The sequence below is a fragment of the Xyrauchen texanus genome, chromosome 26 (genome assembly GCF_025860055.1).
Source record: "Xyrauchen texanus isolate HMW12.3.18 chromosome 26, RBS_HiC_50CHRs, whole genome shotgun sequence".
NCBI lineage: Eukaryota > Metazoa > Chordata > Actinopteri > Cypriniformes > Catostomidae > Xyrauchen > Xyrauchen texanus.
The window spans coordinates 6,844,437-6,915,134 of record NC_068301.1 but is presented as its reverse complement, the minus strand read 5'-3'; the positions used below and the strand labels follow the sequence as shown (position 1 = coordinate 6,915,134).

Below are 70,698 nucleotides of genomic sequence, written 5' to 3'. Positions count from 1 at the left end.
TCTCATTCCATTATTTCATAATATTCCAAAAAAGAATTGGGTCAAAACTGTTTAGATCACTACCACAACAATTGAAGAATTTGGAGGGAGTTTTGAAAAAAACAAAACTCCACTTTCATATCTGCATCTTAACAGTATTGCCTGATTGTTCAACATGCATAAACACATGTACACTAAAACTACTGTGATATACTTCCCTAATTTTTCCATTTCCATGATTTATCAATTAATTTGTCCATCCATTTGAAACTCATCCATGCCTCAAACTTTGAGTCACTTTCTTGGATACCAAAGCATTTGTCTGACATATTGTGTCAGCTAAAAAGTGCTCAGATGACGAGACCTCAGACGTGTCAAAAAAGCAAACCAACATACACAAGAAGACAAAGAAATTAAAATGTAAATGTAAAAGAAAAATCGCCCTAAGCCCCAAACCCTTGCCTTCCATCCTCTTTGGACCCCTCTCCTGTGCCTCGGAAAAAACCAGAAGGATCAAATGGAGGAAAGATGAGCAAAACCGATGACAGGCCAGAGGAGCAGCGACCGAAGAGGATCGGAGGAATGTGCAGGGGAAATTCTACAACCATGATGCAGAGGGGAGCCTTTAAATTGGGACATGTGATGTCATCGTTGTCACTTTTTTATTTTTCCAACACACGGATTAAACCAAAAATGAAACCAAACCAAAACCAATGGACAACTAAACTTTGCTCAATGGAATGGGGAAAAAAATGAAACCAAATACTTGGAGTGGACATACAGGAGGTGGACAAGGAGGATGTTTTTAGAAACTAGTCGATCACAGACTGATATTATTGTATGTGAAAAGGCAAAATGTGGCTTTGACTGGGAGACCATTCCTTCACCTCCTCCCTCCTTTCCGTTAAGTCGATGCTTTCACTCTCCTTCCTGTACAGGAGAATATCTATTAACCTCATCGAACTGAACTTCAGAATATATAAATATATATTTTTTGTTTTATTGCTTTTTCTCTTGGTCTGTCTGTTTCTGCTGTATGACCTTGTCTCTTTGCTTTGTATTTTTTGGGGTAACGGGGTAATGTATTGCCTATTTTCATATTTTGTGTGTTTTTGCATCATTTTAAATGTATTGTGTTGGGGAGTTTCCCTCATCAGGCAGTTGGAAACAATACTGTGAAAATGTAGCTTCCAAGTTTTGCTCCGATTGTGAATGTTGTGAAACAATAAGCCAAAAGTGAAAAAATACCCAAAGCGAAAACATTTTTCGACTCACAAGAAAACCAAATAGCAACCTAACCAATGCACAAAGTGTAGAGAAGACTGCTGTATTGGTGCTAGGTCTCTTTGAGAAGAGATAGCTAACAAGGAGAGAACTGTGTGAGAATGTTACTTAAGAAGACATGTGTGAATGAGTGTGAACATGGAAGCTCATCTCCAGCATGGAAACCAAACCGAAAAATGACCAGTAAGCCAACTTACCTTCCATGTGTTAACAAAACGGTTTTTGACTATGTGATCTTAGACACATAGAGAAAACACGGATGAATAAACACCAATTAAAAATGTAGTGGAGGGGGGCTTGGGGTGGGTTTGGGGTTTAAAACCAACTGAAAAGCCAGTTGACGTTACACTTCTAGAGGGAATGTACCTGTTAGTGCTTTGATAGATTTTGTAGGAAAAAAAATCTATGTTCAATGCTTACTATTGCTAATGTAAAAAAAAAAAAAAAGGCTGTGATAAAAATAGTCCTTATGAAATGTTGATAATGATGATGACTTGATTTTAGACCAAAAGCTTTAAACTGTCTCTCTTTGAATTTTTTCCCCTCAAAAATTTGTATTTATTGTGTGAGGGGAGGGTGTATCGATGATTTATATTTTAACGACTCTTCATCTTATTTATTGGCTTATTTATGTATTTATAATGTTTTAATTTATCGATTCAATCTTTTTTAATCTTCGTAATACCAAACTGGGGGAATGTGGGTTAGCTTGAGAAAAAATTATGCCATTGTCGATGTTTAGACAAAAGATAAGTTCTTTGTATTCCCAGATGTTTTGAAACCAAATCTAGTTACTAAATGGGTGCAAGATTTCTAACGGTATCAAATTGTGCACAACCTTTGACTACAGAGAGAATCAAAAAGATGTTAAAAACGAATTCTCTTACTGGTTCTCAATGAAGTCAATGTAATATATAGTCATGGGCTAATGTTAAACTTGATGTCCACACTGTTGCTCCAACTCTTTTTTTTTTTCTTGTTTTGTTTTTGGTCTTTATTTAAATATGTTGGATGAGGGAAAAATAGAGAGATACGCTTCTGCATATACCTCATGTTTGATTAGAAAGGTCAAATAAATGGGAAAAAAGCTTTAAGAATTTGAAAAAGGAGCAGAGGAGATGGTCTTTGAGAGAGGGTCTTTGAGCATCTTTTGCATGAGTATAAGGGTTCACAGACATCCCCAGAAGATTCTCAGTCCAGTTCAGATATCTGGCCCACTAGCTCTATAGTCTGGAATTCATGATCAGTTTTGGAAAATGGTTAACTAAAATGGCATTTTATGTTTTTTTTTTTTTGTTACATTCTTTTTAATGGTTTTAGATGTGTAGGTTGCTCATGTGATTATTCCTTTTTGTATATATATTTGTGTGTTTGTGTGTGTGGTTGGCTCTGCTGTAGAAGGCCCTGAATGATACCAAAGTTAAACCTCTACTGTTGGACCTCTCACAAATTAGACAGTCAAAATGCATGGACATTTTTGTAAACATGCAAATTGAGGTAACCCGACCATTATCTTAGATATTCACTGCAAGATATTTTATCAGCAGAATTTTCTATATTAACTACAGTATTCAAATTAGATCTTCAGTTAGGTCAAATTATGTTGACATAAAACATAGTGGGTTTAAATGAATATTGAATGCATCATATCAGTTGTCTCATTGTTTTCCTTCCGTTTTTCTTTTCTCCAACCAATACAGCTTACATCCAAAGGTAAATAATTAGGTCAGCAAATGAATATTTAAATGCTAAAACCTCAAGAGTTGAAACCAAAGAAGTTCCAGCATTACTTAAACATGTTGTCAGGAAACATGCAGATGCGTTTACTTTAGTTTTGTTTTCGGAAAACATACTCGCTACTCTTTTTTTTATTTTCATGTTGTTGCTGATACTAATTACATGGCGATGATCAATTTTGACTCTGTATCTCTGCTTTTGCGAAGATCCTTTTTCCTCTCTGTCTGCGTGTGTCTCGCTCTTACCTCAGAAGCTCTCCATGGAATTTGTAAACCATGCTGGATTTTAATCTGGATTTTGTTAAGAACTGTTGAACTGTCTGTTACTCATCGCTCTCTGTGTGCCTGTTTTATGGGTGGGACCGGGGTGGGGAAAGAAGGGAGGGTGCCAAACAGGCAGGATAAGTGTTAGGATTAAAGTGCAACTTTAGACCAAAAATGTGTCCCTGTCTGGTTTTTATTTATTTATTTATTTAACCTTATTTGGGAAAGGCAGACATTCCTGAACATTCCTGATAGAAAGCAGATGGAATAAAACATTGAGGATTAGTAAGTGAAGTGAGGGATTGGAGAAACATACATTCAGTCCTTTATATATTTATTTGCAAGTGTAAATTAAGTATTCCTTCTAAATGACATGTAACTAACTCAAGTTACTAGCTCTGAGATGGTTAGCTAAGAAATAAAACTTTTATGTCACATCAATTACGCAATGGAAATCCAGGTCCTGTGGAGTCATTTGGCTTTCTCAAAAACTTTCATTTTATAACACTAACAAGCTGATCACTACTCAAGCCTGAGTCAGAAATAATCATTCTCTTAAAAGCTGGCTATGATGTCTTTTGAAAAGCTGCTCAAGCACCACTTTCTAACATCTAAACAGCAAAGTCTTTACACCTTTGACTGTGTGACTTCATTATGCTGTCACTTCTGAACACATGACAAATATTTGTAAGGTTTGAAATCCCTAACCGTGCATTTACCTTCTACCCTTTTACCTTTGATGCAGCACAAACTAGCTGACAATTGCAGTACCATAGTATAGCGTTGGCATTACACTGCCTAGCCAAAAAAAAAAAATTGCATACTCTAATATTTCAATGGACCACCTTTAGATTTGATTACGGCGTGCATTGGTTGTAGCATTGTTTCGACAACCTTATGCAACAACATAACATTTATTTCCATCCAGAGCTGCATTCATTTTTGGCCGAGATCTTGTATTGATGACGGGAGAGTCGAACCACTCCATAAAGTCTTCTCCAGCACATTCCAAAACTTTCAATGGGTTTAAGGTCAGGACTCTCTGGTGGCCAATTCATGTGTGAAAATGATTCCTCACACTCCCTGAACCACTCTTTCACAATTTGAGCCCTACAAATCTTGGCATTGTCATCCTTGAATATGCTAGTGCTGTCAGGGAAGAAAAAAATCCATTAATGGGATAACCTGGTCATTCAGTACATTCAAGTAGTCTTGCCGCATAACGTTGCTGAGCCTAGACTGACAAATTGAAGCAACACCAGATCATAACACTGCCTCCAGAGGCTTGAGGCATGTACAGTGGTCATTATGCATGACAGGAACATTATTTCATGCGCTTCCCTTCTTACCCTGATGTGTCCATCGCTTGAGAGTAGGGTAAATCTGGACTCATCAGCCCAAATTACCTTTTTCCATTGCTCCACAGTCCAATCTTTATGCTCCCTAGCAAACTGAAGTAGTTTTTTTAACAAGTGGCTTTCTTGTGGCCCCACAGATGTTTAGTCCCAATACTGTAAGTTATTGTCATATTGTGCATGTGGAAATGCTCTTACTTTCACAATTAAACATAGCCGTGAGTTCTACTGTCTTTTTTTTACGATGTGACTTCAACGTTTTAGTGATCTCTGATCACAGTCATTCAAGATTGCGACCGCATTTCGTCCACAACGCTGATGGTTCACCATTATCCTTCCAGGATTTAATAATGCATTGGACATTTTTTAACCCAGTTCTAGTGATTTTAGCAATCCCCTTAGTTGTTTCTTTGCTTGATGCAGGCCAATAATTTGAAACGCAGTAACATCTTTTCCATGACCGTCTACGTCATATGTCTTCCGTCATGGTTGTTTAAGAAATGATAAGCTACACACTGCATCAGTTAAGGTTAAAAGAATTGTTGCCAGCTGAAACATCTTAATCACTGCAATAATGATCCAATTCTAGGCTCTTGAGTATCTGCTTATTTAAATCCAAAAGGCAACTTGTTTTTTTTTTTTGGCCAGGCAGTTTAGATACAATGGCCCTTTATAGTACTGACTGTTTTTACATTTTAACACAGTCAGCATATTTACTTTGACACAGCTTTGGCCCAAATATCCAGCTGAAATATGGCTCTGCTCAGAAAGTGAATGACTAAATCTGTTAAAAATCTTTTTAGCCAGAACAGAACCAAAACATTGCCAGAACTTCATCAGTAAAAGCTTGTGTGGTCTATACATGGGCCATAGATGTAGTTATTGTTTGGCTGCGTTCTGTTAAGGCCCGATGGCTCTTATGTGACCCATATATGGCTGATAGAAAAGAACCACACAAAAAAAAATCACAATCTTTTTATTTTAAATACAAATAGCATGTTAAACAATACAGAGGTGTGAAGATGTAGTTAGTAACATTGGAAGTGGTAAGAACTGTCTAACACATTATGTGAGCATATTTACAATCAATTTAGTTTTGATTTAAAGGAGTACTAAAGCAATAAATTATCATAATATGTTATCAGAGATTTAGGAAACATGCTATGTTGAAATACTGGCTTCTCCAAAAACAATGCTACTGCCAGTTTGGGCCGTTTGTGTTTTGGCCTGTGTGATCCCGCCTATTGCCCATTTCCCAATAGTATTTTGACACTACGGGTTGCCAGAACTTAGTAGGTGAACACAGGACACTGAAACCATGGAAGACCGCAATATATCTAGCTAACATTGACAGAGTTATAAAAAAATCTGCATGAGCTGGTTTATAATTTGCAAACAATAAAAACACTGCAAACGTATACATTAGCTGATCAAATTACAGTGTAATGCTTGTCGCTTGCCATTGTCAGTTTGCTTGTTCCTGTTGCGTGTCCTCAACCTGGCAACCCGCATGAGCCTTGAGTATGGGGAGGAAGAGGCATTGGAGACAACTCTCTCCAATATTTTGAATTGGGACTGCAGAACACATTTTTAACACTTTATGTCAATGTTACATATTGCTCCTTTAAGATAATGTTAAACATAACACATGAAATGTCTATTAATGTTGGTAGTCATATAAGAAAAAACGCACCCATGGGCAATATCTTTTTCATTCACAAACTGTCAGAAAAAAAAAATATTGCACAAGGCATTTCCATCCACAGAACTGCAGCTCTGTGTTTTTTGTTTTTGGCACCATTCTGAGTAAATTCTAGAGAATGTTGTGTGTGAAAATCCCAGGAGATCAGCAGTTACAGAAATACTCAAACCAGCCCATCTGGCACCAACAATCATGCCACGGTCCACATCACTGAGATCAAATTTTTTTCCCCATTCATGCAACATTGTGTGTATGTATGTGTATATATACATATATATATATATATATATATATATATATATATATATATATATATATATATATATATATATATAATTTAGAGAGAGAGAGAGAGAGAGATACAGGGCTGGGAGTAACGGAATACATGTAAAAGGAATATGTATTTAAAATACAAAATATAAGTAACTGTATTCCACAAAAGTTACCATTTAAATAATTAAATTAGACTACTGTTACATTCTAAATAGTATTTTGATTACTGAAGAGATTGCTTTGCATTTTTATTGTCATTTGTTTCATTTAATATTTAGTCGTTTCACATGGAAAACATTTTTATATAAATGATACGATCCAAAGTGCATTTGTACAGCAGTGAAACATTTTCTTATGATGTGTTACATTCATAAGAGCAGACAGAGAAGTACGATTGAAGTAAGTTTGGAGCAGAAGAAATAGAAATAAAACTTGTGTAAACTGTCAGCTTTATGCTAAGCTAAAATGCTATTTCTAGCCATTTCACATGCACATGTTACCAGACACGATCATATTATTTCATAAAAAAAATAATATTTCATTCCCGTTGGATCATAATTTTGTTTTTTCTAGTAAGACCTTTGATATTAGGGCAAAATCATATTCTTGATAATATATTCTTTATGTTTTTCCAGTAAAAAAACATAAAAAATATGTTTTCATATATATATATATAATTATTAATAGTAGTAGTAGTAACATATCTAACATTATTTCTGAGATTTGAAGTGCATATTTCAAATATTTTCATATCACCTGAACAACACTACACACATATTATCTTTGTCTAAAACTTCTATTAAGGTATCAAGAAATATTAGATTTTATTCCTTCAAAACAGACTGCTTTAATAATTATTTTGCTGTATATTCACAAATAATACTGAATATATCAGTATTAGGATTTTAAAATGCCAAAACTTACCTGAAGATGCTTAAGTGTGTGTCAGGGTACATCAGTTATGAGGAGAAAAGAAGAGAGGGACAAATGGCCACAGTCCAGTATTTAAGTTGCTGTGCTGTGACAGTTTCACCAGTTCCCTTAACAGGAATTGATAAATGTTCCTCACTTCACAGAAAAATACAAATTAATTATTTAAAAAATTAGAAGACACTGAATGCAAAAACATTTGGATGTAGCTGGTAAAATACCAGTATTTCTACGTTATTCTCGAAAATTATCCCAAGACCTCTCCATGGAAATACATGAAAGTATTTTCATCCGATAGTCCACCGTGAGGAAACAACAGAGCTTCAAGATTCCCTCTGGCTTTTTTCCCGCCTAATTGTATTTTGAATGACAAAACGGTTAGTACTTGCAGAGATCTGCGATACCAACATAAACCACTAGGTGGACTCCCATCTCTATCTGAATTCAAATGATGACCTGTACCACGCAACGGATTTTACTAGATCAAGTGTCTGCGGTGTGAATTCATGTAAATATCCTCTTGACTGGTAATTTCCCAGTTTGTGACAACCCGACGTGATGGGTGTGTTATTTTGAATACATATTTGAATGTTAGCTGTGACTGAAACTGTGGAACAACTGCAAATTGGTTCTCATCACATTGACAGGAAAGCTTCTTTTTCCACGTGCTTTGAAGTATAAAGATCTAATTTATTACATTGTACTTCACATATTATCCGACTTTTGACATCTAATATCTAGGGTTAATTTTTGACTGCATGCCTTTTAACATAGGCTTGAGGGACTTAATTGTTATAGGTACTACTGGCACTTGCTATGGTATCATCTTGACAGCAAGTGTTGCATGGGCAAGCACCACTTTAATTTTACTTCAGAAAATTTTAATACATTGGATGGAAACCTGCAACAGACACACTAAATGAACAAAGTGCTAACACTTCATTCTTAAAAAAATATTTTAAGATTTACACATTTCAATTTCATAACAAAATTCCATCCAATTGAATTGAGTAGACTTTAACAAAATAAAATGTAAAAACCCTACATATTTTAAGCTAAATTAATTTAGTAAAAAATTATACCTTTCAATTTGCTGGAATTCTTTTTTATTTTTTTATTTAAATGCGTAAATCTTAAAAATTGGCAAAAATATTTTTTGAGTGCATGAAGTACTGGTAAATGGTAATGCATTTTAGTTCTGTATTGCTAAAACTCCTGTCATTGATTAAACAATTATAAGGCTAAATTAATATCATGAGCTCAGAGTGAGGAATGGCAGGCATTCAAAATCCCTCTTTGATCGTATAATGTTGAGCATGCTCATTCTCTCTCTATTCAGTGCCTGCCTCACCACACAAAAGCAAGAAAACTCTCAAAAATTATCTCAGCCATGTCCTCTGCATTAAAACAAAAAGCCAACAACTTCAACAAACAAGGTCATTCACAGATGTGTAGGATGTGTATTTCTAAAGACCAGATACAAGACTTAAAAGACATGGACACAATGCGTGTTTCCAGATTGAAATGTACAACCCCTGGTGAATTTTAAGCGGTATAATCCCAATGCAATAGTCTACACATAGTACAGTATTATTCCAAGTGCATTCACCAGAACTTAATGAAACACCTTAAAGGAATATTCGTGTTAAGCTCAATCGACAACATTTGTGGCATAATGTTGTTGATTACCACAGAAAATAATTTCCCTAAATTTTCCTATTTTCCTTTTCCTAAATTGTGGTTACAATGAGGAACAATGGAAGTAAAAGTGGCTAATTTTGGAAATGGATTGTTAGAGCTGTAAAGTTTAAGTCGTCATTTTTTACGTCGTTTTAGGGCTTATGGCATTATGTCCTCATGGCAGCAAAGTTGTAAAATTGGAAGGTTAGTAAGAATTTTTTTTTATCACACTAAAATCAACAAACATATTGTTTATGTCTTATCGCTATATTTTTTTAAAAGTGAGTATTTTAATGTTTACAGACTTGTCCCATTCACTTCTATTGTAGGCACCTCACTGTAACCCAGATAAAAACAAAATTATGGTAATCAACATTATGCTGTCGATTGTGCTTAACTTGAATTGAAACCAGAACATTCCTTTTAAAGGAGTAGTTCATCCAAATATGAAATCGTTGTCTTGCTCTCATTTAATCAAATGTATCTGCCACTTGACGCAAACAATTTTATTTTATTTAAGTGGTTATTACACCCCAAAATAAATGATTTGGAACACAAAAGGAAATACTTGGCAGAATGTTCAGGCTGGTCTTGGCTTGTCCAACACAGGAGAACCTATGGTGTTGGGCATCGTTGATGTCAAACCTGGTGCCATTTTTGAGTATACACAAATGTGATTTGAAAACTGAAATGGCAGGAAATATTTTGCATGAGTAACATTATCAGTTTCAGTCTGTTCAACCCAAATTTATCGAATGGCTTCAGAAGACTTGTAATATAGAGCGCAAGTTGTATGAAATACTTTTATGATATTTTTGTTTTTTTGTCGTTTTTTTTGGAGCTCAATAGCATCAGTCCCCTTTCAATTTCATTGTATGGAAAATAACACTTCTTCTAACACCTCCTTTTGCGTTCTACTGAAGAAAGAATGTCATATGGGTTTGGAACAACATTACATGGTGAAACAACCATTTCAAGTTCCAATAATATAGTTTTGTATTAAATGTAATAGTTTTCAAAAGGTGAAATCACAAGTAAATTGTGTTAGCCTAGAAGCGTTAACAATATTACTTACTTGAATCCTTAGTTCAGTATGCCAAACTACGACGTAGTGATGGCTTGTTATTATAATAACATTAAATAATCATGTATTATTAGCTTGGCTTATGTCTACTGTATGTGTGGTTGCAGACTAATGGCCATAGCAACAGACACCGCGAGGTGCTTCTCGACACCCGATGAGCGTGATTGAGGTTGGAGCATTGGCAAGCTGTCTGCACACCACAGTCATCCTGGCATTGGGTACACAAACACATATTCTCACCCTCTTTCTTTATTTCTCTCTCCCTCACAAACCAACACTGTGTTCCTCTCACTGCAACACATAAAAACACACACATTTCCTCTGTACTGCATGTGTTAAAAGGCAGGGCCACGACTTCATTGCCAGTGAGGTAATGAGGCCGCCGTTGCCACACAGTCTGCAGTTTTCGACAGACTCACCCGGCCCGGGCATCTTTTGACTCTTTCCAAACCCACATTTACTTTATATCCCATATATCTAAATTTTACCCCATCATTTCAATTCCCTCTCCATTTTTTTCCTGTAGCCATCTGTCTTTTTCTTAAAAATAACTCTGCACTTTGTTGCTTTAATATGATTTTTTTTTAGAGACTTTGACAACGCATCCAACCAAAACAAAGTGGAGATGCTGGTTTATGGCAGTATAACATTTTTCACTCGGTGACTATTTTCTGATGTTCCACGATATGAAAGAAAGAAAGAGAGAAGGCTGGTTCAAGTGAGGGAGGGCTAGAAAAGAGGAGAAGGAAGAGGAGGATGTTGCAAAAAGTGAGAATAGAAGTAGGAAGAGAGAGTTCCTAGCTGAGATACAGGAGATGCTGTCAACACACGCACCTGCCCAGCCCAATATAGACTGACATCATTCTGCACATACCAGCAGCCCTCACACTCACACACACACACACACACACACACACACACACACACACACACACACATATAAACATGTGTACTCTCTCACAACCATTTGGAGTCCTTCAACACTTAACCTCACTTGAACACTAATGTTTCTTCTGACTTGTGCGTCCTGTCTCTGCTCCACAATTTACTTCTGTTCTCACTTTTAATTCCTTTCCCTCATTTCATTTCTCTCATAGGCTTGGCACAGTGCTTGGCATAGTGCCTGAAATGGGTCAAATATAACTCTCACATTCCTGTGCCTCAGTCTCTTTTCCTTGCTGGCTTATAGGGGCCACACACACATACACAAACACAGTCTGCCTCTCTCAGGGATTACAGTAGATTTTATTTACACCTAATCAAATGGTCGTAGGGCACCTGGTTTTACCGCTTTCTAAATGTTTACTTTAAATAGCTCAGGATTAGTACAATATTCCTGAAAGTCATATTCAAGAAATGTTATAGTCTACTATATATTTCCCTTACTCTTTTTTTTGCATCACTATAATGTTATTAGTGATGCTGCTTTTCAAAGTTTAAGGGATTATTCACCCAAAAATGAAAATTCTGTTATTGTCGCTTTGTTCCAAACCGCTGTGTTTTTCTTGCTTCTTTTGAAAACAAAAGGAAATGCAATGCAGGATGTTAGCCTCAGTCACCATTCACTTTCACTGTATGGAAAACAGATGCAATGAAATTCAATGGTGACTGACCTTAAATCAAATTTGTCTTCCATACGACAACAAAAAGTCATATGGGTTTGGAACAACCTGAGCGAGAGTTAAAGATGACAGCATTTTTGTTGAGGAGAGGAGTACTATTACTTTTCCTTGTGATCAGGCATACAATCTTAGAGAGTTTGAATGGGCTTTTTTATCTAGCGCAAGTACATAACCACCTAACAACAACTCAGTACACCTTAGCACCAAAATAGCAACATCCTGGCAAACACCCAGAAAATTTCAGCATCGTGGCTGTGAATTTTACATGGGCAAACACCAGTAACATTTTCTTCAAAAAATTGAGAATTAGCAGCACTGGGGAAGCAACAGCAATCTTGCAGAATTCAATAATATCACAAACAATATTACTAAGTGACAACATTAAATTAAATGTAACATAAATGTATACTTAATATAGGCCTACACTAATAACCCTATTTTATATAACAGAATTTAAATACATTCACTGAGCACTTTATTAGGAATGCAATGGTCCTAATAAAGGTCCCGATATCGTCTTCTGCTGTTTTAGCCCATCCGCCACAAGGTTCGATGTGTTGTGTATTCTGAGATGATATTCTGCTCTGTACAATTGTACAGAGTGGTAGCCTTTCTGTCAGCTCGACCCAGTCAGGGCTGTGTTTCCCAAAAACATTGCAAGCCTAAGTAGATCATAGAAACCATTGGTGAAATTGGTCTCCACAATCAACTTAAGTTTGCAATGCTTCTGGGAAATGCAACCCTGACCATTCTCTCTTGACCTCTCTCATCAACAAGACAGTCTACATAACTTACGCTCACTTGATGTTTTTTGTTGGCACCAACAATCAAGCCACAGTTGAAAATCACTGAGATAAAATGTTTCCTAATTCTGATGGTTGATGTGAATATTAACTGAAGCTTCTGACCCGTATCTGCATGGTTTTATGTATTGCACTGCTGCCACACAATTGGCTGATCGCACAAATAAGTAAGTGTACAGGTGTTCCTAACAAAGTGCTCAGTGAGTGTTTAGTGATAAACAGCAGCAATATATTAAATATTTTGCTTAAAAAAAGAAGACAATGTCCCTTTAAAGCTGTGCAGGGCTCAAGTGAATCAGTGACTCATTTAACTAATTTACATGAACCCTTTGAAAGAACCAACTCACTAAAATCAATTAGTTCCCAATGCTAACTCTCTCTCTCTCTCTTCCCCTTTTTAACCTCATAAACCTCTTTCTCTTCCTCCATTCTTTCACCCCATCATCCCTCATATACATCTATCTGCTCTTCCCCAAAGTGAAAATGTGATAATCCTATTAGAAAAGAATTTTTTTTTTTTTGCTGGATTTGTTTAAAAATATAGTGCATCATTTTTGCGTCCCACTTTTTAAACAAATTCCACTAGGAATTTTAAGCAACTTTACCTAAAAAAATATAGCTGGCTATGGCCAAATTAATGAGCTTACATTCAAAAATGTTTACTTACAATACTAACCCTAATAGTCTCTGTTTATCAAACTATGCATTTTAAGCTAATTTAGCTCAAATGTAAGTGCTATTAGCAGCTTAAAATTCTAGGTTCAATTATCTTTAAAATTAAATGACCTGAAGAAATAACAGACAACTGGTGAATGTCAAAGGTTTTTATTGTTGTTTACAAATGTACAATCTAATATAGATATTCATGCTCTCCTAGAACCAAAATACCTTCTCAAATACAAACATAGTAACAAAATCATGAAAATAAACAAAAAACATAAAAACAAGTGGGCTATGCAATGACTTAAAGAATTTCAGTAAATCTAAATAAACACAATTCAAAATGCATTTTATCAGAGTGCACACTGCAGAAATATATGCAGGTAGGAGAAAACTCTCTGAACTAATACTGTAACAAAAACACCAGAGACAGTTTGTATTTATAAATGAAACTATTCATTCAAAAGATCTTTTCAACTTGCCAGACCTTGCCATCATCAAGATGCAACACTATTTACTGTGTGACCTCAAAAAACAAAAATGTGTCAGATTCTTTGGGTAGCTGTTTTGAAAGGCATAAATTAGCCCAAAAAGTCAGTGCACTGACACAAGTTTTGACAAATATTCCCAGCTCATTTTCAACGACAATCAACATCCAGTGTGTTGAAACGCAACTTTCGCTCTTACTGCTCCAAAGCATTGATGGCATCTGCTCCTTTCTGTATTTGGTCAAGCTCCTCTTCCTAAATGTATAAATAATCTGTCAAAATGTATTATAAAAATATTAACAGTTTCCACTGTATTTATTTGCACAATTAAATATCCCCAAAATCAATAATTACAGAGTAAAAAGAAAGGTGATGCTTAAAGGGATGGTTTACCCAAAAATTAAAATTCTCTCATCATTTACTAACCCTTTTAGAAGAATATCTCAGCTCTGGTACATTCAATGCAAGTGAATGGTGGTCAAAAAGCACATTAAGGTGGCATAAAGTAATCCATATGACTCCAATGGTTAAATCCAAATCTTCACATGTCTTAGATCAATATTTAAGTACTTTTTTTTCTATCAATCTCCACTTAGTGGGTCTCATTTTTTACAAACCAACTTACACATGTTGATATCAGGGTGTCTCCTTGAGTCGAACCAAATATGATAATTCTCTCATCATGTATGCAGTCTTATACCAGGTGAAACTCATTTGACTTTCTTCAGGGGAACACAAACAAAGATTTTTCATGTATATATGATGTGTTTTTGTCCATATAATGGAAGTCAGTGAGGTTAAAAACTTTCAAGATCCATAAAGGCAGCATCAATGTTATCCATATAACTTGAGTGGAAATGTTGGTTTGTGTTCCACAGAAGACAGAAAGTCATACGAGTTTGAGAAGGCCAAATGACACTCAGCTAATGTAAGCTGGTTTCCTTTTAAAACAAAGGGGTTCAATGAGACGTTTGGACATTTGCATTAAAACGTGTAGAAAAGTAATTTACTTGTTGGAGTTACCTGTTGCCTGCCTCCAGTGAGAAATCTGTGGGAATTCTCCGCCACTGCCCGACAATGAGAAAACACAGTATTTTCCCATGAGAAAAGTATGATGTAAACGCCACAAACAGAATAATAATTATTGACAACCTCAATGACGATTAATTTACTGAAATGACCTGGTGTTTGCTGAGTTTCTGTGATGCGAGTGAGCAAGGGCGCCTTTGTGTTTGTTCGACTGTGAAGATGTACACATCTAATTAGCTTCATGGAGACAAATGTTTAATATACTGTAGATTTGCAAAAGAAACGTAACTTAAGTTAACAACTTCTTTAAAGCGAATAGAAACTTGAAATCACAGAGATTGATAGCAACAACAACAAAAAACTCTACAGATTTCACACTATGTTTAAAGTAATTTACCTTGTCGTCCACGACGTGATGTTGTCCACCACAAGCTCTTCTCAACCAAAATGGCAGCCAGCCCCAAATAAACTTGTTTTAAATTCAGTCACATTCTGCATTTCGTAGTTTCCCATGGAATCTTAAAAAATTAGGCTGGGTTTACTAAACTTCAGACTATTGACGCTTCACTCAAAATTATTAGCAAAGTTTCTTTATTATTATGAGTACAGCATAATCTCAATATCTTGTGTCACACATATAGCATACGATTAAGGAAAGTTGACAGCATTACGTTTTCCATTTATTTTAAAGAGCAATATTTGCTTATGCAAGGAATAATTTTTTTGAGTGTGTATACCAGCCGGGACATTGAGAAGCAGGGAGAGAGAGAGGACACTGAACAGAATTTGAAAGTTTGTATGTACTTGAATGGGAAACATTGACATCAATTTGCATGGTCCAAATCTAGATTCCCTTTGAGATATATATGTATGTTTGAAGATGAGATATTGTCATTGGGATTGCAGCACTGTAAAAATCTCTCTCTGAAGTTGTGTGTAAAGTCAAAGGTGCGTTAAGAGGTTAGTGTGGCAGACAGCAGAGAGACAGGCCAAATGTGTTTCCTGAAGAGTTCAAGCTTCAAGAAAATAAACAAGTCTTTTTATCACAAAGAGTCTATTCACACACGCTCATTTACACACACACACACACACACACACACACACACACACACACACACACACACACACACAGAGAGAGATGTATACATAAACTCTCTCTCTCTCTCTCTCTCTCTTGGAGTCTCTTGCTCTCTTTTTCTTTCCCCACTTGCCCTTCCCCCTCCACTTTCGGGCTGCTGCTTTACCCCTTGCACTTTTAGCATTTTATCCCCACCCGTTCCTTTCTCTCTCTCACCCTCACACTCTTTCCTAATCCCTAATTCCCTTGAGAATTCCTCACCATCGGTCCCACAGCACTTCCATATCTCTCTCGGCCTCTTTCTCTCTCTTTCTTTCACTTTCTCAGCTGAGATGCCTGGAAGACATTGAGACCTCAAGTGCCACAGGGTATCTCTTTTTTGAAAAGCTAGTGGGAAAAAAAAAGTATGGTTAGTTGCGGACCTTGACACCTTTAAACACCTTTATAACACACACACACACACACACACACACACACACACACAAGTACCTTCCATTATTGGTGCACAAAGCTTCCTTTGTGTGTGTGTGTGTTTATGTGTTTATATATTTTATGTATATAGGGATGCATGTATATGTGGATGTGTATATTGGGCCCCCTTCATGGGGTCAAACGGGGGCCATTTACTACTAGAATTATAGTAATGTTTGGGAGATGACTATGGGAGGGCACTTTGCCTATTGAACCTCTATCGTATTAACAATAATTTTCCTTAATCAAAACAATACTGATCACCAGTGCTTTGATTAGTCCTTCATTAACCTTTAACCAACGGCCATTAATCAATAAGGTAAGCCATCAGTGATTAATTGTTTTCATTCATTCTCAATCCCCAGCTGTATGATCATTGGCATTAAATGTGTGGGAGATGGCAAGCTAATAGCAATGATTGTGGTGCTTTGTGCAGACTTGTTGGTATGTGATAAGTTGAAGGAACGACAGGCTGAAGGAAACCTTTGATTTGTTTTTGTTTGACCGTTAACATCAGTCTTGTCTACATAAAACAATTTGAAAATACTGCATAACTAAAAACTATTGTAATTAGAGATATGCCATGATGATGTCCTCATTCAAAGGCTTAAAAGAATTGGGATTTTATGTACAATTTTTGGTTTGCTTATATGTTTTACTATTAATACAACACGTTCAAATTTCCAGGATAAAGGCTAGGGTGAAAATGTTATAGCGCAGTCAACAGGAGGCAGATGCACCGACGACGTGCAAAGACTCAGATTGTCTGCATATCTTGAAAAACAAGGCTGCGAATGGGAAGTCCGCATGTACTTTGCTAATGATGCATTTTGCGTCACGCGCACTGAATGCAAGAAGTACCTGCAGTCATTCATATTTATGAGTAAAGCACTACCTGATTTGTTAGGGTTAGTTTCTCTGACCAATCATGATAAATATTATTTAATCATCCAATCAGGTAAAGCTTTCTTCATGAATATAAATGGCCATCCTACGTTCTGTTATACTTAGGCCTTAATGGCGCCTACACACTAGAGTTTACACTTTGTCAGTGAACACTGCAAATCCATTGATTGATCATTTTTAGCTTTTGTGGGTTGTGTGTTGCAAAGACAAAGAAAATTTAAATTAACACACTTTGATGTGGGCATCAGTTGACCAATGAGAAGTTCAGATTGATGGGTCCAGTTGCACTTTTGGAAACCCAATTCCACACCTTCAATATGAACCTTACAAATACCTATTCATAGAATGCTCCATCAGATATTTTTACAGTGTGTAAATGTCCTAAATCTTGCTTACTTGCTTGTTTTGAAATGAAAATAATTTACAGTGGGCATTAAACGTCGAGTTTTGGTATTTTACGCCTCATGGTGGTGGCCTGCTAGACATAACGTTTTGTTTAAATAAGGTACTGCAGTTGTTTGCTTGAAAAAGCCCCCTGAAAGTCATCTGCTCTTGGTGCTCCAATGGGACATAATTATTGACATGATTACGTATATGTCTGTGTTCAGAATTAGAAACACGCAAAAGTTAAAACACTCTGTGAATACCATGGAAAAAAACTGCACATAAATAACATCTTTCTTCTCCCATTTTGAAGTATGGATAATCTTTATGACGTACTTGTCCCTGCTATGTCCTTCCATTCCTTTGATATTCTTGGATTCCCAAAAAAGGCTTATTTTTGTAAGTGCACAGTTATGGTTTTCATTAAGTTTCAAGCATATGTGAATTGCCTCTTATTAGTGCTGTACTCAAAAAGCACTACGGTTTGCCTTACTTCATCTACCACTTGTGTGTTCCCAAGGCCCATTTTCCTTGAGTATGACTCCTTTTTCTCTCCCCCTCTCTTTCTCTCCTGCGCGTCTGTCTGTCATCCTGATTAGAGATGGCGGGGTCGTGCCACAAAGGAAAGGAGTGAGAGAAAACATCTCCAAATGAGGCCACAAACTAAATCTCTGTCTCTTTCTCTGTATCGATCGTATTGAGTAATTTGCTTACGCACAAGCAAATGGCTGCATTGAGAGTGTGACACCCACAGCCATCTTCACATTAACATCAATTACTTGTAGATGTCACTTTTTCCTTCTATGTAAATTTGATTCTGATGACTGAGGTTTGAGCGTTGTGTGAATTGGATCACGCATAATGAAAGACAAATCATTATGTGATTTAAAATCACTTTCTTTTAAAGATTAAGTGTGGGGTTTCGTTGCATTCTCAGCATTTAGGCCATGGAAATAGGGCTAAAAAATGGGTAGATGTCAAGGCCTGGCATATGTGCGTCGCTAGTAGCATTAACATTGAACTGGTAATTTAGCACTTACATGCAAATGCTTTTCAAATGTCATCTACTACCTTTGAGTTTCCACTCACAACTGCTCCAGCTCTAAGAGTGAGAAAGGGAGGAGGTGGAGGAAAAGCATGATAGATAAGGAGAAGAGAAGGCCACCTACAGACTAACATTCGTTTCTCACTCCAGCCCACATTTAGCACTCTCAATAACAATTACATTTCTGAGTAAACAACCTTGAAGAACGTTCTTACGTGTTCAATCCATATGCTGACACTACCTCTTCACCTTGTGCAAATAAGAAGCTATTTTGACATTACGTTCACATATTCATTTTAACTTTCTTTCTTCTGCTGAACACAAAGATTTTTAGGACAATATCTCAGCTCTCATACAATGCAAATGAATGGCTGCCAGAACTTTGAAGGCCAAAAAAGCACATAAAGGCAGCATAAAACTAATCCATATGACTCCATATCTTGAGACGTGATATGATAGGTGTGGGTGAGAAACAGATCAGTAAAGGTGATGTAAGCGAATTATCTTTCTCCCTGAAATGTATTAATGAAGTAAGTGTTGTGAGATATCTCACCTTTCTCTCAGCTATAGACTCTGTAAACAGCAAACAAAAATGTATCCACGGGCCACAGTCTCTGACGCTTTCTGGCTGTCAATCAATGTGTGCGTTCTCAAGTATTGTAGTTGCAGCAAATTATTGAGGCTTAATGCCATTTTTATTGGCTGTCAATCAATGTGTGCGTTCTCAAGTATTGTAGTTGCAGCAAATTATTGAGGCTTAATGCCATTTTTATGCCATGTTGCTCATAACAGTTGTCAGTTGAGGGCGCTATTGTGCTGCTGTTGTTTTTGACAACCGCTTCTTCGCAATAAATCTCATATGGTATCTTTGGAGTACAGGGTTTTAGAAAGAGGGGGCATAACGGCTCAGCTTGTGGAAATTCTAGACTGGCTAAAATCGAGAATGGTGTAGCTTCAGGCATTGCTCCAAAAAGGGGCGTGAGCTCCAAATTGCTATTAAAGATATAGGGAGCTCCTAATCCTACACTTTCCCTAACTTTTTTTTTTGGTATGTCCAAAATTCCCAATGCACTCTAGGTCCTCGTGGTGGCATAGTGAATCGCCTCAATCTGGGTGGCGGAGGATGAATCTCAGTCACTTCCGTGTCTGAAACAGTCAATCCGCGCATCTTATCACGTGGCTTGTTGAGGGCATTACCGTAGAGACCTAGTCTGTGTGGAGACTCACGCTATTTTCCGTGGCATCCACACACATACCACATGCCCCACCATGCCCCACCAAAAGCGAGAACCACATTATAGCAACCACAAGGAGGTTAACCCAACGTGACTCTACCCACCTCAGCAACCAGGCCAATTGGTTGCTTATTAAACCTAGCTGGAGTCACTCAGCACGCCCTGGATTCGAACTTGCAACTCCAGGTGTGGTAATCAGCATCTTTACTTGCTGAGCTACCCAGGCCCCACCCTTTCCCTAACCTTAACCAAAGTGACGCCCCCTTTTGGAGCAAGCCCGCTCTATTTTGGAGATTCTTGAAATTCTTGCTTCACCCGTTATTACCTAACACCTGTTATTACCGCCAGTCACAGCGTGGCCATCACTGAGCTAAACTGTTTTCGGTACGGACACAAAAACCCCATAATACACTTCTTATTTTTTCCCTCATTTGTTGTGATGCGTCAAACTTTGAGGAACTCGAGACCACCTCTGAGTGACGACAGCTTTTTTTGATTTTCGGTTTGTCTCTGTGGGACAGCATGTCATCATCACCTCGCAAAATGCTAGCCAAGTTCGTACGGCGTTGGCTGTCTCCACAGAAACGCCTCGTGCTGAAGTGACGCCAACCCGGCACAAATGGTGAGTGGGCGTGGTTACTCCGTGTATCCCCGCCCCTCCCTCCCCAGTTTAGCGTGGGCAGCCCCGTGTGGCTGGAAGAACGAAACACGACACCCCGAAAAAGGAGGAGGCAGACGGGAGAGAGAGTTGCACGGAGTGAGTGGAAAAAGAAAAAGTCAGTGGAAAGAGGGGGAAAGTGGATCTTGTTTCTCTCGTCTCGTGTGTTTTGATTTTGCTGGCATCGCCGTGTGTTTCAACGTGAAGGCTTGAATATGCAACTTCGCAGCGCGCATAAAGTAATCAGTAGTTCAGCACGGACACGGCCCTCGTCCATCAGCACGACGCGCTCCAATATCTGACCGTAAGAGAGCGAGTCTCCGGCCACAAGGCAACAACGGTCCACGCTGAGCAAGAAAAACAAAACACATAAAACTCCAAACAAACTGTGGGAGTACGAGTAAAGGGGCTGGATCTGAGCAGGAGCGGAGGAGGAAAAGTTTACAGAGTTGTTTTGTGTGCGATCCTGAGCTCATTTCATCTCTTTCTCGCTCACACTCACTCTCTCTCTTCTTTCTCAGTTAGCACGATTTGCTAACGAAGCGGCAATACTCTAAAACATGAAGACCCCGGGCGACACGGGTAAGTTTCCTAAACAACTACATCAGAAATGTTTACTCCAACTTTTAAAAGCTATATCTGAATCATTCAGAGGTCAAAAGTGTATTTTAGGAAGTTTCGATGCGTGTGTCGCATGTGGTTTCACTGTGGATATACAGCCCGCTAATTCCACTCTGATTAGCTGGTTAGCCACATTAACTTTTGTGTGTTTATGTTATAAATTACTTTATACGTCGAGAGTTCGCTCAGAAAAGCGTAATAGGTCAGGAATGAGAAATGTAGGTGATAAATTGTTGTTTTAAAAGGCTGGAAAATTAACAGAGTGGAAAACCAAGCTGCTAGCTGACAAAGTTAGTTTTCATGAGTTTTGGGTCATTCGACTGTTTGTGTTTATATTGTTATGGTTGTGTAACATTGGCACTGTAAAACATAAAAAGTGTATTTTGAATAGTTGTCAACTCGTGTTGTTTATTCAGCTAAAAATGTTCGCTATTAACGATTAAAACTCAAAGGTGCTCGACAAGTTTTGGCTTACTTTTTTCCTATTGAACTGTCGCGAGTTAGACGATCAAGGCTGGTTTAGGAATCACTCCAATTTCAATCTTAATTATTTAACTTCCCGATGCGTAAAGGTTTAATAGATGATGTTAAAGATATTTTAAACGGTGACTTTAAAACCGGTTGTGTTGATCAAGTGTGGCATCCACCATTTGCGAGCAACTTTCAGCCATTTGGCCCTGAGAAAAGTGGCATCCCATCACAGCGCCTCTCTCTGTGTGCTGGACGATTTTACACAAGATATTTCAAATGTTTGCTTTGTTTGAGTTTCTTGTTGTTTTTATGCAACTTAGCCTTTATTATATTTGATATTGAGTTAAAGTTAGTTAAGTGTTAGTTTGGCTCCAAGTCTTAGTTGGCTTTGTTTACTCTATGAAGGAGGCTAATTTTTGATAAGTTGACTGACTGATTGTATGTTAACCACAAATCCCTCTTTTAGGGCTATAAATGTGCAAATATGTTGGAAAGTTTTATCTGGGATAAGAGTTTTGCATTTAAAGTGAAAAATAAAACTGTTCAAATGGCAATCTGGGCCTAAATAACCACTGACTGTTTAATAATCAAGTGAATATTCATCTGGTTGTTTGAAAAAAGGATGCCAGTCCATGTCTTTTTAGTCTCTCTCTGCTCCACCAACGCTGAAGTCGTGCTCTTCTGCATTAAACCATTAGCTACTTCTTCCATTCCTCCTCCCCCTCGTTTGGTCTCCAGCATATAAAGTAACCCTTCTTATGGTATGGTAGAAGTTTTCCATGTTGTGCGTCGTGTCTGGGACGCAAGTCTGCGTTTTTGCGTAGGTGTGCAGAGGTGGGCTTCTGTGCACACTTACTAACTCAAGTCAACTCCAAACAGAGTGGGATTTTAGAGGTAGTTCAGCTCACAAAGGATCTGATCCAGCTGTCTTTTTGTGGTTTTCATTGGTTCAGGGCATTACTCTCTTTGTTAAACTGCATTAAATGCATCTTTCACTAAGTGATCCTGCATGCTGTGAGGTGTAAAAGCAATGGCCGATGTAGAGCGTGTGTTTCTTCATCACCCAACCCTTGCGTTTATGATTGGACAGTACTTAAATAAACAGAATGTGAAAAGAGTTTTTGTCTGTGGAAATAAGCTGTACTCTTGTTCTTTGTGCCATATCAAATTGTTCCTTTCAGGCGAGGTGTACCCCGCCCAGAGCATGTGAGTGGAGCGGTTTGACACTCCGCTCAATAACCCGCTCCATGCTTGTGTGCTCTGCTCAACAGCTCACGGCCCAAGTGGACGCTCCTCTCAAGTACCGCTCACCAGTAAAAAAAGTGTTTGCTCAAATCCGCTCTGTTACATTTCTCTGTAGTATACTTGGTTCCAAACACGTACACAGGGGGTGGCTACAGTGGCCCAAGCAACTGCCCCTTTGCCCACATGTGCTGAGGTGCCCCTCTGGGTGAAATATAGATTATAGGCCGACATTTATTAAATTACCAATTGATTAGTAATGTACATTTCTGAAATGTATTGCGTTTTGTATATAAGATCTCGCTGTTTATCTTGGACTGGTTTACAACTGCTGTTAGTTAATCGGGTCTACCAGACCTTCCTTATCATTTGTAATTGGTCAAATATTTCTCTTTTAGCACACGTTGTCATTGAACATCTTCAAATAATGCCTTAATAATGCGCATACTTGCAAATTTGCACTTTTCAGTTGAAACTGGACCTGAGTGATGCAACCGTCCCAGAAAACCACAGTCTTTTCAACTGTAAAGTTTGTTCGAGTCGTTTATGGCAAAAATGAAAACATGGATTGGTACCAGGAAAAAGTGAAATTCATAATTGTTGTTCAGTTCTCCACGGAATGATTGTTCTGCAGATCTGATACATTAATAGGTTTCTGATTTAATGCTATCAGACTTTAGTTTTGTAAATTACAATGAGCAATTTCTCAACATAATATTGTGTTAAGATTTAAAGGGTTTATTAAGTTATCCAGAAAAGAGCAGTGAATGTTTTTCTCTTTTTCAGTGTTGTTGCTTTATTAATATTTCTTACAATTGCCAGGATTAAAGGAAAAATGCTTTGCCAATATACAGTATTATTAAGCTATTTCGTATACTATTATTCTATTGAACTTTCAAACATAGTTTGACATAGATTGTAGAAGTTGCAGAAAAGTATGTTTGTATTCACATTTAAAGGAATTTTCCAGGTTCAAAACAAAGTTAAGCTCAGATAACAGCATTTGTGGCTTAATGTTGATTTCCACACACACACACAAATCGGCGCGTACCTTGTTTGTTTTTAGCTAAATCAAAAAGCAAAACTTACGGTAATAGTTATTGTACTTGCAATGGAAGTGAATGGGGCCAGTCCATAAACATAATACACATTGTTTCAAAAGTATAGCTATAAGATGTAAATGTAACATATGCTCATATGTAACATAAGGCTGCAACTAATTATTATTTTGATAATCGACTAATCTAACGATTATTCGACTATTTGGATGATTATTGCAACGATTAATCATTAGCTCTTGCTTGCTAGTAATAAAGAAGACAAAATCATCTTTTAAAAATACTTTTAAATGACATTCATTGAATTAAAGGGGGAACATTTAATCTGCAAAACCATATTGTAATCAAGTGTTTTGTCTGGTTTTCCATTTAAAAATAACTTAAAATCCTTAAAACATGATACATTTACCTGAGAAACAACATATAATATATTATATGCAACATTGTTGTTACATTAGACCAGAGGACATTTCTCCAAAAAGTAGGATCTTTGTCCCTGTGTGCACTTGCAAACTGTAGTCTGGCTTTTTTTATCGGGGTTTTGAAGCAGTGGGTACTTTTCTGAGCAGCCTTCCAGGTTATGTCGATAAAGGACTCATTTTACTGTGGATATAGATACTTGTCTGCATGTGTCCTCCTGCATCATCACAAGATCCTTTGCTGTTGTTCTGGGATTGATTTGCACTTTTTGTACCAAACTACATTAATCTCTAGGAGACAGAATGCGTCTCTTTCCTGAGCAGTCTAATGGCTGCATTGTCCCATGGTGTTTATACTTGCATACTATTGTTTGTACAGATGAATGTGGTACCTTCTGGCATTTGGAAATTGCTCCCAAGGATGAACCAGACTTGTAGAGGTCGAAATTTTCTTTCTGAGGTCTTTGCTGATTTCTTTTGATTTTCCCATGATGTCAAGCAAAGATAAATCCACAGGCACACCTCCAGTTCAGTAGACCTCCTATCAAAAGCTAATCGGTTAATTGTCTAAAGGCTTGGCATCTTTTTCTGAAATTTTCCAAGCTGCTTAAAGGCACAGTTAACTTGGTGTATGTAAACTTCTGACCTACTGGAACTGTGATATAGTCAATTCAGATTGAAACAATCTGTCTATAAGCATTTGTTGGAAAAATTACTTGTCATGCACAAAGCAGTTATTAGTTTTAATGACTTCAACCTAAGTGTTTGTAAACGTCTGACTTCAACTGTATATTCAAGATCTATTCTCTGAAAGCAAGTCTAAATATATTATGCTACTTCGGGTAAATGTATCTTGTTTTAAGGATTTTTAGATGTAAAAATGTAATATTATATTCAGCATTCTCAAACAACAAATTTGTCTTTTGCAGTATTGCTCCTAATGTAAATGTAAAAATTAGATTTAGATATTTATATTGTAAAACAAGCCAAAATAACAATCAAAAAAGTATTTAGTTGCTGTGTTCACAACTCCCAAAAAACAAACTCTCGCTTCTTTATAGAGCTGCATATCGGCAATTTTCTTCACGATACAATACAAACCTCAACGCATATGTATTGTGATTCACTTCGTGGCAAGCCATCATGTTATGATCTAACTGGAGCAAGCATGTGTGAGGGACGAGCGTGCCTATGCCAGTGTGTACATCAGCTGGGTTCGGTTTCAATCTCTCCCCCTTAGATCGGGTCACTTCACAGGACTCATAAAAGTGACGCTGACCGCACAGAGATATGCCAGTTTTGGAGTTTATACTTATTTACATGACCTGCCTCCTTATTATTTTAACTTTAATAAAGGATGCATTAAAGATATAACGGCGAGGGGTTTCCTTTAAACATGCTTCGGCAGCTCCGGCTCCACTGTATTTCACAACGGGAGCGCTTCTGCATTTAGTTATTTTCTATTTTTGTATAATTTCCCCATACTTTGCGATCTACATCACCTGAAGCTGTTTGGAAAAATTTGTAGTACATCTGGATTGTAAGCTGTCTCCTCAGTCAGGCACAAGATGCTGCTCTCGTGTGCCATCATTAGTTTCATATCTGATCTCATGTTACTTGAATGAGATCAAATGACTAATTCAACGGCAAAAACTTTTGTCTGCAATTTTTTTTTTTTATTGTCGACTAATCGTTTCAGCTCTAATGTTGACGTGATTTTAGTGAGGTCAAATCGCTCACTAACCTTATCTGTGCAAAGTTATATGCAATATTAAGACTTCGTCGTCATGACAACGAAGTTCTGTAATGCCAGTATTGGACAGAACTTTGCACAGATAAGGTTGGCAAGCATACATGTTTACTTATGACTATACATTTGATACAGTGTGTATGTTAATGTTTATGGACTGGCCCCATTTACTTCCATTGTAAGGGCCTTATTGTAGCTGAATTGTTTTCTTTACATGTCTTTTTTTTCTTCTTTGGTTATCAACATTATACCAAAAATCCTTTTGATTGAGCTTAACTTGTATTGAATACAGAACACTCCTTTAAAGTCTATTGTATGTTTTTCATGCTATCAGTAGGGTTTATGCGGAAAGATGCACAGTTGCATCAGTTGTCTGAACTTTGGCACTCTATTTTGCCGTCAACTCTTGCCCAGTTAAGCACGATTTCTGTCTGTCTTGTAGGCCAATAAGTGGCCTATTTTTGGTATGTTTTTCCAACTGCGTTATTCATCAACTGTTTGCCACATGTAGGTCTCACATCTGGAAACAGGCACTCTTGTCCCTTCCAGCATATGAAGTTAAGGGAACCACATGGGCAATTAGCCAGCATTTAGGGAGGGTGGTTGGTGCCATTATTTTTCAAAGGAGAGTCCAGGTCGGGGTGGGTTGAGCGTAGGTGTAAGTGTATAATTTCAGCTTTGCTACAAAGGTATGATTCACTGTTCCATTGGCAAGAAAGTGCCATGGGTAGTTCTTCTAACTATTTGGAAGTTTTCTGCATATTTTTTTGTTTTTTTTGTTCTCTTTTTGTAAGCTTAGCAAGTCGTCACTGAGATATGAGGTAGTTAATGCTACTAAATTCATCCCAGACGTTTCAGTGTAAAGTTTGCAAATACAGCCTTTCCATGAAAAGATGCATGTCTGTAAGTGATTTTCTGAGCCATTAGGATCAGAGAGATATTGTACATCTCTCAAGAATCTGAATTATATGTTTCAAAATGAGATTATTTGTAGCTTTCAGGTTAACATCTCATGTTATCTGGGTTGCTTACTTGAATGTCATAGCTGTAGAATAGCTGAGGAAGCATGCATGCAATTGGTTGATTGTGTTGTTTGTGGCTCAGCAGATTGACTGTGTTTCCTGGCCTGTGTTTTTTCCTGGAAACACCGTAAAGATAAACATCTAACCAGACACAGAGTAACACTCAAGTGAGCTAGTTCATAGTGGCATGCTTTGGGTTTATAGAGACATACACACATGTGCTTGTTTAATGGTGAGCTACTTTAACCTGCAGGGTATTTAGAGAAGTATCCAAGAGAAACATAAAGAAATCAACTACTAGCTGTGGACCTACTTTCTTGTTGCATCTGTACACTTCCAATTAAATCTCCAATTACTTAATTACATTTCAGCTACAACATTAAAACCACCTGCCTAATATTGTGTAGGTCCCCCTTGAGCTGCCAAAACAGCGACAACCTGCATCTCAGAGTAGCATTTTGAGATGCTATTTTCCTCACCACAATTGTACAGGGCATTCTCTGTTGATTTCTCTCATCAACGAGGCATTTCCATCCACAGAACTGACATTTGCTGGATATTTTTTGTTTTAAGCACCATAAGCACAGCAATGGTGCCAAAAACAAAAAAGGATCCAGTGAGCGGCAGTTCTGTGGATGGAAATGCCTTGTAGATGAGAGAGGTCAACAGAGAATGGCAAGACTGGTTTGAACTGACAAAAGTCTACGGTAACTCCAATAACTGCTCTGTACAATTGTAGTGAGAAGAATAGTATCTCAGAATGCTATTCTGTTGGTGCTGTTTTGGCGGCACAAAGTGGACCTACACAATATTAGAAGGGTGGTTTTAATGTTGTGGCTGATATGTATACGCTCACTGAGCACTTTATTAGGAACACCTGTGCAAGTACTTATTTGTGCAATTATTTAATCAGCCAATCATGTGGCAGCAGTGCAATGTATAACATTATGCAGATACGGGTCAGAAGCTTTACTGAGAATGTGAAAAATGTGATTGACTGGCATGATTGTTGGTGCCAGACGGGCTGGTTTGAGTATTTCTGTAACTGCTGATCTCCTGGGATTTTCACACACAACAGTCTCTTGAATTTACTCAGAATGTTGCCAAAAACGTCCAGTGAGTGGCAGTTCTGCGGACGGAATTGCCTTCTTGATTATAGAGGTAAAAAAAGAATGGCCAGACTGGTTCAAGCTGACAGAAATGCTACGGTAACTCCGGTAACCACTCTGTACAATTGTAGTGAGCAGAATAGCATCTCAGAATGCACAACCCTCTGAACCTTGTGGTGGAAGAGCTACAACAGCAGACGACCACATCGGGCACTTTATTAGGACCATAGTAATAAAGTGCTCTTTAAAGTGCAAACTAATATAAAGTTCTCTGAGTGTAGAAATAAGGTAGGCTACTAGTTTTTGTTTTTGGATTGATAATGGAGATCTCTGCCAGTGTTAAAGTTAAAAATATCCTTTGTAAATGTTCTGGTTTAAATATTGACATTAAAGTCTCTCAAATATGACCCAAATATGAAAATGTTTTCTTTATTATAATGATCCATGTAGTTAATACAATGGCAATGATGATAAGGACTAGGGCTGCTCAAATAATTTTTTTATTAAAGGGCATGCATATTTGGTTTGATTTTACGAAATTTTACTACACGATTCTATACTCTCACAAAACTTTGAACAAAGCCCGAAACATTAAATGTTACATCCATCCATCCATCCATCGTCAACCGCTTATCCTGTGTACAGGGTCGCGGGGGGCTGGAGCCTATCCCAGCTAACATCGGGCGAAAGGCGGGGGACACCCTGGACAGGTCGCCAGTAAATGTTACATATGTATTAATATTATTATTCCTCAGGACATGTGCAAAAAAAGTTAGTTTCCTTTACTTGTAAAGCTTAACAAAACATACTATTCATTAAAGAGTAAAATAATCCATCAGAGATGGAGTGGGACAGAAAAATCAGCCTAGTAGAGGGCAATATGACACCAGAATAAAAATATGAATTATTCTGCCCAGCTGAAAAGACATAATTATGTTACTGATTACATACATTTTAAGTATTTAAAATTCATATTGTAAGATTTAAAAATGTATATTCACTCATTACATGTTTCTAAGCTATTCTTAAAGAAAAAACACTTTTAATTGTAGTGTATGCTTATCCAGTAAAATAACGTTTACTATATTATACATTTACTTGTGAAATCAGACACATTTGGCATTATCAGCACTATCAAATGTCAAGACTCTTAGCATTATTATACATTATATTCAGCATACAGTTTAATAAAATGCAATCATCAGATTCACTCTTGCACTGAAAAGTCTCATCCCAGACTTTTTGTCATGACATCCTAAACTCGTTGTATTACATGCGCTTGCATAATGAGAAGAAACCATCTAAAACACTTTAAAAGCTGGCTCACTTGGACCTCTGTGACATTGTGATTGCTGCATAATTGATTCCATTGAAAATGAAAGCGCGGTAAGATGTTGCACGTGTGTAATCAAAATGATTGCGCTCCCTTTCTCCATTGCAATCGGTTTGATTGATGTGGATGCACGTGCTCGGTAAAGTTTAACGGAGGATCGCTTATGTTAAAGACAAGCGGTTTTTCGAAATGGAAATATGCGCTTGATTATGAATTCATAGCATGCATACATTACAAAACATAGAAAATAGCAGTAAAATGTAAGTTATGTGCTGGAAAGAAACAACTCTAAAGTGCATTTAATCAACACTAGCCCGCTATCAACACACCTGATGCAGCAAACGCTCCACATTAAAATATGATTATAATTATCTTTTTTTGAAGTGTTTATAAAGTGCTCTTGTGCGATGGGCATCTTGGGTCATGTTTTTAATGCTTCAACTTGTCTCCGTCGTTTTTCAAACGAGTTATCATGCAACACGTGTTTCACTGGGCTGTAAAGTGACATCACTGATGGAGCTTCTCTGTGCTCACCGCAAATATCCAACTAATCGAAAATGAAATTCATGCAGATCGATTAGTTGTTTCAGCCCTAATAATGACTTGCGCTACAGTTTAAATAAAGGAACTAAAGTAGTTAATGTGACTTGTGTATCATATTCCAAGTGCTCTGGTGGCATATGATTGGTTTTGGTGAGAAACAACTAAATGTAAGTTGTCACCATCAACTGCTATTGTATTTAAATGACTGACTGGTATATTCATTATAACATCTCCTTTTTTGTTTCACATAAGAGAGAATTTCTTAATAAACAGGTTTGGAATGACATGGGGGTGAAAAAAATCATGATAGAATTTTTATTTTTAGGTGATTTGATTTTTAAAAAAAATATATAGGTAAGATAATGACATGACATTTTATCATTCTACATCCTGTTGGGTTTGTCCTAGATGATTTCCAGCAATTAACAACATTTGATTTCACTGTGATCTGAAAAATACCACTCATATTTGTTCAAAAACTTAAGAAAAGATCTCCTCTTTTCAGAATCAGTCGCGTTTGTGACCGCAGTCTTTGCTTTTCCTGCCATTAGTCTCAGATCAGTAGATTTCCCTGCATGCTTGAAATAAGAGTCTAAACATTTCCCAAAAACAGGAATACCTTTTGTGATGTATGCAAAACACACACTCTTTCTTGTCTTCTAGGATGGTCTTTGTTAGCTTTCAGTAGTCATTGTAGGGTTCATCTGTGGCTCTTTGTCATATATGACGCAACACCATACTTTAATCTGCATTTTAAGACTCTGGTGCCTATGCACCTAATGCCATGTGCACAGGTTAATTTGTGTCATTGTGCCAATCATGTCACTAACTGAGGTTTCAGCATGCCCGCCTTTATAGAGTGTTGTGTTTAGTAGAAGCCACAGTTTGGTGGGAGCTCTGAGGTTTTGTCGAGACTGTGGCTGAACCTCCCCCCCTCCATGTGTGTTTGTCTGTATGAGCATATGGCTTTCCTTGTGTGTGTGTGTGTGTGTGTGTGTGTGTGTGTGTCACGCTTGTGTAACAGTTTGTGATTTTAAGTTGTGTATACTTTCCCTGACATTTTTAAGAGTGGTCCTCAGGAGTTTGGGCCCAAATTTATGGTGAGCAAAGTTGTAAGATGTTAGAAAGTGTTTGTGAGTTTCTCAAAAGTTTCGTTTAGAGTTAGCTGAAAAAGAACGGGGCGAAAGAATTTTCAGGGTTAGTAGGTTGGGAAATTTGTCAGTGTAAATATAAAATTAATCTCCCACTTCCTCTAGTGCAGTATTGGGGAATCAGTAACTAAAAGTAACAACCCTACTAACCTATTAATATATAAAAAAAATATATATATATTTTTTCCAAAATACTGCAGTACTGAAACTTTCCAGAAATAAGCTACTTGTTCCACCGTGTGGTGATATAGGGCCACAAAATATTTATATCCTATATTTAAGCACATTTTTACAGCTGAGCAAACGGAGGCAATAATCAAATGCTCTTATGTGAAGCATTTCATTCATTTTAGTCAATTGGTTCAGTTCATTGAATCCCGGCTTTAAAAAAAACCTGCTCGATTGTGTTATTTAAAAAAAAAAAAATCAAAATATTTAATACATGTTGCTTTTCATCAGATACAGATTTTGACCAAGTTATATAAATTAGCGCTCAACCGTATTGCTGGGTTTTAATACAGATTTGACAATTCGATTCTGATTCACAAGCTCTCGATTCGATATAGATTCATAAGGGTACATTTCTGATACAATGTTCATTTTGCTAACATATTCAAATTAATTATATCTCAGCTAATGCTCTTAATTATAAAGGAACCTGCTAGGTACAATTCAAAAATATTAATTTTACATCTTATATTTTATCATTAGTTTTTCATCAAATTGGTCCCATTTTAGCTTTTCAAAAATGTCCAGATTAAGTCTGTTCCATCAATGAATGTCTTGAAATTGCATATAATATGTTGTATATTAGTGCCCAACCAATATATCGGTCAACCGAAATTAGCCTTTCACCCAAATATATCGGTATAGGCGTATATGTTAACCGATATGCGCAGATATGAAACTTTTTTTTTTCTTCAGAACGTATAATATAGAAAACAATGCTTTAGAATTGGTGTCATTACGTAGTTTGTCCAGCAATGTGCACTCCAACTCCATTGTTTACAGAGCTGACTCTGAACTGACAGTGGCTCTCCAGACAGGGCGGAGTTAAGCGGTGTCTTCTTGGAAAGTTGCTAACTAGTTTGTTTATTAACTTTCCAGTATGTATTTCACAATGACCCCATCATTTTCCCATTTCAATATAACTAATATAACATTATCCCTGTCCCTGACAAACATGTCACTCATGTTTGTTTGCTGTTAGACTGCCATAATTTGTCAGTGCAGTCAGTAATGTAGCAGATAAGGTAAATAGCAGAGCATCTTTTTACAGCTCAACAGACAACAGTGTGGTGGTGGTTTGTGTCTGTTAAGTGTTGATTTTACACTACGCTGTTACCTAGATGGTGAGACGCAATGCTGGTCCATCTTTTACTCTCCGTGACAATGAGCTTATAGCTAACTAGCTAACCACATAGCTACTTTCATTGCTTGTCAGCTGAGTGAAAGCTAATGTGCAAACATGTATTCACTTAACTGTTTTGTTCAGGATTTACACTTTGGTACCCCCTTAAACCGAACAATTCCAGTGGTAGCATTTATAAAATGTAATATTTAAAAGTCTTGTTTTCACTATTGAAAGTTTCCCCTGAACTTGTATAGCGGAATATGGTGTTATACCGCTGCCGCTGTTTATCTCTTCACTCGGCAGGTGTAAATGCTTTAATAGAAGTGGCCCATGTCTGCTAAATTGTCTCTGGTGGAACTTCAAAGTAAAAGCGCTTCACGTGTGTTATAAGTAAACTTCTTATTCACTATGCACTGTATGTACAATTGATTTGATTCTGTATTTTTGATTCTGTATTTTTGAGTAAATGCGATTGCTAACGTGGACATGCCATCCATGGTTATGGACTACTGTGTGTACTGTTATTTCCTTCTTCCTAATATATTAACAATATCATATATTATTATTCAGAAATTGATTTTACTGAACTAAATAGATTTTGCTGACTAAACAGAAATCAGAAGAAACTGCTATCTACCAGTCAAAATACAATATCATTTTTTTTTTTTAGGTTCCTTTTTACAAAGTTAAAGTTTTGAGTAATTGTGTAAATTCAGTAAATATAGTGTTAAATAAGAGTTTTAATTTTATATAGCAATTTTATGTTTTTTATTTACTATATTAAATTGTTTGATGTATCGGCCTATCAGCCACCCTGCTATCTGGATTTCGCATCGGCCATTAAAAAAGACATATCGGTCGACCACTAGTGGTTCGTTTGCTGAGGTCTTAAATTTGGGACAAAAAACTCCAGACAACATGAGTTGTGGAAAATCAGATGGGACATTGGAGCTTTTTACAGCTATATAACATGCATGCCATTGAAGAAATGGTAAGTCTATACCTCACAGCTTCGTTTCCATTCCTATTAAAAATCAAATATCTACTGTGAATAAGGTCTTTAGACCAATCCTCTTATTTACAAAAATGTTAGCACATGTGCAGTAACTGGTGGCAGAAAGCCCACTGAGTGTTGTGTTAGATTTGACAGATTAGAGGATTAAACAGAAGTATGACACAAAAACATATACAAACATATTCTTAGCGATACAATTTTTTAAAAAATATATTTCGATATCCGATTACATCGTCAACTGCCCTTCCCTAACTACTGAGGGGTCAGTGATTCTTTTTCTTTTTTCATATCCATGTATTGAAACCAAAAAAAATTACCAAAAATATTTCTATATTGAAATCACTTTAAATGAAAGAAAGCAATTCAAATATTTCCAAACATTTACCATCTCCAACTTCCTTCACCGGCCTCGTATGCTATCAAGCAGTTATCCGTCTGCGACAAAGGGTGGAAAATTACAGATACAAACTAAGATCTAAAGACAATTACAAATGTAAACATAATGATGATGATGATAATAATAATGGAAATGTAAATTAACCATCAACTCTGGTGAGTTCAACAACCCACATCATTTCTACTTTCATAAAATGGTGACGAATAGTAAACACCAGTTTTCCAATTTGGAGTGCTGCAAGTCTAATAATTTGTCTTCTGTTGTCCCCAATTAATGTTGCCTAATAATTTCCACTGTGTTCTTATTGAATTTGTGATTGTGTTCCTTTTAGTTCATGCTGCCTTAAGAAAAGAAAATAGACCAAAATGTTATGGTCAAAGTAAACGTTTTTGTATTATTTTATTATTTAAACTCTTTCATCTTTGTTTCCCTAAGCAAGTCGTTTTAGTTGTTAAAGGGGCCTTTGTTCGCCATCATTTTTACTTAAAAGTTTGATTCCATGGCCTTTTCTTTTTGAAGTAGATGATGAATACATGTTGATAGTGTCGGTAGTGTTGTCACGGTACCAATATTTCAGTTGTCTGTAATGATACCAGTGAAATTTCATAGTTCTCCATACCAATTTCGATACCACTGCAAAAATATTAGAATGTTATAATGTGTTATTGAACACACCAGTTTAGTTATTTTTAAATATTTAATAATTATAGGTTAATGATTATTATTTTCCAGAACATTTTTTAAAGTTTAATATAAGTTCATTATCAAAATGTTGTCTAATCAATAAAAAACTTAACTTAAAAACTTTTGAAAAAGGTAGCACCATCTTTGAATTTGAATGGGAATGACAGCAAGGCTGTGAGGGACAGACTTGCATCTCTTCAATAACAGAATAAAGCTGTAAAAAAACTCCTAGATCAGATTTTCCACAACTAATGTTGTTTGGAGTTTTTTTGTTTACTGAATGTTTTTGAAAATATGTTTTTTCAATGTTTTGTCCACAGAACAATCCAAAAATACTTAACTACAGTACAGCCCATTGAAAAGACTGTACGTCTGTCCCTCTGACTCGTTGTCTGTCATTCCCGTCAAAAATCAAAGATGGTGCTGCTGTGAATAAGGTCTATAGTTTACTTCAGATTTGTTTGTTCTTTATTCTTTTAAATAAATGGCAATTGAACTGCATAGTTTGGGACCTGTTGTTCATTTTTAAAATTAATATTTTGTAATGTATGAAGTTAGAAGGTTCCCTATTTCATTTACAGGAGAAACTGAGAATTCCTTTAATACAGTGAGGAAAATAAGTATTTGAACACCCTGCTATTTTGCAAGTTCTCCCACTTTGAAATCATGGAGGGGTCTGAAATTGTCATCGTAGGTGCATGTCCACTGTGAGAGACATAATCTAAAAAAAATCCAGAAATCACAATGTATGATTTTTTAACTATTTATTTGTATGATACAGCTGCAAATAAGTATTTGAACACCTGACAAAATCAATGTTAATATTTGGTACAGTAGCCTTTGTTTGCAATTACAGAGGTCAAACGTTTCCTGTAGTTTTTCACCAGGTTTGCACACACTGCAGGAGGGATTTTGGCCCACTCCCCACACAGATCTTCTCTAGATCAGTCAGGTTTCTGGGCTGTCAGCTGAGAAACACGGAGTTTGAGCTCCCTCCAAAGATTCTCTATTGGGTTTAGGTCTGGAGACTGGCTAGGCCACGCCAGAACCTTGATATGCTTCTTACAGAGCCACTCCTTGGTTATCCTGGCTGTGTGCTTCGGGTCATTGTCATGTTGGAAGACCCAGCCTCGACCCATCTTCAATGCTCTAACTGAGGGAAGGAGGTTGTTCCCCAAAATCTCGCAATACATGGCCCCGGTCATCCTCTCCTTAATACAGTGCAGTCAGCCCTGTCCCATGTGCAGAAAAACACCCCCAAAGCATGATGCTACCACCCCCATGCTTCACAGTAGGGATGGTGTTCTTGGGATGTACTCATCATTCTTCTTCCTCCAAACACGGTTAGTGGAATTATGACCAAAAAGTTCTATTTTGGTCTCATCTGACCACATAACTTTCTCCCATGACTCCTTTGGATCATCCAAATGGTCATTGGCAAACTTAAGATGGGCCTTGACATGTGCTGGTTTAAGCAGGGGAACCTTCCGTGCCATGCATGATTTCAAACCATGACGTCTTAGTGTATTACCAACAGTAACCTTGGAAACGGTGGTCCCAGCTCTTTTCAGGTCATTGACCAGTAGTTCTGGGTTGATTTCTCACCTTTCTTAGGATCATTGAGACCCCACGAGGTGAGATCTTGCATGGAGCCCCAGTCCGAGGGAGATTGACAGTCATGTTTAGCTTCTTCCATTTTCTAATGATTGCTCCAACAGTGGACCTTTTTTCACCAAGCTGCTTGGCAATTTCCCCGTAGCCCTTTCCAGCCTTGTGGAGGTGTACAATTTTGTCTCTAGTGTCTTTGGACAGCTCTTTGGTCTTGGCCATGTTAATAGTTGGATTCTTACTGATTGTATGGGGTAGACAGGTGTCTTTATGCAGCTAACGACCTCAAACAGGTGCATCTAATTTAGGATAATAAATGGAGTGGAGGTGGACATTTTAAAGGCAGCCTAACAGGTCTTTGAGGGTCAGAATTCTAGCTGATAGACAGGTGTTCAAATACTTATTTGCTGCTGTATCATACAAATAAATAGTTACAAAATCATACATTGTGATTTCTGGATTTTTTTTTTTAGATTATGTCTCTCACAGTGGACATGCACCTACGATGACAATTTCAGACCCCTCCATGATTTCCAAGTGGGAGAACTTGCAAAATAGCAGGGTGTTCAAATACTTATTTTCCTCACTGTATGTATGCAAAATTAACGTTCTAACTGAAACATTCCCAAATGAATCAGAATTTAATCAAGTTATATCAGAATATAATTGAATCAAGAGCTTGTAAATTAGAATCCAATCAAAATGGGAAACCTGTATTGCAACCCAGCCCTACTATATATACATCAGTAAGCCTAAATGGTCAACTTCACATAAACAAAAACGTTTTTCAAATTTTAAGCAAGTTATACACAGAAAGCGAGCAACCAAGATGTCTGTGATTTGGTTAAAATGCTCAACCGTAGCAAAATACATATAGTAAATAGAAAGGTTTGACACAACGAGAGTAGTGCACCTAAATGTAATACTTTAATTTACATTTTTCATGATAATAAATTGTATATAATAATTAACTGTAGAAGCTGTGTTGTGATCTGATATATTCTATTAATTGTGCAGTGCAGCCCTACTACATAAGGGCCATGCAGGTTTGATCTCGGCTCCTGATCTGAGTCACGGAGGTCTACGTGGAGGAGAGAGTGCTTTCAGAACCTGTCAGTGGATTTCCAATTCTGTGTAGGCCACCAAATAGGGCGGTGGAACTTTCAGCCACTTTTGCAGAATAGTGGAAATTAGAGCATTAAACAATAAAAAAAATTTGTGAACCAAACATTTTCAGTGGGATTCTGGTGTCTCGTGGCACTTAGGTGTTTTCCAGACCTTTAAACTTTGTGGTTTGAAGTAGAATAACCTAAAAAGTAATGCTGGCCTCAATGGGACATATAGCCCAATTCTAACTTTGTTGAAAGTGAGTGGCTGTGACTGACATGTGTTTGTGCATAGTTTGCGGAGGCCTGATGTCTGTGCGCTAATGGAAACCTTGTTAATGAAAGGCCCATTAGCAGCGAGGCAAAGGATTGGCAAGGTTTTTCTGTGCTGCAGTCTTTGCCAGGGGTTGGAGAGAAAAACAGGGAGCGACAGTGAAGACAGCGTTCAAATCCCACAGCTGGAGCCGCAGCATGTGCCGTCAGCGAGTGTGTGCATGTGCATTTGTCTTTGGAGGAAAATGTAAGTGAAGAGTGTGTCTAGAGACCTAACCACAACACAGAACTTGAAAAGAGGCAATTTATTGACTTCTCATTCTCGCCCCCCCCTCCCATCACCACCACCTCTTTTTCCACTCCATCGTCCCTGCTCTGTTCTCTTTTGATCTCTTTTGTGATCTTGAATCTTTTTTTTTTTTATTCCACTTCATTTTGACTCTTTCCAGTTGGGTGGTATAATTATTGAATGCACAACTCACGACAGTCATTGTAGTAGTCTACAACAAAGTCTGTAGGAAACTTTGTAATATCACGTCCTGATATGTTGGGATGGGCATGAGTAGGCTACTCAGAATTTATTGAAAAGATCATCAGTCAATAATTGCTTGCCACATAATTGCTTGATTTAACTTTTACGTTCATCGAAAATGTGCCTCAATTTCATTTTAAGATTGCTGTTATCGTCGGGATTCAAAAGAGTTTGTGCTAGCACCATACATGGTGACCTTTAGTCTTGTACAGTAACATTATTACAACACTTAATGGAAAAGGTGGGGTACACATTTGCTAACCAACACTTTTATCCAGTATTCATCTGTTTGTGTAAGTATACATGACAAGAGATGGGAATCTTAAGGAATTTTAAAATTCTGATTCCTCTAAACGATTCCGGTTCCTTAACCGTTCCAATAATGATTCCTGTAATTCTTTTAGTACCTCTTTTTTATATTGTTTTATTTGGAAATGAGAAATGCAATTCTTGTATTTACTAACCTCTGCTCTCTGTTACCAAGTGATGAGATCATTTCAGATTTCTACAGAGCAGATATAACTAATCAGAAATAAATGTAATACTGTTCTTCTAAAATATGTTTTTTGCAGACTTTTTAGACACATGAACACAATCCAATAATATATCCTAACTATAGTTTAAATAAATCTAAATCAACAAGAAATGTTATGGCATATTTAATTAATTATTTTATAAAAGTCCACTTATTACAACAAAACTTGTGTATCTTTAATTATACCTTGTCATATGAACAACCACTCTTTAACTGCACTTCTTGATTTTAATAGAGACACAGGTCATCATTAAATAAACAGTAACAGTTCCAGAGACAGTTTAGACTGTTTTATAGCCTAATGTTGTACTGTAATGTTCAGGCTTGTGAGACTTTAACAGTTCTTAATTCATAACTTGCACATCAGTTTAAGATTCCTTGTATACTGCACTATACTGGAAGTGCTGTATGTTTCATGCTGTAGATTCAAAAGAACCGGCTCATTAGAATTATTCTTTCAGGAAACGGACTATACCGGAAGCGCCATATATTTTGCGCTGAGTATTCAAAACAACCGGCTCCTTTAAATTAATCTTTCGGGAATCTAACTGTACTGGAAGTGCATTTGTTTTACGCTGTAGATTCAAAAGAGCCGGCTCAAGACTCGTTAGAGTCAGTAGAGGGCAGCGCTGCTGCAGAAATATTCTGCTGGAAACACTGTCAGAGTATTTCAGGATGTTTTCCAGCCACATCGGCGGAAATTTGCATGCAGGAAAACCTTAACGGAACGAAAAGTCAGGTAGATCTTACGATTCCGGTATTTTAAAAGAATGGAACGGGTTTTTGGTTCCCAACCCTATACATGACACAATGTGTAATTTAATATTTGAAGGAAATGTTAAATACTAAATACAAGCATAGTGAAAGAAATAGATATACATAGACTAGCACTTTATTAGGAACACCCTTACACCTAGTTATTCATGTGAATATCTAATCAGCCTATCATGTGGCAGCAGTGCAATGCATAAAGTCATGCAGATACAGGTCAGGAGCTTCAGTTAATGTCCACATCAACCATCAGAATAGGGGAAAAATTTACTCTGTTATTTTGACAGTGGCATGATTGTTGGTGCCAGATGGGCTGATTTGAATATTTCTGTAACTGCTGATCTCCTGGGATTTTCATGCTCAACAGTCTCTAGAATTTACTCAGGATGGTTCCGAAAACATCCAGTGAGTGTTCGTTCTGCGGATGGAAACGCCTTGTTGATGAGAGAGGTCAACGGAGAATGGCGAGACCGGTTTCAGCTGATAGAAATTATAAAGTAACTCCAATAACCACTCGGTGGGCTACAACAGTAGAACATGTCAGGCACCTTACAGTATTTGGACCATAATGTTCCTAATAAGGTGCTTGGTGAGTGGAGATGGGGTGCAACTAAATGGAACCAAACTTTTTTAATGTTTAAAATTTGAACAACTTTATTTATCTTGACGACAGTGTATTAATGCCGAAACATACTCTACACAAGTACGTGAACGTGGATGCAAGTGCTTGGCCAACAAGATGCTAAAAATGACACCCATCTGATGCATACCTTTATGCATTCAACAGTACTGTTGTAGTCCCCCAAAGGAATCTGTTGATTTATCTGTTGCATTCTCAAGCTGCCAAAATGACCAAAATGCCCCTCCCTGCTGTTATGGAGGTGGAAAGAGGAATTAAAGGTGAGACACAAGTCGTTGTCATTACCTGCCGTAGTTGGTCATTAAATAGGGGAGGTTCAACACACCAAGTGTTAACTCTGGTGTCCCCACGGAGACATTCAGACGCCTTGTCTCAAACACTTGTTTTCTTTTCTTTAGACATTCCACAACACGCACACTCAGTCAGGTCATACAATCTAGAGAATCACCTGGGGCCCAGATAATTGTCTTCTGGACATTATTTTTCTTTTCTTCAAATCCAGCACTCAAGTTTAAATTGTTACAACAATTATTTTTTTTGTCTTGAGTCTGCTTTATGCTACTCAAATTATTTTGCATATCAGTTATGTACCCCCCCAAATCCGTAAACTGAGGACGTAGCCAAACATGCTGTAACAAGTATGTCTGCTTTGTGTTAAATGCTTTCTTTTATAATTTGTTCCTGTAGAATTGTCTTAAATCCTGTTTTCAACTTCATGGAAATTGCAGGGTTCACCAACGAATACGCCTCATTTTTTCTGAACTTGCATGGTTTTGCATTGCTGGAAGGGTAGGTACGGCATTCAACACAAGTTGCAGCCATGTGGAAATGCCAATAATAGAACAAAAAAGAATCAGAATCAAAGCCCACAACTGGGAGGGAAAACCATACACAATTTAGTAAACTGCCTTGTAAAGCAACCTATAATAGGGAACAGTAGCTATGGGGCGAGACAGTGGATAGAAAGTAAACCATGTTTATTCCTCAGCAAAGTTCATTTGGCGGCCTTGCACATCCACAAGTTTGCATTTCTTTTTACGGCAACTCTAAAGAAGAGTTTCTCCTGGTCAGTCCTGCCCAACCCTGTATGATCTGACATAGGTTGTGCAATGGTGGCTAAAATTAGCTGCTCGGAATGAGCTTCAAGTATTAAGGAGAAAACACTGAGCTTTTTAGTAGCCAGATTCAACCCGGCTGACTTCCACCTGCCTTCGTACACCAGGAGGGTGAGGTTTACTTTAGTTTCACTGAAGTTGTAAGCGTTACCATGTCTTCCACACTATTCAGTTGGTTGGGAGTATCTCAAATTTGGCCAGCCATGCTGTAAAGTTTAGAAAGTTCTTATGAGAAGTCACCTGTTTGGACTCTGCATTATAAACATCTATGTTGACCTTTGTGACAGACTTCTTATCTGTTTTGGGGTAAGCCTAATCTGGAAGCGGTATCTGGAACCGGAAAAATCAAGCAGATCTGTGCAGGTTTCCTTTGATTGATTCTTCTGTAAGACACTGCCCATGACTAAGTGTGAACAGAACAGGGGGAAGGAAAAGAAATCGGTTATAAGTTCTTGTAGAAGTGGCCCCACTGCGAGATAAATCAAGGATGAAGGCTTTACTGTGATAAGATTAGAAATCCATGTCTCGCTGATAAAACGTAATGCCACTATCACCCTTGCAACCTCAACTTTTCTAATGACTTTTGCTCAGCTGCCTGAGCGAAGGCCATTGGAGTGTGTGATTTAACACTCTGATGAAGAGAACATGATGACTGGAAGAGTCTTAAGATGGAATCTTGGAGATTCCACATTATCAGTGAACATAAGGGGTTGCTGTTTTCAGCTTTCTAACTTAGCTTTGTGCACTAGTATATCAGTTCATTTTACAATGATATTTAATAGCTAATTTAATATATTTTGTCATTTTTAAAGTTTTGCAATTCTGTTAGTATTACAATTTTATGTTACAGTTTATTTAGCTGTTAACCCCATTTTTGTTAGAAATGAAAGGATTAGTGAAGAATATTTGTGTCTGATATGACATTTCTTTCACTCTGTAATAAAGAATTTGCAGGTAAAAGGTTGAGATGTGCAAAACTACCAATTGTCATAATCAACTAGTCGATGCATTGTCTGAGCTATTAGCTGACTAGTCATGTTAAGGAACCCAGGACCCACTTTATATTAGGTGTCTTTAACTACGAAGTACTTGAGCCTTTGATAAAATGTACTTATGTGTGTAGTTGCATTGTACTTCCATTTAAAGTACCTGCATTTAATTACACCTTTAGTTACCTTACTAAACCTAAGCCTACCCTAATCCTACTCCCAAACCTACCTCAACCTCAGTTGCAGTAAATGTGAATCTTGTGAGATTGTTGTAACAATAAGTACATTGTATGCATTTTAATGTCAGCACATGGTAATTAAAGATACCTAATATAAAATGGGGCTGGAACCCATGTACAATTAGGCTGCATTATGTCCAAGTGACACCTTTAAAATGTGTTTCATAAGGATATATAGATGATAAACTCAGCCCTTTAACAAGGGATCTGATGGATATTCAACAAATTAATAGGCTAAATAACTCTCTATCACACAAAACTGTCAAAGTAAAAAACGTATGAAGCGAGCAAGGCTCCGATACAAAACCGCTTTTGCGCATCTGTGATGCAGAATGACATGCTTTAATGTAACTGGAATGTTTGGAGTCACAGGGTGATCCTTGCTCCACTTTCAAAAGTGCAGAGCTGTTTGTAAATATTGCAAGCGTGCAACATGTAGTTCATAGCAGTTTTTGTAACTGAATAATTTTTTTACCACCCCTAGTAAATAAAACATTTCATGATTTTTAACCGTTGATTCTAAATTCTTTCGGTTAAATTTACCATAACATTTTTATTGCGGTTAATGGTGATACTATAATCGCGAAATCCCTATAGGCCATTGGTTATTATTTTATACATATTTGTTTTAAATTACAATTAATTTCTTTAGAAAGTAAGGCTTTTTAATGAAGTGTCTTGAACATCTCTTCAAAAAAAGATTAAATACAGGTAGGTTGATAATCAGTGACAATCAGCACCTTATAGCAATTGGTGTTGAAAACAAACAAATGCTGCCATGTTGTCATATGCTATATGAGATTCAAATCTAGGGTAATGTTTGGAAAGCAAAGTGAGGTTTTTGGTGATATTCGCAGAATCGCCGGCCAAGTTAGCGGGTGCACACACAGTTCAGTAGACCTGCACAGGCCTGTTGGTAAGGATTGTTTGGCAGGCAGCCGTTGCAGGCTGTTCCTCATGCTCGGCAGTCTTCACATAGCAGGAAAATTGGCCCAGAAACGCGCCCTGCCTGACCGTTTATGGTTGATTTAATCATATCCCTACGAGGAACTCCCCTGTGACACGTCTGGTTTCTGTCTGGGCAGAGCTGGCCGTCGCACTGTGGCGTCCCGGACATCTGGAGCACTGTCTCCACCACCGTGTGCCGGTAACTGAGTTTTTGGTCTCGCTGGTGTTGACATGAAGATTGTAGACATGAAAATAACAGCTACTAGATGTTTAGCTTATGGAGCCACAGCTGAGAAAGTTTTAGACGTAGCTAGTGACGATGGTTTTCAGGACACAAGGCGCTCTTCACTGTCTGCTTGGGTGGGAAATACCCTCAAGGTGTGACATGGGTGGCCAAATGACCTAGAGACTTGGATAACTCTCTTGCAAACATAATCATTCACTTGATCGCTTTTGCTCTCATTTCTCATGTATTTGGGTTAAAGTGTTCCCAAAACACCTGTTTTAAGTGTGGAATATCTAGCACTTTAGATCAAGGAGACAGATTATCTGTATTATGACTATAACATACACTACTGGTGTGGGTTGCTGATTGCGTTATTTTCATACTATTGGGATAGCGGCGTCTACCTAAGTTGGGAAAAACATAATGCTTAGAAACCTTTTCTATCAGGTAAATTACATTGTGCAGTTGTACAGGTTTTAAATGCAGTTAAATGTATTTTACTATCCATAAATGTGTAAACCACACATGCACAACGTTGTTTCGTTTTTCTTTTCTTCTTTTTTTAAATGTGATGGTTTTTAAATTAATAAATATTAATAAAATGAAATAAAAAATCTGCATAGATTCACCAATCAGTCTTACCCAGCCACTTTGAAACTTGTCTTGGTTCAAACGTGAATAACATGTGTGAGTAATTTGGTAACTCTTGTCTAATAAACATTTTAATTGTCCTTACCCACTGCACAGTAAATGTAAAAAAGCTAAAGTGTATATATAGACTTACAGACTTTTGGGGGAATAAAACTCATAACACTGAAACATCCGAAATTTTACAACAAACTCACTTAAATCTCACGGAGGGCTACTTTTCTCAATTACTGTATAGGTCAGATGGAACCAGGGTCAGAAATCAACTATTTCATTAAGGGTTAATACTTGATTTCCAGGGGCATTTTTTTTTTTACCTTTACAAAGGCAAAACAAATTCTGTTCTAACCTTATAAAATGACATAATTGCATGATCTGAACATTGCATAATGTACATTGTTACTGACACAAAATCTTTTTTCTCATGCCCATATTTCCAAATAATTTGACTATTAAATTAACATGGCTTACAAAACTGATGCACTGACATAAAAGGAGATGACAGCATTTCTCCAGATTTGGAATGAGGAGCTTAAAAAACTTTGCAACTCCTTTATGCCAATTGAATAAAACAATGCAAAAATAAACATTTCACAATGAACATTAGTCAGAAATATGATTCCTACACAGTGTGGTTAATGTAAAATGTATATTGTATCCTTAATAATTTTTTATTTCATATCAAGGCTATTTATCCAGATTTTATTTTTGTTAATATTATTATTAACTGCATTGTAGCACTTGGATACATTTATATTTTATGTTCTCTCAGACCTGATTAACTTAATAAATAAAAAAACATCCATCCCTCCCACACTTTTGGCTTCTAGCAGGTGAGGAAGCTTTTCAAACGGAGATGTATAAGTGAGATGTACCAATGGGCAGGCAAGTAGGCTATAGCCCAGGGAGTGAAAGTGTTACTTACTAGGACAGTGGAGTTCGAAATGGCATACTACCTTCCTCCTGCTACTATTTCTCCCATAGACAAACATGGCAGAGGTAATATGGATAGTATGACATTCCGAACTCCTGTGTATAACTCTGAAGCCTGTATATTTTGAATAAAAGGACCGAACAGTTTAGTAATTTAGCACATGAGCACGACATGTAACTGCTGCGGAGTGTAAGAAGCGAGTGCCCATTTGTGCGCATTTATGGCACGAGCATCCACCACTGACTCTGCACAACAGATGACGCGAAACCAATTATGTTCAGTGAAGATTGCAACGTATATATTTCGAACTATTCCTTTTATCAGATTTTATTAATAAAACAAAAACAACTCTTTGTGGGGGCATTTTTTTGCCCCTATATTTTGAATTTAGGGGGCATTTTTGCCCTGATCCCCCGTTTATTTCCGACCCTGTGTGTCTATTCATCATACAGCTGATACACAAAGCATTTTTGCTATTTCTGCCTTTTCTTGTCTAATGTGCTGTATTATGGCTAATGATGGAGCGCCAAGATATGAAAGGTGTCAAAACTTTAGATCGTCCTGGTCCTGGTGTATAACCCATACAGATAGATATGCGCCCTCTAGCGGTGCGCACTGAGCAGCGCAGCAATATTAAATTATTTATCATTGCAATTTAACTAGCAAAGTTTGTCAAAATGATCACTTGCCAAATGTTGGCTATAGATGTAGTACACTTGAAACGCGTCACAGAACAAAGCAATAATTAATGATCTATCTGAATCATCATGTCAAAATTACATTTACTTTTATGCATTTGGCAGACGCTTTTATCCAATACGACTTAAAGTGCACTTATTACAGGGACAATCCCCCAGAGCAACCTGGAGTTAAGTGCCTTGCTCAAAGACACATTGGTGGTGGCTGTGGGGATCGAACCAGTGTCCTTCTGATTAACAGTTAAGTGCTTTAGCCCACTACACCACCAATACTCCCAGGTAAAATAAGGGCAGATGTTTGATTCTCCCATATACAGCCTCTCCATGATTTGAAATTAAGCGCCCATAATGGTTATGTAACTAATGCTTTTTTATGGGTTAAATAAAGGAAAGGAGTCAGTTCATCAGCATGCATGCCGAGGCCAGATATGGTGTTAAACTGGTGCATACCTGTGTGATGGACGAAACTGAGCTGCAATCACACAGTGTACAATCTTACTGGGAATATTACTGCTGTCTTTTATATCAGTCTCTATGTTGATAACTTGTCACGTTCATTTAAAGCTCATCACACATGTGCAGCTTATCAAATCGGGTGCGGCATTAAGCCAAGTACTATTAATTATTGTTCTCTTCATATTCAGCCTTTGGTGGATTTACAATGTATCTAAGTTTAGCGTTTGCAATATTTTTTGCAAAATCTTGATTGAAAAAAAAATAAAAATTCTCATCAAATCCCAAATTCAAATTAATCGGAAAAATTTGAAAAAGCACCCAGCCCTTGGGGCAACAACCCTGAACACCTTTACTGTCAGGGCTGGCAAGAGGCGACATGAATTTGTTGTGTGCTCACACGCACACACAAATGTCATGTTATGCAAGAGTGCATGGCCGGGATCATGTCAGGGCTGCAGGCTGGTAGTGATGACTGTCCGACCCTTTGATCCTCTCCTCTCAACCTGTGTGTTTATTCTCTTCTGGTCGACTCACTCTCTACACATACTCTCCCTCTCTCTGTCTGTCTCTCGTCCAATGTTCACCCTATTCTGTTTTCTGCTGTTTGCTTATCTTTTCTCAGTTTTTGTACACTTGTCATATTGGTTGATAGGGTTGGGTGATATAGCTAAAAATGTAAATATAGACCTATATTCATCCTTTTGACGATATTCAATAAATATCTTGATCTTAAAGTACTGATAATTGTTATATAATTTTAACCAAGCCATTGTAGCCCTGTATATTTAAAATGTTTAAACAAGATGCAAAAAATAGTAAAAAAGTATGTCCCAGAACAGTTTACTTTACTGTTTGTATCACTCCATTTGTGCTCGTGTCAATCATGTGAGAGCAACACGTGTTAAAAGCAGTAATATATATCTTTTCATATATCCCTATGACATTAAAGATTTTAGGTGGTGACAAAAGACCATTTTTATGTGTTATGAGCCAGTTGAATAGACAACGTTCATTTGAGTCATTTCTGTTCGTTTTTTCAAATGTTTTTATTTACTTCGTGTAACTGTTGAATAAAAGCAATATCACACTCGCGCCACTAAGTGCCTTACAGCACTCTTGCTTGTGTGATTATTGCTTTAATAAATCATATAGAATATATTTTAAATATTCATTATATTGTTCTGTTCTATCTGTGAAGTCACACCATTTTTCCACTATTGTATGATCATTAGTCACTGATTATTTGTTCATCTCTGTTATCTCCGGCAAGCAGACCCAAGGTATTGCACACCCAACGTCTTAACACAAATAAAAAGGTGGGATACATGATTCCATATTGAGAGAACCAGACTTTCAGTTGCAGGGATTTATTTTAGTTTTCATCGGGGGTGTTCTCAATAGCCCAAATACATGCATTCAAGCAAAACAACGCTGACTCATTCTATGCGGACAGAGTAATGCAACAAACTGCCACATGTACCCAGATGGACTTCAATGTGTCTGTATCATCGTCAGGTGTTTTCACCGCTCTGTAAGGCAGTGTGACATTTTCCTGCAGATTGTAAGTGGAACGTTTAGGCAGCGGTGCAGTTCGTGGTTCTTTGTATTATCCTGCACACATTCACACTGGCACACACTCCTTTTTTTCCCCAGTCGCCATAATCATTAGTAGATGGAGAACGACCTTTTCCTCTGCCTAAATATAGAGTCCACAAAGAATAGGAGGAAGGGAGGGAAGTAGGGGATGAAGAAAGAGAGAATGAGTGTGAGGGCCCTAAACATTTCTGAGCCTTTAAATACAGACCAGAGATGCAAAATGGTGTTTTTGTTTTCTTTTTCGTTCTTGCGTCATAGTATCACCATAAAAAAAGTGTTTTTTACAGCTGAACACAAATCGCAAATGGACACAATGGCAATGGCCACTGTTTTTAGACCCTTTACGTACAGGGTATTTGGCAGAACCTTACAAAGAACTGTTAATGTATTACTGTCGTCCTTCCAATTTCCTGTGTCTGAAATGCACCGTTCCTTGGGTAACATTTGGTTAGATGTACGTCAGCCTGTTTGTTTATACGTGTTAGAACAGTTTGTACAGGTGGGATCATGTAAGCCTTGTATCATATTGTTTTTGCATGTGTGTGTACAGGGCCCTGTCAAGCGAGGGTTTTGTCAGGTGGTCTCCTGACTCCATAGCCATTAGTGACAGTTACCATCAGAGTAACGGCAGTCCCAACAGAACCCTCAGACACCGGGGGACGTGCCTGTTATAGGTGTTATTGCGCTTTTGATTGAGTGTTTGTGTGGACTAGCTATGTTGTCTTGTGGGCTTGTGGGCTAATGTAAAAAAAAGGGTCTTATGGCATACTGGTTTGTTTGAAAGTACTTCAAAGCGGTTTCTTGTAAAGACATTTCTCAGCCCTCCCCAGAGTCTGATTTTTAGCCTGGGTGTGGGGTCCCCCTACCACAACTTAACAACTGACTGTGAACGTCTTGAAATGTATTGTTGATGCGGCACTTTGCTCTAACAATAGCGCACAAGACAAAATTTTAAGTATTAAAGAGAGACTTCTTGAGTGTTTTACTGTGCTAAATGTTATTCACAGTGAAGAAGTTCATCATGCATAAGCTTATCACGCAAAAACACTCTAAAGTTGCGTCTCAATTATTTTGAGAATTGCATCTCCCATTAAAACGATCACCACAAAAAATATTAATGTTAGTAGTCGATCCCACTAATCGATTAGTCGACAACCCCTGTCACAACCCTACTAGCTCTTGACTCGAGCATTGTGGTGGTGAGTTTTGCACAGGCAACTACTTTTCTTTTTCTCCAAGAATGTCAACCTGTTGATCATTACTGTATTGCCAATTGTGAATTTCTCACTCTTTTTCTTTTCTTTATAGAAATGATCTCTTGATGCCATGATACCAAAATTTTTGTAGTCTGTACCAATACCAGTAACAATTCATGTTTCTAGATACCAATTTTGATACCACCTATGTAAAAATCCCATGTTAAAGTTTTTCAATTTCATCATCAAAATTGTGTCGACTCAAATGAATCAAATTTTTCATCAAATAAAAAGTTACTTTTCAACAAAACTATTTTACTACAATGCTTTAGTAAAGATCCTCACAACATAATCTAAAACAACATTTGTCTTATTTTTGTCAATTAAAGTGCTGCACAACAGAGCATCATATTATAAATGAAAACATCTATTCAGTACAACAGCACTCTTGCTTGTGAAATATAGGTTCAACATAATAATCATAAAAACATTAATTACACTAGTGATACATTTCTGTCACTTTCTTACATTTCACACATCAAGCTTTTATTTTGAATCCAACTTTTGTGACGTTCTGGTTTTGTGATTGTGACGAACGTTTATACACACACACACACACACACGGAGCACTTTTAGAAATACCTGTACACCTACTTATTCATGCGATTTATCTAATCAGACAAGCGTTTGGAAGCAGTGCAGTGCATTAAATCAGGTCAGAAGCTTTAGTTAATGTTCACATCAACATCAGAATGGGTAAAAAATTTGATCTCTGATTTAAATTGTAGACGGGCTGTTTTTAGTATCTCCTGTGATTTTCATGCACAACTCTAGATTTGTGTCTAGAGTTTACTCCGAATGATGGGGGGAAACAAAAAACATCCAGTGAGTGGCAGTTCTGTGGATGGGAATGCCTTGTTGATGAGAGAGGTCAACGGAGAATGGCTAGACAGGTTTTGAGCTGACAGAGAGGTTACGATAACTCTGATAATCACTCTGTACTACTGTAGTGAGGAGGATAGTATGTCAGGATGCACAATACGTTGAATCTTGAGGCGGATGGGCTACAACAATAGAAGAACACGTCGACTAGGGCTGCACAATTAATCGAAAAACTAATTGCAATTACGGCTGCCAAGATTATATAATTGTGAAAACTGACGATTACAATGTTGAGGAAGTAAACGGCAATGGCCAATCAGAGCCGCTTAGATTAGTCCTCTGTCCTATCTGTAATGACAACTGATCCTAATGCCCAAGTTTTATACCATCTGAATGCCCAGATGCTTGCTTTATGTTCTTGCTCTGTTCGCGCGGCACACGTTAATGAATACTAAAGAAACATCTTCTGACACTTGGAAAGAAGCTGTAGAACAAGAGCAAAAACCACTTCATTGCATATTGCACCGCTCGCTTTGAACATAGATGTTAAATACACTGCAAATGAGCAATACAACAAAACTAGTTGTTATGCTGATGTTTTTAATGAAAGCATTTGCAAGAGTGCAGAACATTTTGCGGAGCGTCACTGAGATCTAAAACAGTGTAAACCTGCAGTGAGTGACCGCAGTCATTGAAATGGTAGAGTTTGTCACGTTGCTCGATTTCTGTGTACAGTTATATAAAATGTAATAAGTTTTGTTTTTTCATGTTAATAATTAGGCCAATGTGAATTTGATTTGTACAAAATGGCAATAAAATAATTCAGCTTAACTGTTCTAAGTATGTTTTGGAGGTGTAGCCAACATAAAGAATGGCATAAATAGCATATTTCAGGAATCACCATCATTGTTATTGCGTCTGCTCTAATAAGATTGCCACGCAGCTGGTACAGTAGATTTCAAATTTTCTTTTTTCTTTTTGGGTGAACTTTTATATTACAATATACATTATAATGCTTAAAAGATGCTTAAAAGAAACTGGAGCACAGCTCATATCCACCATTGAAGTCTGCTACTCTGAAGAACCACATGGTTGCTTGCTTTGTGACGTCACGGTAATTAAACATTTTAAGCAACATTAATAATCGCGATAACAATATCAAGAGAAATAATCAACAATTATGATTTTTGCTTTAATCATGCAGCCCTAATGTCGACCATTAATTAGGACCATAGTGTTCATAATAAAGTGGTCTGTGAGTGTATAGGCTACAGGCGCTGTACGCGTCACATTAAATGAGTGCTCTGTCCTGTAATACAATAAGCACATCTCGCAATGCTCATAAAATGTGGTGTTTTCAGCTTATGAGCTGCTTCACACATGATCTTTGCAGCACGCAGTACATTTACAACACATTTATTTAATTAAATCACACCCATTTGTGTTTTAATAATCACACTAGGACATATCACACTTTTAATTGGATTATTTGTCCATTTCGGTGTAAAAGGAGAATCTGAACATGCACTCAAACACATCACTACTCCAATCTGTGCACCTTTTTAATAGTTCACAAGTTTTCCATATGATTTATTTAATTGATTAATTAAGTTCATTTTTTTTCTCAGCTTTGTGTATTTATAGAGCTAAAATGTCTTGTTGCTAGGAGATTGTGTGGGAGGCAGGGACCCAATGAACGAATGGATGAGAGCAGAGGGAAAAGGAGCACTTTGTGAATGCTGAATGACAAACACTCACGTATACGCTGTGAGTCAGCTCTGACACGCACACGCAGTAGGAAGCTTTGTTTCTGTATGCCCACTCTCTTGGTGGAGGTCTGGTCCCACAAACACTCAACTAAACATGTATGATCTGTTTAGTGTGACGTGCCTCAGTAAAGTAGGCATGAAAGGATGAAGGCTGGGAAATGTTTAGCATGTAACTTGAGGATCAGGGGTGTTTTTGAAGTTGTGTTCTACAAACTTTGCTGGAAGAGAGGTCAAAATGACAGGCTGAAATCTTTGGGAGTGTGGATTTTTGAAGTCTTTTTTTTCCCTCAAAGTTCCTGCAAAACTTTTAAATATTAAATGCATAATTTCTGCGACACCAAACGGAATTACATTTTTTAAACCGTGTTTGGTTATGCTAGTGTCATAGAATTTTTACACAACTTTTAATAATTCTATTTTTTATTAGAATTGGTTGGACAAACAGAAACAGTTTGTCCAACCAAAAAAAAATAAGCACCACATTATATACACTTTTCACAGAATCAACCTACATATGGCTTAGTTGACTTTGCATACAAAGGGATAGTTCGCCCAAAAATTCTAATTCTGCCGTTAACTCGATTTTAATACAATATTTTTTGATTCTGATTTATTTGGATATATTTCAGTTAAAATGTCCATTCAAGCAAAACATTATCTATCAGCTAATGCTGTAAATTATACAGGGAACCTTTTAACTTGGTACATTTATGAAAATATTAATGTTAAAAATGAATAGGCCCCAAACAATGTAGTTCAAATGCTATATACACTCACCTAAAGGATTATTAGGAACACCTGTTCAATTTCTCATTAATGCAATTATCTAATCAACCAATCACATGGCAGTTGCTTCAATGCATTTAGGGGTGTGGTCCTGGTCAAGACAACCTCCTGAACTCCAAACTGAATGTCAGAATGGGAAAGAAAGGTGATTTAAGCAATTTTGAGCGTGGCATGGTTGTTGGTGCCAGACGGGCCAGTCTGAGTATTTCACAATCTGCTCCGTTACTGGGATTTTCACGCACAACCATTTCTAGGGTTTACAAAGAATGGTGTGAAAAGGGAAAAACATCCAGTATGCGGCAGTCCTGTGGGCGAAAATGCCTTGTTGATGCTAGAGGTCAGAGGAGAATGGGCCGACTGATTCAAGCTGATAGAAGAGCAACTTTGCCTGAAATAACCACTCGTTACAACCGAGGTATGCTGCAAAGCATTTGTGAAGCCACAACACGCACAACCTTGAGGCGGATGGGCTACAACAGCAGAAGACCCCACCGGGTACCACTCATCTCCACTACAAATAGGAAAAAGAGGCTACAATTTGCAAGAGCTCACCAAAATTGGACAGTTGAAGACTGGAAAAATGTTGCCTGGTCTGATGAGTCTCGATTTCTGTTGAGACATTCAGATGGTAGAGTCAGAATTTGGCGTAAACAGAATGAGAACATGGATCCATCATGCCTTGTTACCACTGTGCAGGCTGGTGGTGGTGGTATAATGGTGTGGGGGATGTTTTCTTGGCACACTTTAGGCCCCTTAGTGCCAATCGGGCATCGTTTAAATGCCACGGCCTACCTGAGCATTGTTTCTGACCATGTCCATCCCTTTAGGGACACCATGTACCCATCCTCTGATGGCTACTTCCAGCAGGATAATGCATCATGTCACAAAGCTTGAATCATTTCAAATTGGTTTCTTGAACATGACAATGAGTTCACTGTATTAAAATGGCCCCCACAGTCACCAGATCTCAACCCAATAGAGCATCTTTGGGATGTGGTGGAACGGGAGCTTCGTGCCCTGGATGTGCATCCCACAAATCTCCATCAACTGCAAGATGCTATCCTATCAATATGGGCCAACATTTCTAAAGAATGCTTTCAGCACCTTGTTGAATCAATGCCACGTAGAATTAAGGCAGTTCTGAAGGCGAAAGGGGGTCAAACACAGTATTAGTATGGTGTTCCTAATAATCCTTTAGGTGAGTGTATTTGACAGATATAATAATTAACACAACCAAAACTGAAGTAAATTTTATGGTAAAAATAAAAGAATGATCTTGGCATTTTAAGAGTCATTATTAGTACAATAATGACGATCAGTATTTACCAGAAAATCTCTGCCCTAACCTCAACTTATACCCAACTTTCTTGGGTATAACACAAGAAAAAGTTGAGTACTGAATGTTGGCTGAGGCTTTTTGGGTGAACTATGTGTTTTGAAAAATGTATCTAAAAATCTTGATACAGCATTGTGCTGTAAAATATCGCAACATGAACTAGGGATGGGCATTTTGGCCGTTTTGTCTACTGGATTACTCTGACTAATTACTCGTCGTGTACTCGAGGGTCGATTACATGTTCATAACTGTATATATTATAACGTCTGACAAACGTCTTTGAGTGCTGCATTACGTCTTGTTGTTCCAGTGTATCGTCTATTTATTATTATAGGCTGCTATAAAATAGTATTTTACAAAATGTACAAAAGATTGCATAATCAAAATATAATGCATCATATTTTGTCATTCGCTGTCCAACTCTGAAAGATGCTGCATTGTGTTCCATTTAACTGCGCTCTGTCTAGTTTTTTGAAACACTCGCCTGATATACACTGGCACACTTGCCGTGTGTGTGTGTGTGTGTGTGTGTGTGTGTGTGTCCAAATGTTCACTCTTGTGAGGAAAGCCGCAATGCACTGTATTGTTGTTGCTGTGATTCGTGAAGTGTTCCATTAAACTTGGATAGTCTGAATTTCCACCTTTCAACTGAGGAAAGTGCAACAAAATGACACTTTATATCAGATATCTAACTTGGAAACTTGAACGGAGATCTTCATTAACTTCATTGAGATGCAGGTGTGTGTTACGTCACGTAGGGCAGGGAGATTTAGTCAGTGACAATCATTCACTTTTATTAAATAATATCCATTAGAGAGTCAAAGTTCTTACATTTAAATGATAATAAAGCATGTTCAGAAAATGTTTTACAGAGACAGGTTTTCACGGTTAATTACACACTCTTTGTTTTGATTATTGTAACGATAGCATTGCAGTGTTGTATCAGTTTGTTTGCCATGAGAAGTCTCTGATAATCAATGTACCCCTCAAAGTCAATACGCAAAAAATCTCAAAATGAAAAATAAGCTCCCTCTTTAACACATTTGTGTTTAGTTGTCAGGTAATTGTCAGTAGATTTCGGATTAAGTAGATTGTCACATCGTGCGTGATCACTATTGACCATTGTTTTCATTGCTGCCACGTCCGAGTACTCGTGCCCATCCCTAATATGAACATTGCAATACTTTGAAATATAATTTTGTTCCCCACCTCTCTTGATTGTTACATGGCATTTTCCCGGTGGGCCGACGCACCTTTGGCCCGATCAGGGGCGGACTGGCCATTGAAAGAACCGAGCCAGGGGTGGGTCGGCCGCAAAACGGACCGAATGGGCCGCCGTGTTATGCAGAATGGAACACAAATTGCGCTGTGATTTATTTATTTATTTTTTCTTTTTTTTTCTTTTCTCTTTACTAAATGGACATTTTATCATTTCTAATTTTGGGGTAACTAAAAAAAACTTTTAATACAATCATTTTTAGAGTTTGTATTTTTTTCTATTTTTGCATTTTTTTACTTCAGCAGGTACTGAAGTCAAAAGGCATGCCTTACTCTTTCTTGAACCTTACGGCAAATATTTTCAATATTTCTCTCATATTTCTTTTTTTTTTCTGTGCATGTGACCCTGTTTACATGCACTTCAGAACGCACTACAGAACAGGTCTACGTATTCCTAACAATTTTTCTTTAATTAAAAATCAGCCCTTGTGGTTTGAAAATCATTCTAGACTTGCACTCACATACTTGCCTTACTCCCTCAACCCCTGGATGACTAAGCTGAGAGAGAGAGAGAGAGAGAGAGAGAGAGAGAGGGAGAGAGAGAGGGAGAGAGAGAGGAGAGAGAGAGGGAGAGAGGGAGGGAGGGAGAGGTCATATTATGCTTTCAAATGTTATAATCGTTCAGCCCAATGCTACTTTCTACAGTCTCTTTCTTTTTTACGTTTATCATTTCAAAGAGCTTTCTATAGTCTCAGCTTTTTGCTTTCGCTCGGATTGTCAATTTAATAAAAGAGCTTTCAGCAGTCCCATAGTTGTCATGACTCTAGATCTCACATTGACTCAGCATTGTGCATGGATAAGTTATGTCACTTAGAATGTTGTGAAATCATCTGTCAGATGTTAATATTTTTTGCCATTTCCAAAGCACAAACAGTTTTAGTAATGAGACAGAAGACCCTCAAAGTCATTGCCATGTTTTTGTCTCAACTCCAGAAATCTTCGGCTTTTCTTTTTTGGTTGAAGTTGAGTCTAGAATTATAGACCATGCACACTCCTGTGATTATGTGAGTGTTGTTTTGACTACTACCTCAAGGATTCTGAATTGAAATTTGTTTAATAGACACCTTGGCATTCTGATGAGTTATTTAGGACGTGTGTTCTCAGACGTGACTAGAAGCTAAACTGGTCGTACTGTACCTCTAAGCCGGGTTGCATGCAATATTTTATCAAAATTCAGGGACTAGGAATTCTAGTGCTGGGAATCGGTGAACTATCACAATACATGTCATGGCTTGATATAGGCTAAGAGACCATAATTGTATAATAATTATTTTTGTCCAGTAAAAGCCAGGGTACTTAGTTTTCTGTGTGTGTTATGTTTAATGTGGGATCTAGTGCTTAACCTTTTGAAGTATACTATACTGACCACGTACAGTTTGAAACATAAGCACACTACAACTGGTATAACTCAAGGCGCATATACAGACACTGCGGATAGTCCGTGCATACTATGCTGATGAAAAAAAACTGCGTTACACACACTGTGCAAGTTGCACATGGATAACCGAAGTATATTTTGGTCAACTATTATGTTATTGAACTGTTTGAAATAATGAAGATGCACAAATATTAATAAAAACATATCAATACAAGGATCTAAATTATCATTGCAATATTGTGAGAAAAATAATTGCAATATATTGATCCCTCTGAATGCTAGAGACGTATTCATTTTCAGTTTTTTAGAGACTTTATGGTTTTGCACAACATGGTTACGCATCTAGCGGTGTTCAGCTCTTTCAGCAACCGCAGTTCAGACGGGGTAATCCTCAAAATAATATGACTGAATCATTTACATTATTCAAACAAGATGTTTCTCTTTCTAAAATATTGTTAGTGCATTAGTTATATCTTGCAGTGTTTTTAATTTCTCATCATATTGTAGTCAATGTTATGTTTTAAGTTGAATTGCTACTCTTTGATGACTGAATCAAATACACTGTCTGTAATTTTATTTATGAGATTAATACTGCTTCTGAACGTGTATTTGGTAAAGCTGGAAACTTCATAACCCCAATGAAACCCTCTTAAAACAAATTTTTTCAGAAACAAATTCAAACAACGGATAATTGAAAAACTTGCATTAAATATAGTTTATATTAGGGATGTCCCGATCCGACACCTAGATCGGTATCGCATCGAAACTGACGTTTTTAGACGGATCGGGTATCGGTCCGACGAGCCCGACCCAAATCCGATACTCTGTGTTAGTCATGTTCGTTACTGTCAAGCTTAAAAAATGACATAAAAGAACTGTTAAAACACCATTAAAGCGGTTCATATGACTAGTGCATTTTATTCAAAGCCACTTGAAGCCACGTGATAGCTCTGTGAATTGCAATAGGCTGTGTTTAATAAGTAAACATATATGTTCTTGCACGCGCAGCTTCAGCACGGTAGTGAGTGGTGCTTTTGCACACACGCGCACGGCTATTTATAGCCTTCACCCGTGCACAATATTTGTGTGCTACAAACGAACATCTCAGATGTAGATGTTCAGCAGTTCGGTTCACTTATAATATGGACTTAGAAAGGCACTGGAGGTGCATTTAACCAGAATTTAATTAAGAAGCGAATTAAACTGTGAATAAAAAGGGTGAGGGTTTAAAAGTTAAAGCTGTCACGGGAGACTCACGGAGAGGCAGAGATATGAACTCAGTAGCAGGGTTTATTGAGCAGAGGATTGAAACAGTGATGTAAATATTGTGAGTAAATTCAGTTAAGCAGAGTGACAAACAGCAGGTAAGTAATATCCAGACAGTGTATAGATATGATGAAAGAGATAACTCAAAACAATTTTATGATACATGCAGGCAATAATGAAGACACATGATTGACATAGTAGAAAGTTCTGGAGTCTCAGAAATACTATCGATGAGAACAGGCACAGAGTGAGAAAGTGTGAGTGTGTGTGAGAGAGAGAGAGCGAGCGAGAGCGAGCGCGGGGTATTTATTTATGCAGTCATTGATTAGCCACTAATGATATGCAGGTGTGTGTAATCAGAACTCGGGGAGTGCCAGTATGCTAGTTAATAATAAAGTGTTTCTTAAGCTATACATTTATATTGAAATTATCTTTACATAGCCTATTAAAGAGTACACCCAATTATTTCCACACAATACTGTAAAAATATTATAAACTGATTATGTAAAAAAACAACACTGTATCGGATCGGTATCGGCCAATACTGAGATTTCCGATATCGGGATCGGAAGTGGAAAAAGTGGTATCGGGACATCCCTAGTTTATATAGAACATTATGGTAACATTTTAGTGAAAAAATAGATTCTCAGCCCTTTTTACTGCCCTACTGTATAATATATATGAGCCCAACAGACTTCATTGACAGACATCATCCCTAACTGTCACTATATGTTAATTTCATCTTCAAAATTGCACAGTTTGCTTCGTTATTAAAGAGGCAACAGAAGTAACATGACCCTTTTGTTCTTCATGAAAAGACAAGCATGATAAAACATAGCCTTACCTCAACCCTCATTGAACACGGTCATGACAAGATTGTAGGAATCATAAAGAAAACAAAACATTTTATGATAGTGACATGCATTACAAAGTCATATTTGTGTCTGATCTCTAGGGTTTGCTTTCCCAGACTGGGCGTACAAGCCAGAGTCGAGTCCTGGTTCCAGACAGATCCAGCTGTGGCACTTCATTCTTGAGCTGCTGCGGAAGGAGGAGTACCACGATGTCATTGCCTGGCAGGGGGATTATGGAGAGTTTGTCATCAAAGACCCGGACGAGGTGGCACGACTGTGGGGTGCCCGCAAGTGCAAGCCACAGATGAATTATGACAAGCTCAGCCGAGCACTCAGGTAAAGTCTAACTTTGCAAATAAATCCACAAAAGAGTACTTGTGCTCTTTGACATTTTCATCAGCCATGGCTTTGCTGACAGTGCAGAGAGATGTACGTAGAGTAGCTGGATGTATGAAGGTAATGGCTCTATTTCAAAACCAAGTGAACTGCCTACCAAGGCAACATTTATAGGCATCATAAACACTCTGCCTTCACTGTTCCAGGTGGATACCTCATTTTGGCCAAAATCTTATGGTAGCATTGCATGTGTCTCTCACGGATAGGATAATCCTAGATATTTTTGTAAGAAAACCTTAAACCAAGATGACCGACATAGTCGAATTAGGGCTGTGAAATTTTACTCTTAATTTCTGCAATTAATAGTTGACAGTTAATAGTTGAACTTTACTAATGTTTTTCCCCCACATCCTGTGGCTAAAATTGGCATATATAAATTTCTAGGAGGTGCATGCTCGACCACACTGGACGTCCTACCACAGAAACCGATTGTGTGGAGCAGTGCATGCTTATTTATTATGCATGAAGCATGTCCCAGGCATTATAAAAATGGGAGTAGATTTGACTACGAAGACTTCACCCCAAAGTGGTGAGCTAGGTGTGGGAGAGATACGGGCAAGCTGCCGTACTTGAAGCTACCTTACCTGAAAATGCTCACTTACTCACTGTCACCTGAACTAGTGTCAATAGCAAAACCGCAGGAGATATACTCTGTGTGTTTGCGATTGAGACTGAACGGCAGCCATAGAAAATAATCATTTTGAGAAACTGAATCTGCCCATTTAATCCTATTATTAAAAAAAGTCACCTGGAAAATGGCAGAAGATTTTGCCGAACTTTTATTATAGCATTTCCACTGATTTTATGACATTTTATATATTTACTTGTATCAGATATACCTGTATAAATGTCTAATTAACTCCATTTTCAAAAACGGAGCATTTGAGCATGTACATATTTAAATAATTAAATGATGACATATAAAGTAAATATATTTATAATGATATTTTACTGTTTATTTTAATCTGCCATGTACTTTTATTAATCACATTTAATTTGTTTAAAAAAATCAATTCACAGTCCTATTATAAATATTTTATTTGGAACTGAAAATGATCAATATAAAAGCTAATCAAAAATACCCAATATTTTAAATATTACTAGTATGGATTATTGAGCATATTTTAGCAACACGCTAACTTCATATTGCATGTTAGCAGCATGCGAACATAAGACTCGAACTGCATTTGTGAGCACTGGTCGTGGAGGTGGGCTATTTGTGCAACACCCCTAAATCAGTCTTTCTCTGATAGTATTGCTGAATATCTCATTTCACTTGACGTTCATACACCTCACCATAATGCATGCCATCTTTTCATTAGCAACATCTTTATCTGTTCATTAGCCTGCCGCCTTGTACGGATTTTTTTTTTCTGTCCTTGTCTGTCATTCGCAATCTGCCCAGTTGCCTGTTTGTCAGTCTTTTCCTGTTATTCAACTCTTCGGACCAGTCACCATGGCAACCTGAGGATGCCCAATCAAAACGGCTGAACCTGGTCTCAGCATCCCAGAATAATCAAGCCCACTTTGTGTTCATCATCCATCACTTACAGAGCTAGCGTGCATCCTCCACTTCTGAGAACTCTTTCAGATTTTCAAAGAGATATGGACATATCAATGGATGAAAAAAGGGAGGGGAAAAGAAGGGAACAAAAATATGAACAGTTCAGATGTGGAGCAGGCAGTTCTTCAGTATCACAGCAGAGATTGGGACGATTCTCAGAAACACTGAGACGTCACCTCTGTTTAGCACATTTGAAAGACATAATTGTTTGTATTAATTTTTAAGGACTTCTTTATACTTCTGCGTTGAACCTAGGCCGTAGGATATGCCATTGCCTGATTCAAAAATGTTGTGTCAATACAGACCACAACAGCTGTGATTGTTCTGCTTTGTAACCAGAGGCCGTCTCAAGATGACAAAAAAAATATCTGCATTAATGGCTCAAAAAAAAAAAAAGAATACATCATATTGCATTGTATTTGGACACGCGCTCTCTCTTTCGGTTTGTCTAAGGGCGTGCACACATTCTTGTGACCTTTGGCTTTTTCAAGCTTTGTTGAAGCTGGTCTTTCTGTGAAATTTGGAGGACTACTGAACAGATCAGTTAAACATTTTTCATAAGTAGGCCCACACAGAATTTGGACTAACAGAATTACATTAAAAGCTCTGCAGGTTTTCGAAGAATATGAACGCCTGCATTCCCTAAACTCCCACCTTTTGCATTTACCGTTTTTGTTACTATTATCGTTGCTTGTATATAGAGTTAGAGATTTGAACAAATCCCAAACTCTAACATTGTGTTAGACTTATGATTTCAACCTTTTGAACAATTAAACAGACAAAAAAAAAAAAGAGAGAGACCATGCTATGAAAACTATTTGTAACACACTGGCAAACATTGTACTTGTATATATACAATGATACTGAAGCATATGTTCAAGGCCCCTTTAAAGAATCCCATGATATTACCATGGCACACATGCTAAATAAATGTGGTAACACAATCATATTTTTGTATAATTTCAGTTTTGAATAGATGTTTAAATAGACAGTATAATATACAGTTAGAACATTGTTTTGTAATGTCAGGTCAGTTTAAAACACTTTACCATAGTTAAATGTGTTACGTAGATTTTACCCCACAACAAGTGCAACGTTAGAAAAGTGTGCTGATTCATAACCATCAGTATTCCTCACATTGGTCTGAAGGCATTCTCTCTCGCTCTCTTTGCTCGATTTTTACATCTAAAAGGTTGCACATGTTCCTTAAAACACTTTACACCCAAACACCATTCCAATTTGCTTCGTTATATTTTGTTAACCTGATGCCACTTGTAGACCATCATATGGCCAGACTGGTTCTCCCATGATGGATGTTGTGTGTGCTAAAAGCTGCCCCATGTGCACGTAGTATGCGAATGTCTGCACACCACACTTGGGCACATACACACATAAGAGCTCTTTGTGCTGTTTTGAAGCGAGTTCAGATGCACTTTAAAGAGTGTTTCTGTGTACCTCAGCATGTTTGTGTCTGAGTGTAATTTATTTTTTTATGTGTATATGCTCTTTACTCTGTCGTTTGAGCTTGTGCAACCACACTGAAACTGTGAACAGTGTGCAGTCATTAAAAACTTTCAGTGCTCCATTTTACAAATCACAGTATATCAAAATAATGTCTTTTCACAATGATGCCGAAGCACATGCACCCCCCACTACCTCAGTGATGTCTTAATTAAGCTTAAATTGCTTGTCTGTTGGAGATACCACATAAAACACTGAACTCGTGAATTGTCTTAAATATCAGAACTTCAGATGGTTATAAACATGGAGTTATGAATCTGCTCACAGAAATGTTATTGGCCAAATCCTTTACTTCATCTTTGAAAAAGTATTACATTGCTTTCAATGCTTTTGTTGCATTATAGACCTTTTTCATTATCTGAAAACTGATAATTGTTTGTGTAAAGTTTAGCAAGTGCAAGAATGTCAGACGCATACAAATTGATGGCCTTCAATGCACTGTGTCTCCAAATAGTCTTTCACAAGCGTGTAACCATGCCAACACTGTTTCTGCAGATACTACTACAACAAAAGGATTTTGCACAAGACCAAAGGGAAGCGATTCACCTACAAGTTCAACTTCAACAAGCTAGTGCTGGTTAACTATCCGTTCATTGACATGGGCTCTGCAGGTGAAGACCCTGTTTCTAAAACCCAATCTTTCAATAGAAAGTGAAACATAGGTTCTCTTTATCATTTTATTTTTAAGTATTCAATTTATTGTAATTATAGTTTTGTCACTTTTTCTGTAGGTTCCGGTGTTCCACAGAGTGCTCCACCTGTACCATCTGGTATTAGCACTCATTTCCGATTCCCTCCATCCACGCCATCAGACATACTCTCTCCCAGTGAAGAACTTCGCAGTCCAGGTGTCTTCAGTGGCGTGACTCGACGTATGGCACGTGGCTCTGTCTCAGACTGCAGCGATGGCACCTCTACCAACTCTGAGCTGGAGGAAACAGGCATAGCTGCCGGCGATGACCGCTCAAGTGACCGGGCCTTCAGAAACCTTCTCCACCCACGCCTGTCCCATGACTCACTGTTCCGCGTCTATGGCACACCACCCAACCTAACCGGCCTGCCCAGGAGCGGGCCCCATGCGCCTCCTCACAGGGTACACCACGAACCCTTGTCCCCCTTCCCAGTGTCCCCTCTCCCAGGCCCTGGAGGCTTGTTGGCTCCTGCTCTTTCTCCAGGTCTCTCAATGACCCCCACATCTCACATGCCCTACACACCTTCCCCATCCCTGTCACCCATGTTGGGGTCCCACTTCTCGTTCAATCCAGAAGACATGAAGCGCTACCTGCAAGCTCACACTCAGAGTGTCTACAATTATCATCTGAGTCCCCGCGCATTCCTGCACTACCCCAGCATCATCATTCCCCATCCCCAGCGCCTAGACAAGGGGCTTGGCGGGCCGGCAGGCATAGGCACACACCTCCCAAGTCACCCTTTGCACCATCAGGCTGAGGAGCCTCATCTATCTACTTTCAAGTTTAAATTACAGCCACCACCTCTAGGCCGCAAACAAAGAGAAGGGCCATCCTCTGCTGTAGAAAACTCTGGAGGTTTGGCTGCATCCTTCTTATACAGTGATGAGCCTGGTTCTGCTTCTGGGCGTGGGTCAACTTCAGCCTCATCTGGAATGATGAACTCAACCCCAGCAGGACCACCAAAGATAAAGGTGGGTTTTCTTTCATTTGTAGTTCTGCTATAGTTTTGATGGTGATCACTTAAATTTACTGTACTTTGCACTCCGCTTGGCTTAACTTTTAAAATGAACTCAAAGGGCTCATTCACACAAGACAGGTTTTTGCATTCAGAAATAGCTAGACAGGGCATAACAGGATTGAGTGAAGTAGATTTATAAATGTAATAAATCCCAGATAACATTGTCCATATAATGTAAGCACTTAATACACTTGTGATTCACCCCCAGCTTCCTCTGATTTGTTGAAACTTGAGTTTAAACTGATTAAGCATCAGTGCATCATTGACGGGGCTCTATCAGTGCACTTTTAACATTACAGTCTCCTCATGATTAATCAAAAGTGTTGTACTACTTGTCAGTTGCTTTGAGTAAAAGCAATTACTAAATGAATAAATGCTAATTTTATTGCTCAACCCTCTTTTATAGCTGGTTAAAAAAGTGAAGTAACATTGAAAAATGCAATTGCCTGTAACTCTCCTTTTTTTTCTCCATCTTTAGGTTGAGCCCATCTCAGACATGGAGTCAGAGGAAGAAGTTGAGGTCACTGACATCAGCGAGGAGGAGCATGAAGATGACGAGTGTGATGTCTTTTCCCCTCCCCATTCCAATGGTGGCCCCGTCCATCCACCAAACCACGATCGAATGACCGATGATGACGATCTCGAGGAAGATGTCTTCAAGACTCCAGCTGCCCCTACCGCTGGATTTGGCCCAACTCTTCTAGGTCTTAAAGTGGAACCTAGGGAGCTTAACTTGGGCCTGGGCGCTCCCATCAGTCCTGGAGGTACACGCTGCATTCCCCTCAAGCTGCGCTTTAAACGTCGCTGGAGCGAAGACCAGCGAATGGAGGCAGGAGCTGAAGAGGCCGAGGACAAGAAGAGTAGGGCTGAGAAGGAAGAGCTTACCCAGGATGCAGAGCCTAAACTGAGGGAGAAAAATGGAGACCGGAAGAGTCCAGAAAGTGTGGTTGCACCCCTTGGGACAGGCCAGAGGAGGGTGAGCTCTGAGCTGCAGCGAGCGACAGCACAGTTGTCTTTAGAAAACAATGTTTGCTGAAGCAACGTGGTCAAACAGATAAATGTACATACACAGAGCTGTCCTTCTTAAGGTGACTGCTGCACCATGCTCTCAAATAGCCCACAGAATTTACACGCAGACCCATCCAACCATGCAACTGCTCATGTCCATTGGACTAGGAAGCCCAAACTAACATTCAAACAACTATACACAAAGGTTCGCCTCAAAGTGTTGCGACACTAAGAATTAGCAATACTTACGTTTTCTCTTATGAATATCAAGTAACAGGGCCCCTCCCCCAAGTTTAGCCAGAGCCCCTCCGTTACCGAACTCCTTTCTTATTGATTGCTGTGTAGATCTTCATCATCCCAAGTTTAAGTCTGTACAAACTTGGAAGCTTTTTCCCCAGCAGCAGCCCTTGGAAGGTATCCATTTTTGATTCGATTTTGGTTGGAATCAACTTGATTGATTCCCAAATTCAAGAGATTACAGAAGTGTAATGTTGATGCACACCTGTAAAATATGTTGTGATATGTGATTGTAATTATAAATTGGTCTCCTATACATCTTGTTTTCCCCTTGTTATTCATCCCCATGGAATTTGGGGTCACAGTCCTGTGGACATTATCTCCTTTTTAGCAGACACTCTTGGGTAAAGTGAGAAGTGCAGGAGGATGTTTTGGCACACCCTTCAAACTCGATCATAGTTCTCAAACTTACTGAATACGGACGCTCTTCTCCAGGCAACATGCTATTTTTATTCATCGCTCACCAAGATTCAAGTCCCCGACCAAAACTTTCACATAACCACCTTGCCTTTTGTTCTCAAATCAGGACCTTTGTGTCGTGTCACTGCCTTCAGAGTGGTTAAAGCTTGAGTGCTGCAATTGAAATGCTGCCTTCACTGCCATAGTGTCCAACCAAGACACCAGATTTCCAAGTTGTTCAGCAAGTTCAGCCTGCCTCTGCTTATGGGACCACTCAACAACCTCTTAACCTATCTTACACGTGTCTATATAATGGGGATTTGTTTTATATACAATAGTCCATCTACATGACAACCAGCTGAAAGACAAATTATGGATTGCATATGATTATTACTTTTCCAGCTCTTGATGTTATTTATTTTTTTTATAATGCATTTTTAACCCATGAATTGGGATAAGTATAAGGAACAGGGGGGCATCATATAAGTGGGTGCAGGTGCTTAAAAAGATATGAATGTGTTGGTGTGAACGTATGGTTTTAGTTTAAAAGTTGTAATTCTTACTAAAACCATTTTTAAAATCCCATACACCAGTGTTTTGTAAAAAAAGAGACTCCATTATTTAAGCGAAGATCTCAGGCATACCTCACCATATATATATACCCTTCTATTAAATAGGTCATCTTTGAATATGAAGCCTTTTAAAGAACAAAAAAATGTGCCTTTTTATGTGCAAACGAAAGACTTGACTCCCCAATGCTTTTAAATAAGTTGAGTTGCTTTAACCACAATATATATAAGCTCACACACAGGAGAGGCCTTAGAAACATGACCTCAAACACTGCTATTATGCCTTAGTTTTTTTACCTGAAAAGAAACTTTCCTAAATAAAATTGCATTAGAGTCCATATATTGTCTCACATTATTGCAAGATAGTGGTATATATTTGATAAAAAAAACAGCAACTCAAAATGCAGGTTTGGATATGAGCTATATTTCTGAAGGTAATATATTTTCTATATGAAAATCTATGTAAGCAGAGTTTAGTTTCAGGGCCCTACAGTGATTTACTGTGAATGAAAAGTGTTGTTCTAAACAAAGCTAAACATTACTGACCAATCATTGAGATCCTTCAATGGCACAGCTGTCCTTGACCTTATAAGGTCTACATGTATAGTTTGCTCACTCAGATCGCGCACACATCCTGTCGCATTTGTGCATTTTTTCTCGGTCTCTCTACAGTGTTAGGAGACCGTGTTTTATCTAACATGATCACGATATATCACTATTTGGAGCACTCGAACTTGCGCATGTCAATGTCATTTGATCACAACCAGCTTCTTTTGTAGCTAAATGTAAGGATATCCTAGTAAACAGTGATGTCGTGTTCTTGAATAATGTTATGACCATGTCCTTGAAAAAGGGGACCTCTTCAACGGTTCTAAACGGTTTAAATTGAAGAAAGAGGAAAAGCAGAGACTTCACCCTCATCAGAGGAAATTTAGGACGTGGTACACTCCACAGTTTTTGTTTTTTTTGTCTGTTCCTTTTCCTCTTTTTTTTTTTTTGTACTTTTTTCTTCATTTTACGGCCTTTAACCGGTCTTTCAACTGACAGCTGCCTTATATTTGTTAGAAAATATTTTTTTCTTCTTGTCTTTTAAATATAAACAGTGCTGTTTTATTATAATTTTGTTTATATTCCCATTTATATTATTGCTGGATTTTTTTTTTTGTACCCCATATCTGAATTTTAGCCACAAGATGCCATTTTAACAAAAGTGTACTCCTCTACCCTCTTTGATTCCACAGTATAAAAGTGCTCTGGCTTTGTATTAATGCTGGTTTTTAGTTGTATTTTAGAAAACTAGGTGAAAAGGGAGGGGATGACATTATACTATCACATTATTTTTATTTTATTATGTCCATTTTTGGGGATGATGTAAGAAAAAGACAATTATTTCTTTAATGTGTTCAAAAGGTCTCGTTTGTGCTTCGCTCTTCTTTTCATCTCAGCGTTATGTAACACTTGTAAAGAGAGATGAAATTTGACATCACAAGCAACCATATATACTATAGTTTCTCTTGAGGTTTCTTTTGCTCTTGTAATTAAAACTGTAATCAGGGTTCATTAAAACAGGTAAAAGTGGATCAAGTGGTCTTGTCCTTTAATTTGCATCTGTCTGTTTCCTAAACTCACCCGTGCTGAGCTCCATTTGTAATTGAGTCTGTATCCCAAATTGCAATCAGTTGAAATGCATTTGCAAAACGGCAGAAATAAACGCTTAAAGAAACTGATAATGTTTCTACATTGTCACTACATTAAATATTTTAAGCCTCAAAAGGTTTACTATGGTATTACAATGAGCAAGTAGACATGTACCACGGTAATTGTTTATTTATTTTTCTTGTGTATGCAGTGTCCCATAATAATACCGTGGTTTTCTTTAAAGTAGCCATGAGTACCATGTAAATGCCATGATGTATGAATATGATCATCATACACAACAGTGGCATTACCGTCTATTATAATCGATGTACCATGGCATGACCGCAGTACACTTTTGTAACTCCTGACACACTACTCAACAAAAATGTACCCTGCTAAACAGTTAACTGTATTTACAACTGTATTGTTTGACACTTAACTGCCTGTTAGGTCTGCACGATTATGGCAAAAATCCTAATTGCTGATTATTTCCTTTGATTATTAATTTTGATTTATATAATTTACATTAAAATACTTCTGTTATGTGGGGTAGTTGCATGCCATATTAAGTAAGCTATGCATCAAAAACAACTTGAGAACAATGTTCCAGAATTGCTTTTAATATTTTAATTGAATGAAAAACAAAGTGTTATTCATATTTTGAAATAGTGAGAATTACTGATATGCATTTAGACTCATTTAAACGTGTCAGATTTGCCTCATTCATGCTCTCAACAGCCCCCCAAAAAATTATAAATGGAAAATGTTGATGCAAATAGGAATTAAATGTTGTAATTGACACTTTTCAGAATTATATAATTGTGACAGCTATAATTTTTGATTTATTTTATTTATTTTTGATTAATTGTGCAGCCAGTAGCCTACCAAATTGCCACAGATTTATTGACTATTACTGTCAACCGTGTTATTTTTGGCTAAAACTAAAATTGAGATTACTAAAATACGTTGTGTTGATAAAAATAAAGAAGAAAGCTTTTATGCATCATATCGTTTTGGACTTTATTTAGGTTCAGTACAAGTTAAGCTCAATCGACAGCATTTGTGGCATAATCGTCCCTTCTTAAAGGAATAATTGAGGTTACAATGGAAATCAATGGGGCCAATTTTTGGAGGGTTAAAGGCAGAGATGTGAAGCTTATCATTTTGTAAAAGCTCTTGCATTAATTCTTCTGTTAAAACTCATGTATTATTTGAGCCATCATCATTTTTACAGTGCTTTTAGGGTTTGTTTGACATTACATTGTCAAGACAACAAAGATGTAAAATTGGCTATTGACCTGGACTAGGATGATGTTATTCATAACACCCAGACTGTATAAAGGTATGTGATAATTGCAACACGTTGTTATGAATAAAAAGCACAATAATGTAAATATATAGTGTATATTAATGTTAGTCAATAAACAACACGTCATTAGATCATGAAGCATATTCATATCACCAGACTACAATGTAAACGTATTATTGTAATACAATAATATTCTTCTTTCTGTGTATTCTTCATGAGTTAAAGGCAGCTTTTATATTCATCTTAGACGTTTTGTAATATTTTGACCAAATCAGAGCAGAAAACAACACACAGTCAAGTGTAACTTCTGAATGAGAGAAGTTCACGCTGGTATCTGTTACAAATCAGATTCGCTGGCGTACGGAGAGAATAACTGGATCAAATATATTTAAATGTACCCGAATGTCAAATTTGACAATATTTGTGCAGACCTCAGATCTGGATACACCTTTCCTAGGACTTTGCATGGACCAAAAGCATTGTGAGATTTTTCTTGATATCGGTTGGCAGGTGTTTTCCATTGACCGCCATTGTTTCCTTCCACTGATGGTCACAAATATGGCGGCTGTGGGGGAAAAGTGACGTCACTGAAACAGGTCAGTAACGTTACACAGAAAAGGTTAGTAAGTGATTTTATCACACTAAAATCATGTTAACAGGCATATTGTTTGAGTCTTGGGGCTATACTTTTGAAACAGTGAGTACTTAAATGTTTATGGATTGACTCCATTCACTTCCATTGTAAGTGCCTCACTTTAACAATTTTGCTTTTTTAAAGAATAGTTGTGGGAAAGTCAAAATACATTTACATTTATGCATTTGGCAGACGCTTTTATCCAAAGCGACTTACAGTGCACTTATTACAGGGACAATCCCCCTGGAGCAACCTGGAGTTAAGTGCCTTGCTCAAGGGCCCAACAGCGGCATCTTGGTGGTGCTGGGGCTTGAACCCTCAACCTTCTGGTCAGTAACCCTGAGCCTCAACCACTGAGCCACCACTGCCCCAAAATACATTATTGTGGCAATCAATATTATGCCACAAATGCTGTCAATTTAGCTTAACTTGTGTTGAACCTGGAATACTCCTTTAAGCTCAGCTATGGAAAATCCTAAGTAGCATCGGGTCAGTTTATTGATATTATGCACTCAGGACCTTAAGGACAAAAATGTCCCCATTGAAACCCATTAAAACGGCAATATTTGATCCCAGTGCCATTAAAGCATAAAATCATGAATTCTGAGTCACGTGATGCCATGTGAGGAGCGAACATGTAAACTGCGAGCTCTGTGCACTTTGCTAGTTTTTAGTTGTTTTTGTCTTATAATCCGATGACATTTGATACACCCTGCTACATATTTGCTCTTTGAAGTCAATATGTCAAAAAATGTCAAA

At 37.7% G+C, this 70,698-nt stretch overlaps 1 protein-coding gene across 2 annotated transcripts; it reads left to right on the top strand.

Moving 5' to 3' along the window:
* The first annotated feature begins 20,731 nt into the window (after positions 1-20,731).
* On the top strand, positions 20,732-68,209 carry LOC127619844 (ETS domain-containing transcription factor ERF-like). Of its 2 annotated transcripts, none has more exons than XM_052092860.1 (5): positions 20,732-21,248; positions 59,011-59,230; positions 62,871-62,986; positions 63,107-64,038; positions 64,564-68,209. In XM_052092860.1, the coding sequence occupies exons 1-5, from the start codon at positions 21,227-21,229 to the stop codon at positions 65,119-65,121; spliced, it is 1,848 nt and encodes a 615-aa protein (XP_051948820.1). In that variant the 5' UTR covers positions 20,732-21,226; the 3' UTR covers positions 65,122-68,209. The 2 variants fall into 2 exon arrangements, with proteins under 2 accessions (XP_051948820.1, XP_051948819.1); XM_052092859.1 differs by having other exon boundaries at positions 58,996-59,230.
* The last annotated feature ends 2,489 nt before the right edge of the window (positions 68,210-70,698 follow it).

What these genes read in the sequence shown, in the direction of transcription:
- LOC127619844 (XM_052092859.1), top strand. Translation starts at nt 21,227, where the DNA reads ATGAAGACCCCGGGCGACACGG. An exon ending in GAAGACCCCGGGCGACACGG is followed by an intron (nt 21,249 to 58,995) that starts GTAAGTTTCCTA and finishes TCTGATCTCTAG; the next exon opens with GGTTTGCTTTCCCAGACTGG. An exon ending in CAGGACCACCAAAGATAAAG is followed by an intron (nt 64,039 to 64,563) that starts GTGGGTTTTCTT and finishes CTCCATCTTTAG; the next exon opens with GTTGAGCCCATCTCAGACAT.